At 43.4% G+C, this 71,643-nt stretch overlaps 2 protein-coding genes across 3 annotated transcripts in view; one reads left to right on the top strand and one right to left on the bottom strand.

Moving 5' to 3' along the window:
- Positions 1-19,141: 19,141 nt before the first annotated feature.
- LOC117020118 (two pore calcium channel protein 1) lies at positions 19,142-46,861 on the top strand. Its single transcript, XM_033102358.1, has 19 exons — positions 19,142-19,177; positions 19,259-19,350; positions 20,285-20,399; positions 22,730-22,858; positions 28,267-28,383; positions 28,478-28,596; positions 28,799-28,900; positions 30,155-30,281; positions 32,050-32,251; positions 35,311-35,455; positions 36,866-37,051; positions 38,098-38,162; positions 38,939-39,026; positions 39,963-40,032; positions 41,976-42,195; positions 42,350-42,440; positions 44,169-44,282; positions 44,510-44,634; positions 46,245-46,861. The coding sequence occupies exons 1-19, from the start codon at positions 19,142-19,144 to the stop codon at positions 46,388-46,390; spliced, it is 2,289 nt and encodes a 762-aa protein (XP_032958249.1). The 3' UTR covers positions 46,391-46,861.
- Positions 46,862-65,456: 18,595 nt separating this feature from the next.
- Positions 65,457-71,643, bottom strand: part of LOC117020128 (sulfotransferase 1C4-like) — a 14,024-nt gene continuing 7,837 nt past the window's right edge. The window contains exons 7-8 of one of the 2 annotated variants that reach the window (XM_033102370.1): positions 70,804-70,915; positions 65,457-66,085 (exon numbers count right to left, since the gene is read on the bottom strand). In XM_033102370.1, the coding sequence (XP_032958261.1) occupies position 66,085; positions 70,804-70,915 (113 nt within the window). In that variant the 3' untranslated portion in view covers positions 65,457-66,084. Of the gene's footprint in view, positions 66,086-70,473; positions 70,916-71,643 lie in introns of those variants that run through there. The other variant, XM_033102369.1, reaches the window with a different exon arrangement.

Genomic DNA, 71,643 nt, shown 5'->3' with positions numbered 1-71,643 from the left:
AAAATCATCAATTTTAGCATACAGAATATGTTTCAATCTACTGCCATCCTTCTTAGTGCTGAAGACATTCTGTCTTTGGCCAGTGGAAACTCATGAGGTTGGTTCTGAATCTTTTTGACATGCTTCTGACTGTCTCAGATTGCCTCTTTGATTTCTGGCATGACAAGATGTTCCAGGCTTATTATTTGTTTATTTCCTTCCCGTGGGCTGGAATCAGCCATTTCTTCAAGGACCTCTGATTCCTTACAGCAGAATAGGCTATTTAGAGACTACAATCTGAGTGTTGGGGGTGTTCCTATTCCCTTACTCCTTCAAAAATAACCTTTAAAAAATTTTTATTGGGGAATATTGGGGAACAGTGTGTTTCTCAAGGGCCCATCAGCTCCATGTCATTGTCCTTCAGTCTAGTTGTGGAGGGCGCAGCTCACTGGCCCACGTGGGAATCGAATCAACAACCCTGTTGTTCAGAGTTCGCACTCTAACCAACTGAGCCATCTGGCTGCCCCCAAAAGATAACCTTTTAAAAAAGATTTTAGTGTATCCTTCCTTTTTTTGATATGCGCAAATGTGTTTATATAATCATACTCCTTTCTTAGATACATGGCAGTGTGCCATACCCACATTCCTCCACCTTGCTTTTTTCGCTGAACACACCCTGGCCATCACATCACAGTATACAGAGATATCCCTTTTCATAGCTCAACGTCCCCTATTGTGTGAAGGTACTGCACTTTATTCCACCAGCACCCTCTTAATGGACATTTGCATCCTATTCTGTATAAATGAGAGCAGTGAATTTTCAACAAGAACAGAAAAGGAAGTACATGTGTGTAGTGAAGAACTGATCTTACCGAAGAGAGGTTTAATCTTTGCTCTCAGCCACTGGGAGGTGATTGCTAGTCCCCCAGAAGGTCTTGGTGATAAGAGTATCTTTGTTTGCCTGGGGACATTGGGTCACAAAGTGTTAGGCCTGACTTCTGGAGGAATTGGAGACCCAAGGTATTAGCCAGATCTCCAGGAGAGGCTGGAGAAAAAAGGCCAGCCATATAGGCCCTGTGTAATTGAGCCCCAATAAAAACTGTGGAAACCAAAGCCTCAGATAAGCTTTCTGGGTTGGCGGTCATCTGTGCTCATTGTCATACGTCATGGCCAGGAGGAGGTACCACTGTCCAGGACTTCACAGCCATTAGTCAGCTGGAATTTCTGCTCTTGGACCCTTCTTGGACAGGGTCCTGTGCATCTTTTCCCACGGCTGATTTTCATCTCTATGCTCACCTGTAGAAAAACACGAGCACAGCAGCTTTCAATGAGCTCTGTGAGTGCTCTGAGCAAGTTATCAACCTGAGGTGGCTTTGGTACCCTCCCACCCCCTCTCCCCAAAAAAGTTGTGATTGGTGTCAGAAGTGAAGGAAGTCTTATGGGGACTGTTCCCTCGGACTTTGTTATGACAATTTCGTTAACTTGTCATAACAAGAAACGAAAGTATTTTGAAAGAACTAGGTTGTTGTTGTTGTTGTTTTTTTTTTCTTATTGGGGAAGGGGAACAGGACTTTATTGAGGAACTGTGTGTACTTCCAGGATTTTTTTCCAAGTCAGGTTGTTGTCCTTTCAATCTTAGTTGTGGAGGGTGCCGTTCAGCTTCAAGTTGTTGTCCTTTCAGTCTTAGTTGTGGATGGCGCAGCTCAGCTCCAGGTCCAGTTGCCGATGCTAGTTTCAGGGGGTGCACCCCACCATCCTTTGCGGGACTCGAGGAATTGAACTGGCATCCTTGTGATTGAGAACCCACTGGCCCCCTGTGGGAATCGAACCGGCAGCCTTCGGAGTTAGGAGCACAGAGCGCCAACTGCCTGAGCCACCGGGCCGGCCCCAGAACTAGTTTTTTGAAAAGGAAGAAGTCACTCAAGTGAAGTAGGAGTATAAGCAGCTCTTTAAATGAAAAGATGTACAGTCATACCTTAGTTTACCTGTTGTTTTAGTACTGGGCCTCCATTTTCTTTTTAGAGTCTTCAACTTGTAACAGACCTACATTTTAGAGTTCAGATTTTATTTTTGGAATCCCACATGGCTTTAAAGGATACATAGCTACCTCAGATTGGATTTATGACAATAGCCCTTCTGCTTGGGGTAGAATAAACAAGTGAAAATCTCCCCACCGGGGCACAGGTAAGATGCACAGTGGGGATCTGGGCCTCCCGGGGGCAGAAGGGAGAGAAGTAGAGAGCCCTGAGAAAATTGTGTCCTCTGGGAACCTGAAGCACAAAACCGCCTCTCACATCCTCATTTCTGTGGTCAATTGCAAGGTATTGATGGAAACCATTACCCCCACTTCCAGAAATTCTCACTCAACAAGTACTTTATTGAGAATCTTCTATTTTCCTGACACTGTTTCATATGCTTGGGAAGTATTTGTGGACAAGATAAACAAAGATTTCTACGCTTGTGGAGACTACATGCTGTCAGGCATAGATAGACAATAAATAATAAGCATAAGAGATTAAAAATTATGTGGTATGGTAAAGGTGATAAGGACAAAGCAATACTTTAAGAGACCAGGGAAAAGGGGATGAGGAGGGCAGGAGTAAACTGAAGAATTAAGTAGGATGGTTTGGGTCCCTCTTCCTGAGAAGGTGGGATCGGAGAAGCACTTGAAGGGAATGAACCAGTCTGACGGAAAGGCTGGAGCAAAGGTCCTGTGGCATGTTTGAGAAACACGACGGGAGTCAGTAAGTCTGGAGTGCAGTGAGTGAGGGGAAGGAGAAAGAGATGGGTCCAAGCCTGAGCAGAGGTGTGGATGAGCGGCCTCGGGAATGAGTTTGGGAAGGTCTGCCCTCTACTGTCACCACAACTGTCATTTCTGCCCAGACATCCTGATTGCTGCATCACAGTCTCAAAAACTCTATTCCACAAAAAAAAATTCCTTGGGGGATTGTAGGAGGTGATTAGCAAATAGAATTAGGCAGAATTCTCTGGTTAAATGTGGACTTTATTCATTTTTCTCAATCGAAGTAACCCAATAACAACTTCTAAACAGAGCGGAGTGGAGTGGAAGTTCCTCGCCTCGGTGCCAGTAGGTCTGGATTTGTGATCCCAGTGCTATCACTCTCAAGCTGTGTGACCTGGGCAGGTTGGTTCTCCTCTCTGAGCCTCTGTTTCCTTAGCTCTAAAGTGGGGATGGTAATCAGTACCTGTTATAGGCCGAATTGTGTTCTCTCCAAACTTGTATATTAAAGTCCTTGCCCCAGTACTTCAGAACGTGACCCTATTTGGAGTTAGGGTCTTTATAAAGGTAATTAAGTTACAGTGAGGTTATTAGCATGGGCCCTAATCCAATGTGCCTGTTGTAATTTATGAGAAGTGGAAATTTGGACACAATCATGCACGGAAGGAAAACTATGTGAGCACACAGGGAGAAGACAGCCATCCACACGCCAAGGAGAGAGGCCTCGGAGAAACCAACACTGCTGACACCTTGATTTCAGACTTCCGGCCTGCAGCACTGTGAGGAAATGACTTTCGGTGTTGAAGCCCCGCAGTGTGTGGACTTTCGTGATGGCAGCCATTGCAGACTAATCCAGGACCCCAAAGGGTTGTTATAGGGTGTGCTTTTTGGTTACTGGCTCCCAGAGCAGATTTGTTCTCCCCTCAGAGGCGCGTGCTCCTCACTGGCAGAGATCCTGCCAGGAACAGGCACGCCCAGGCATAAATGCCAGTTTTTACTTTTTCCTTCATGGAAAATATTTTTTCATAAAATAGACAAGACTGCAATTTAAATTCCATTTGCACATCCCTTTTGATTTTAGTATATGCAAACACATAAAAGTAATATAGAAGTATAGTTAACAATGAAACTTCATAGAAAAGTATAAATTGGGGGCGAGGGGAAGTCCCTCTCTCCATGCTTCTGGCCTCTGCTGTGTGCTCAAAGGTAAGCACCGAATACAGGTTACTTATGGATCCTGCCAGGAAAATGTTTCATTCATTTATCAGAAAACACAGGTGTTTGAATCCTTTAAAATTTTACATAAAAGACATCAAACTCTGCGCGGAGTACCACCCCTCTCCCTTAATCTCTTGCAGATCTTTTCCTATCAGCCGTACAGATCTGCCTCAGTCTCCTGGGTTGTACAAGATAACTCACATCATTCAATGCAAAGGGCAGGTGCTTCCAGGGAGGGAGACAAAATGCAGGCTCTCCACAAGGTCCTCAGAAACCTGGCTGCCTGTACCCCTCTGCTCTGAAATCCCCAGAAGCATCTTCACCTGAGAGTGGCTGCAAGATGTCGCCAGTGGCTGTTAGGAGTGTGTGTGTGTGTGTGTGTGTGTGTGTGTGTGTGTGTGTGTGAATTTACAGTTATAGGAGAAGGGGAGAAAAGAGAGAGAAGTAGTCTTTCCCTCTGAGTGTGTAGCATCTTTGAAGTCAGGCCGAGCTAACTTAAGTCATGTACTCCCCTTAGACATGACTGCTGCCAAGGAAACGCCCTGTGCAGACTGGCCTAAAGGAGCCTCCGCTAGCGAGACATGGAGGGGAGGCCTGAGTGTGGGTTCCTGAGAAGAAGGGGTATGGAGAGTAGGTCGGGGCCAGCAGTGTCTGCAGGGTAGGATGTATCTTGTTTGCACAGAACTGCATATATGTGTGTTTAAGTGTGTACAGGTAGGAGCTGCGTGAAGCTCACTAACAGTGGTTATCTTTCGTTAGCCGTTTCACTCTTTACAATGAACACATTTACATTTTACAAAACAAAAATAATAATGTCCCACCATAAAGCAACCATTCCACAAATCACCACCTAGAACAGAAATAGGATAATTGTCTTTTCCCATGAGCATGCAGAGTTTTATGGTAATCTCTATGATAACATTATAAGAAGTAATTATTCCAGACACCTTTGAGACATGGGTCATTGACTGCAAGCTGGTATGAATTCTGCTTTGCCGTGTTATCTACCTGCCATATGCCTGCTCTGTGCTAGGAGCTGGGAGTTCAAAGATGAAAGTTTTCTACCTCTCCCCCAATGGTGCGTGGAGCCTATTGGGGTAGGACAACACATGCAAATAGAAGAACTGAGGCACCACGTGGCTATTTTCATGAAAAGTACAGGGCCACAGAGAGGAAGTGATCCATGGGTTGGGAGAAGCTGAGGAGAGGCTGCAGGGGGCGTGATGTCAGAATTGAGTGGGAATGATCATAGGAGGTGGGTGCCTGGCATACCCACCAAGGAACGGGGCCACCTGCAGGCCATTCTCACTGCAGGCCAGCGTCATGGCTAGTCTCTGAACTGGAGGGTAGGCCAATATCTTGTATTCGTTTTCTCTTGTGTGTGACAAATTGCCAAAACTTTGAGGGCTCAAAACGACATCCATTTATTATCTCACAGTCTGTAGTTCAGAAGTCCAGCAAGGCATGGCTAGTCTGATGCTCAGAGTCTCACGCTGTGAAATCAAGGTATCGGCAGGGCCATGTTTCTCTCAGGTTCAGGGGAAGAAGTTGTTTCCAGGCTCAGTCAGGTTGTTGGCAGAACTAAATTCCTTACAGCCCCTTCTATCTTGGAGGCGGTAATCCCGGCCAGGCCCTGAGGCCTTCCTGGGTTTCTGGTATCTCTTGCCTCCCCTTCTGCCTTCCTCTTCTTCTTCTTCCTTTTTTTTTTTAAGTTTATTGGGGTGACAGTTATGAGTAAAATTATATAGATTTCAGTTGTATAATTCTGTATCACATGATCTATAAATCACATTGTGTGTTCACCACCCAGAGTCAGTTCTCCTTCCATCACCAAATATTTGATCCCCCTTACCCTCTGGTAACCATTAAACTATTGTCTGTGTTTATGAGTTTTTGTTTCTTCATTTGTTTGTCTTGTTCTTTAGTTGTTTTCAGTTTTATATACCACATATCAGTGAAATCATATGGTTCTCTACTTGTGCTGTCTTACTTCACTCTGCCTTCCTCTTCTGCATTTAAGGACTCGTGTGATTCCACTGGGCCAACCTCCATAACCTAGGATAATCTCTGTTTTAAGGTCCACTGGTTAATCACCTGAAGTGCATCTGCAAAGTCTCTTTTGAGGAGTAAAGTAACAGATTTACAGTCCAGGGGATTAGGATCTGCGATGTTTGAGGGGAGTCATAATTTTGCCTGCCACAGCCCTGGACCTGAACCTTGGCAACCATCAATACCTAGCACAGAGTCCTGATGAACCACCCAGAGGGACACCAGGCCTCCTGCCAGGTGACCAGGGCCAGTCCCAGCCCCACCAGGCCTCTTCTTCCTCTGGGAGGTGTCAGTGAAGTTGGTTGGTACAGAAGCCCAGAACCACCTGCCCTGTGGCCAGTACCAATTTATGAAGTGGCCTGCAAGTATTTATTATTATTGTTATTATTTTAAATTTGTGGCCAACATTTTAAAAAATGAGGTCTCATGAAAATCGAGATTTGTGCTTTCTTTTCGAAATTCCGGAGCTCTATCAACCCTGAGTTCCTGGCTGGGCTGGAAGTGGGGGCACCCCAGGGGAAAAGAGAGTGTCCTCCTCCTTTCTGCTTCAAGAAGCCCCACTCTGATCCCACTCCCAGCTCTCCCTGGGCTCCACTAAGATGTGGAGGGAACCAGCATTTACTGGACACCCGCCAGTGGCAGGCACTTAATATTTATTAACTCATTTATTCCCCCAAACAACCCGGGGAGGCAGGACTTATCCCTGCTTTACTGATACAGAAAGTTCTGTATGGTCACCGTCCCAGAGCACAGGGCAGTGCCCTTTGCCAGGTGGCCTCTTCTCTGCCGCCAGCCTGATGTCCACCCTGCCTCAGACCCTCAGGCGCCCCCGCCCCTGGCTAGTGGGGAAGGGGCCAGAGCAGGGAGCCAGTCCGATGCCTGGGGCGGTCCGTGTAGTCACGTGAAAGACCCAGTGGAGCGCTAATCAGATAGAGTTTGCGGGCGCCAGGCCGCTCACATCCCTCCAGCGATGCCCGGGACCCGCCTTCATGGTCCTCGCCTGCAGCCCGGGCATGTGCCGCGGGCCCCGGAGGCAAGGAGGGCCGCGCACTGCGCTCGCAGGGTACGCGAAGGTTCCAGGTGACAGCGACCGCACAAAGCCAGAGCCAGCTGCCAGTGTGGGGGCGGACTGTGCGAAGGGAGCGCGCGGGCGCCTTCTCCGGGCTCCTCAGCCCTCTGGGTCGGGGCGCTCTGGGGGCCGCTGTCCCGCGAAGCGCACGGCCCACTGGGCACACGGCGAGTCGGGAGGGGCGCTGTCAAGCCCGCACCGGAGGCCCATCACAGCCGTTTCCACAGGCAGGGCCGAGGTGGAATCCAGCCCCGGTGCCCCACGCCTGAGGGGCTGTGCCAACCGCCCTGCGTGCTCTCGGTGAAGGCAGGAAAACGACCAAGGGTCCCTGTGCAGGGAAAAGCCCGCGTGGCAAGAAGGCTGCAGGATATGGGCTGGGAGCACCAGTGCAGCCCCTGCTGCTCTGATCCCCTCTGACCAAGGGCTCCGTTTTACCTCCAACAGCTTGAACTTAGTTGGAAGAGTTGGACCTTCAAAGCGGTCCTTCTTCGTTCTTCCTTTTGCTGGACAAGAACACACAGTGGAGAGGGAGGCTGGGTGCCAGTGGTGGGAGCCTCAGCTCTGATACAGGAAATCTTAGCTGGGATTTTACAAGATGCTGGGGCTGTCATCTCCTGGAGACTCTGGTTTCCCCTCTGAAAAGCAGGGGTGATAAATCGCACACAGCCCTGGAGGAGTTGGGAATACTGTGTAGGTCAGCCTGGGGTACAGTGCCTGGCACGTGTAATGACAGCCAGGCTCTAGGCCCAGACATGAATGGTCTGGGTCCATTCATGTGTCTCTCCCTTTGGTTGTTGTGCAAGTGTGAGGGGGCTGAGGGTGTTTTAGCCTGTCTTCCTCTTCTTAGCTGCACTCCCTCAGCTCCCCTCTGCTACATTGTGGTCCCTGCCTCTTCTCCGTGGGCTCCCGCAGCCTGCTCAAGATGGTCCACAGGGCAGCCTTGTGCATGGGGTTAAAAGCCCTGCTGGGAGCATTGGCCTCCCTCTCTGGCCTGCTGGTCTCCGAAAGGGCTAGGCTACGTCCAAAAGGTGGATTTCCTTAAGGGAACAGGCAGAGAAGAGCCGGCCAAAGAGAAAGGAGAAGGATTCTTGGTCCCTACCTCTTACCCAAGTCAGGTCTTGCTCCCCTCAATCTACAAAATGATGGGCCTCACTGAGATGGCTAGTGTTGTGTGCAAAGAAAAAAAATTTTTTAGCTTGAGAATGTCGATTTTTTTCCCTCTGTGGACTTAATGCTTCTTGGTCTAAATAAGAGAACAATGTAAAGAACTAATCGTTTGAGGCCTCAAGAAATGCAAGGAGGGCTGACAATGGCCCAGATTCCTGACTGGGGCCTGTGAGTCCTTTGGCTGAACGCTGCCTGCAGGAGTCAGATGTTGATGTCCCTGTATCCTTGGAAGAAACCCTCCCCCACCAATGGAGCAGACAGAAAAGGTGAGAGCTGAGTACCCAGGGGGAATCCTCATTAGAACCCCCTGTATTCTGAGCCTGCAGAGATGATTGAGTCATTCAGCCAGAGATGCTCTTAAATCTTCCTTCCCAGGCTGTGACCTCCCACTTGGTGGCTACCGTGACCTTGTTGACCTGTTGAAAAGTTAGATTAGGGTCACTTAACAAGAAACTGCCTTGTCACCTGAACTGCATTTCCACTCTCTTCCTTTCAGTAGTTTTCTAGAGCCCATTCCTGCCTGGAGTTTCCTTTGGCAGCACCATATGGCGCGCCCCTCCCTCTGGTATACTTACCAACACGTTCAGCTTTGAAGTAAAAATAACCAATGCTAGTGATTCCCAAACTTACTCCTGGTTAGAATTACCTGGGGAACTTTCAGAACTGAATCTGGGTTCAGACTTGACCCCGGGGATTCTGATTCAATCGCTCTGGGTGTGGTCTGGGCAAAAGTAACTAGAACTACCTGGTGAGTGGAAAATGCAGCCCTGCGGAGAACCCCTCTCTGTTGTTCCTTTGTGACTCTATGTGATCACCTCTTGATACTTTATGTGCTTCTTTTTGAATGTTCTTATCCTTAAACATGTTTGTCCGGGTCTTGGATTCCCCTGTCTTTGGGCTCTCGGTCCCCTGGTGTTCCCGTACAGCGATTTGCGGAGGAGTTCTTTATGGGAGGAAAATGGCAGTAACCGGGAGGCCTTGGGAGAGCGTTAACTTAATCAGTGGTCACAAGCTGATGTACCAACAGGGGTCAGGGGGCGACATCAAACCAGTGGCTTCGGTGGGGATTATGTAGCTGGGGAGAGGAGAGGAGCTTGTGGTGACCTCCTGGAGGGCATGTCACCTGCCCAAAGAGGACCATACCTACCCATCTCCAGCTGGTGTGACTGTGTGCCTGTCGTAAATAGCAAAAGTGTCCCCAAAGTTTTCCCAGCCCTGGATACATTCCCCCTTTGTAGTGTCCTCTGCAACACCTTATGTCAGGTAGTGACATTTCTGGAGCCCTGAGACCCTTGATCATGAGACTGGCTTTGGCCAAAAGCAGGTGTGACACAAGCAAAGGTATGAAAAATACTTGAGTGTTGGTGCTGTTCTCCTCATGCTCTTGGGAACCCTTTGATCACCAGCGTGGGAAAGAGCCACGCTAGCCTGAGGCACATGGCCAAGAACGTGCGTGTGGCTCTCTGAGACCGTCTAGCCTCAGATGACCAGAGAGATCACCTAACGTGGCCCAGAACAAGGACTGCCCGGCTGACCTACAAAATTTTGGAAAATAATAAGTATTTATTTAGGTGACTGAATATCATGATAGGCAACAATAACATATTGCCAAATGTTATGATCTTTTAAGGAGAAACCAGAAGCTCACATTTTTGTATAAGCTCCAGTTTTTTTTTTTGTTTTGTTTTGTTTTTTTTTAGGTTGAATTAGTAGTCTGCATCCATAAAGCCCTCTCTGGCCAAACAAAACACATGTTGAGGCTGCACTTGGCCTGTGGGTTTCCTGGTCTTTCTGCATAGTGGGACATGACGTGTTTATACCAACACAAAGTTGCCACCTGTTCTCCCATCCTTCTTGCCATGGCTACTGTGCCCCAGCTTACTCTTAGCAGCTGTTTCTTTGTGTGGAATGCCCGCAATACACGATAGTTGGACAATTAAGTTCACAAACTTTCCACCGTGCACTTACACGGTAGGAAGTTCATGAACTTAATTGTCCAAACTTTCGTATGTCACAACGCAAGCTTCTCTAGCAGTCTTTCCATGTGGAAATGGAAGTCAGTCATCATGGAGGAAGTGAAATTCGAAGATGGGCCCACAGTGAAGGAAAGTGGGAAGGATACTCCTGGTTTTAGGTGAGCAAGAGATACATACGGCATGGAAGTTGGGGCTAGTGGGGGCACCCACTATCTGGGGCTAGTGGAGTCCACCAGTTTGGGCCAGAGAAGCGGGTTCCTGAAGGGACAGTGAGGGAGACAGGGTTGGAGAGATAGAGGGGGGATTGTGGAGCCCCTAAATGCCAAGCCAGGGAATTTCACACTTGACTCTATGGGCATTCTGGGTAGAGAGAAATTACTCGAAACTTTTGATGGTTGTTGCATGGGAAAGCAGTGCTCTACCCCTGTTCTGGGCATCAGTGCACCCCTAACCTCTGGAAGGAAAGAAGGGAGTGGAGAGAAGAGAGAGACAGACATAAAGTACAGTGTTTGTACTGACAGAAGGAAAAACTGACCCTGAACAGAATTTAACTTAAGACTTATGGTAACTTCTTTTTACCTTAAGTTATGGTTAGTTATTGTCATTGTCTCAGATATCTAAAAAGGACATACTGGCTTTTTTCAGAGTACTTCTATCAACAACTTCGTGTTTTGTTAAGGTCCTTGTTGCCTGACGCAAAGGTTTACAATTGTTTGTTCCTGAGGACACAGGGGAATCACTGCCGTGCTCTGCCCTCCTCCTGCCCTTGCCTCTCTGTCTCCCTAGAGGAGTCCTCTCGCTCAGAATGAAGGCTCACAAAGTTAGAAGGGGGGTAGCAGAACACACACAAGTTTTAAGTACATCTTTTTTCTGTTTCAATAGTTATTTTTTCCAGTACTGAGAAATAATTTAAATAATTTATATAAAAAATGTGTACACATTTTAAGAAAGGGAAAAACTGTATTAAAATTGTAATACTCAATGTATACCAATAACAAAAGATGAATACAAGTCACGTTTGACATCTGCAGTTATAAGAGGTGCTCAAAGTGGTTACCATCAGCATAATTTTAATATAGTTTTTTCTTTTCTTAAAATGTGTATATGTTTTTTGACACCCTCTGCATATATATCGCTGTAAAGGTTTGCGCTGTACAACATGATGGTTTCATTTACATGCATCACAAAAGGATTACACAGTAGGTTCAGTTAACATCCATCTTCTCATATAGATACAATAGAAAGGAAAGAAAGAAAAAGAGTTCCATCTGATGAGAACTCTTAGGATTTACTCTCTTAGCAATTTTCCTGTGTAACATACAGCAGTGTTAGCTATAGTCACCATGTTGTACATTACATCCAAGATACTTTATTTTTAGATCTTTGTACCTTTCGACCACCTTTCTCCAATTCCCCTTTCCCACCTCCACCTCCGCCTTTGGTAACCACAAGTTTGATCCCTTTTTTTTGGTTGCTGTTTTTTTAGATTCCACATATAAGTGAGATCATAAGGTATTTGTCTTTCTCTGTCCGACTCATTTCATTTAGTATAATGCTTTCAATGTTCATCCACAATGTTCATCCACATTGTTGCAAATAGGATTTCCTCATTTTTTATAGGTGAATAATATTCTATTGTAGATATATATCACAACTTCTTTATCCATTCATTTAATGATGGTCACTTAGGGTGTTTCAGTGTCTTGACTATTGTAAATAATGCTGCAATGAACATGGAGATGCAGATATCTTTTTGAATTAGTGTTTTCATTTCCTTTGGATATATTCCCAGAAGTGGAATTGCTGGGTCATATGGCAGTTCTATTTTTTATTTTTTGAGGAACACCCATGCTGTTTTTCATGGTGGCTGCACCAATTTACAATTCCACCAACAGTGCACAAGATTCCCTTTCCTCCACATGTATGCCAGCATTTATCTCTCATGTTCTTGATGATGGCCCTCCTAACAAGTGTGAGGTGATATCTCATTATGTCTTTAATTTGCATTTCCTTAATGATTAGTGATGTTGAGAATCTTTTTTTAAAATAGTTTCAGGTGTACCAGAAAAAACATAGTGATTAGACATGTCTCACTTGGTGATCACCCCAATAAGTCTATTACCCATCTAACACTGTACATAGTTATTACAATATTATCGACTATATTCCCTATGCTGTACTTTATAGCTTCATGACTTTTTTTTAATTATAGTTGACGTTCAGTGTTATTTTATATTATTTTCAAGTGTACAGCGTAGTGGTTAGACATTTATATAATTTATGCAGTTATCCCCCTGATTAATCTGGTACCCATCTGACACTATATGTAGCTTTTACAATATTATTGACTATATTCCCTACACTGTACTTTTCACATACCTGTCAGCCTCTTGTGTGTATTCTTTGTAGAAATGTCTATTCAGATACTTTGCCCATTTTTCAAATTGAATTATTTGTCTTTTTGGTATTGAGTTCTATGAGTTCTTTATATATTTTGGATATTAATCCCTTATCAGATATATGGTTTGAAAATATTTTTTTCCATTCCATAGGTGGTCTGTTCACTTTGTTGTTGGTTTCTTTTGCTGTACAAAAGCTATTTAGTTGAATATAGTCCCATTTGTTTATGTTTGATCTTGTTGCTTGTGCTTTAGGTATCATATCCAAAACATTATTACCAAAATCCATGTCAAGGAGATTTATTTGTATGTTTCTTCTAGGAGTTTCATGGTCTCAGGTCTTACATTTAAGACCTGGTCCAATTTGGGCTAATTTTTGTGAGTGATGTAAGATATGGGTCCAGTTTCATTCTTTTACTTACGAATTTCCAGCACCATTTATTGAAGAGACTATCTTTTTCTCCATTGAGTATTCTTGGCTTCCTTGTTAAATATTAGTTGACTGTATATGCTTGTGTTTCTTTCTAGACTCTCAGTTCTGTAGCATTGATCTATTTGTCTGTTTTTATGCCAGTAACATACTGTTTCGATGACTGTATGCATATGTTTATAGTGTAGCTTGAAATCAGGAAGTATGATGCCTTTGCTTTGTTCTTTTTCCTCAGGATTTCTTTGGCTATTGGGGTCTTTTTTGGTTCCACATAAATTGTAGAAGTGTTTTTCTACTTCTGTAAAAAATGCCACTGGAATCTTGATAGGGATTGCCTTGAATGTATAGATGGCTTTTGGCAGTATTGACCTTTTAGCAATATTAATTCTTCCGATCCATGAACCTGGGTTCCCTTTCCATTTGTTTGTATCTTTGATTTCTTTCATCAGTGTTTTGTAGTTTTCAGCATAGAGAACTTTTACCTCTGTACTTAAATTTATCCCTAAGTATTTTGTTGTTTTTGATGCTCTTGTAAATGGGATATATTTCTTTTTCAGAGAATTTATTGTTAGTGTATGGAAATGCTACTGATATTTGTATATTGTTAATTCTGTAACTTGCAACGTGTTTTGAATTTATTGATTAGATCTAACAGGTTTTTTTAGTGTGGAGTCTTTAGGATTTTCAATATATAAAATCATATGTATTATACACACACACACACACACACACACACACACACACACACAAACATATACTGGGGGTGCCAAAAAATGTATACACATGACTTGTGTTCATCTTTTTTATCGGTATATATTGAGTATTCCAATTTCAATACAGTTTTCCTTAAAATATGTATACATTTTTTTGTCTCTCTCTCTCTCCCCCCAGATATATAATTTTGATAACTTCTATTTACTTTCCTTACCTGATTGTTCTAGCTAAGACTTCCACTACTATGTTGAATAAGACCAGTGAGAGTGAGCACCCTGTCTTGTTCCTGATCTTAGGTGAAAAGCTTTAAAGCTTTCACCATTGAATAGGATGTCAGCTGTGGGTTTGTCATATATGGCGTATTTATGTTGAGATAGGTTTCTTCTTTGCCTAATTTGTTAAGAGTTTTTATCATGAATAGATGTTGAATTTTGTCAAATGTTTTTCTGCATCTATTAGGATGATCATATGATTCTTTGCTTTCATTCTGCTACTGTGATGTATCACATCAAGTGATTTGCAGATATTGAAACGTCCTTATATCCCAGGTATAAATGCCACTAGATCATGATGAATGATTTTTTTTAATGTACTGTTGAATTCGGTTTGCTAATATTTTATTGAGAATTTTTGCATCTGTGTTCATCAGGGATATTGGCTTGTAGTTTCCTTTTTTGGTTTTTGTATCAGAATAATGCTGTCTTCATAACATGAGTTTGGGACTGTTCCCTTCTCTTTGATTGTTTGGAAGAGTTTGAGGAGAATTGGGTTAATTCTTCTTTAATTGTTTGGTAAAATTCACCAGTGAAGACATTTGGTCCCAGGCTTTTCTTCATTGGGATGTTTTTGATTACTGATTCAACCTCATTACAGCTAATTGGTCTTTTCAGATTTTCTACTTCTTCCTGATTCAGTCTTGGTAAATTGTATGTTTCTAAGAATTTTTCCATTTCTTCTAGTTTGTTGTTGTATGATAGCTTATAGTAACCTCTTACAATACTTTGAATCTCTGTGGAATCAGTTATAATGTCTCTTTTTCCATTTATAGTTTTGTTGATTTGGGTCCTTTCTTTTTTTCCACTGGTTAGTCTAGCTAAGACTTTGTCAATTTTGTTTATCTTTTCAAAGAACCAACTCTTAGTTTGGTTAAACTTTTCTATCATGCCTCTGTTCTCTATTTCATGTATTTATGCTCCAATCTTTATTATTTCCTTTCTTCTGCTAATTTGGAACTCAGTTTATTCTTTTTCTAGTTCCTTAAAGCATAGAATTAGGTTATTTATTTGGGATCTTTCTTACTTCTTAATGTAGGCATTCCTTGCTATGAACTTCCCTCTTAGAACTGCTTTTGCTGTGTCCCATATTTTCAAGTATGTTGTGTTTCTATTTTAATTTGTCTCAAGAAACTTTTATTTCCCCTTTAATTTCTTCTTTGATCCACTGGTTGTTCAGGAGAGTGTTAATTTCCATGTGTTTGTGAATTTTCTGGTTTTCCTCTTGTTGATTTCTAGTTTCATGCCATTATGATCAAAGAAGATACTTGATATGATTTCAATATTCCTAAATTTACTAAAACTTGTTTTGTGGCCTAACATATGGTCTATCCTAGAAAATGTTCCATGTGCATTAGCGAAAAATGTGTACTCTGCTGTTGTTGGATAGAATATTCTGTACATGTCTGTTAGTTTCATTTGATCTATTGTGTTTTTGAAATCCTTTGTTTCCTCATTAATTCTCTGTTTGGATAATCTAGCCATTGCTGAGAATGGGATATCGAAATGCTCAGCTATTATTGTATGACTGTTTATTTCTCCTTTTAGCTGTATTAGTTTTGCCTTATATATTTTGTTGTTTCAATGTTGGGTGCATAAATATTTACAGTTATTATATCTTCCTGGTGTATTGACCCTTTTATCAGTATATAATGACTTTCTTTGTCTCTTTTTACTATTTTTAGTTTGAAGTCTATTTTGCCTCATATAAGTATAGTTACACCTGCTTTTTTTTGGTTACCATTTGCTTAAAGTGGCTTTTTGAATCCCTCCCCTCTATCTATATGTGTTTTTGAGGCTAAAGTGAGTTTCTTATAGCCAGTATGTTTTTGGATTTTTTAAAAAAAATCAATTCAGCTATTCTGTCTTAATTGGAGATGTAATATGTTTATGTTTAAAGTAATGATAAGGACTTACTGTTGCCATTTTGTTCATTGTCTTCTGGTTGTTTTGAAGGTCCATTTTTCCTGCTGCTGTTGTTTATCCTGCTGCCTTTTGTGTGTTCTGATGTCTTTTGGCATATTTAGACCAGTGATTTTCAATATTGACTGTATGTTGGAATCACCTGGGAACTTTAAGAACTCAATCCTGGGTCCCACCTCCCAGAGATTCTGGTGCAGTTCATCTGGGAAATGGGCATCTTTAAAAGCCAAAGCTCTGAAGGTGATTTTAATGTGCTATGGGAGTTGAGAACTCCTGCCCTGGCAGTCACCAGTGCCTCCCGTACTCTGGGGCTGCTGTTTCAAGGTATGAAATCCCTTACAAGCTGCAACTCAGGAAACAACCGCAATTTGGTCTGTGCCATTTTCATGGTATACATAGGCAATGGTTCCCATGTAAACTTGAAAAATATGTGCAGCTTTGGAACAGCATGTCTAACATAAGTCATGTTCTTGAATTGGATTAAAACTATTTGCTTTATGAGAAGATACAAAAGGGAGTGCTTAATACAAATGAGAGTGCTCATTGCAGTAAGTCTGTTGAGAGTACTTCCCAGGCAGAAACAGGCTAGACTTGGATGTTGCACACAAATAGGATGGTGGGAAGACAACCAGCACCAGAAGATAGAGCAGATGAGATTGCAGAGGAGACAGGTGTTAGAAATGTAAATTAGTGGGTGTTCACTAGAAAAAAATTTCTTGTTGATGCTAGGCATTTTCTGCCTGAAATAGATTTATAAACAAATCACGGGGAACTCTGGTGTTCCTCAGTGTTCCAGATGATCAATGGAAAAAAAATTGGTATTAACAGATTTTCTTCTAAAATATTTTTGTATATGCAAAAGAAAAACGTGTGATAAATGTTTAACACATTCATATGGTGCTGTTTAGGTTTGAATAAGCTACCTTTAAGAATTGCCGTACCAATGCTGAGAATTCATATGAGTCTAAAGGTGATGGTTTCTTAAAGCAGTTAATTCATTTGTGAGAATATTGTTCCACATCAATTTTTAATCCAAACATTTATCATTTTTTGGGGCAATTTTTAACATCTTTATTGAGCTATAATTGATATACATTAAACTGTGCTTATTAAAAGTGGACAGATCAATAAGTCAAAGTATCTGAATACACTTATGATATTAACACCACATTTAAGGTAATGAGCGTATCCATCAGCCCCAGAAAGTTTCCTAGTGCCTGTTTGCAATCCTTCTTTCCTTTATCCCCTCTTCCCCCTATCCCTGGGCAACTGATCTGGTTTCTGTCACTATAGATTAGTTCGCATTTTCTAGAGTTTTGTATAGATAGAATCATAAATACATACTTTTTTTGGGGGGGAGAGGGCAAAAGTTGGCTTCTTTCACTCAGCACAATTAATTTTGTGACATTTATCGGTACTTCATTCCTTTATATTGCCAAGTAATATTTCATGGTGTAGTTATGTCACATCGTTTATCCATGCACCTGTTCGTGGACATTTTGGTCACTTCCAGTTTCGGGCTAGTAAGCTGCCATGAGTGTGTGCACCAGTGCAATTGTGGAATGGCATGTCTAGCATAAGCCACATTATTGGGCTGATGTCCAAGGTTTTGCGTGGACATGTGCTGTCTTTCTCTTCAGTATACACGTGGGAGTGGAATGGTCAAGAAACTACCACTCTGTTTTCCACAGTACATGTTCCACTCCCACTGCTACCAACACCGTGTGAAAGTTCTAGTCGTTCCGCATCCTTGTCAACACTTCGTATGGTCAGTCTTTCGTCTTAGCCATGGTAGTGGATGTGTAGTGGTATCTCATTATGGTTTAAATTTGCATTTCCCTAATAACTAATAATGTTAAGCATCTTATCATGTGCTTATTTACCATCCATACATATTCTTTGGTGCAATGATTATTAAAAGATTTGGTAACTAATATTTGTGTTTTTAATGCACTATAACTTCTTTTTTCTTAAGTGTTGCAATATGAAATAAATTTAGGAAACACAATTCTATGTCCATAAATATCTACTATGGATGTTGGAGATGAAAATTAAATATCATGTTTGGAATCTTTGGATATTTCTGAACACTTCATTAATTTTCAGAATTGACTTGCTTGGACATTAACAGATTTCCAGATGGGAAGGTGTGCTATGTTTTAAGGAGGTAACTCTGGCAATCAGTTGGCTAATCAGACTGTGTTTCCTTACAAAGTACAGAAGAAGGTCTAAATAGCGAGTCTCTTTGTATATTTCCTTTATCTCTTTTACACAGGATCAGAAGAGGGTCATTACAAATAGGGCTCAGCTGTTCTGGTCCTGACTAAAATCTCAAGATGTTCCTTTGGCTGACTGCATATCATCAACTATTTTAGATCATATTAATGCTGCTGAGAAGCAGAAAAACATATATATGCTCATGTAAGATTTTGAGGCATATAAAATGTCTAACATTGGAAGAGACCCTGGTAGTACCTACCAAAAGAGAAAATGCACGTACCTTTTATCTATAAGTTATACTCTATCCTACAAAAACACTCATATTGCATGAAGTTATATATATATATATATATTTAAAAATATTCAATATAATTGTGTTCAAAATAGAAAAAAAAAGGAAACTATCTAAAGGAAGAACCATTGGTTAAAAAGAATGGGATACACACACACACACACACACACATATATCCAGAGCATACTGAGTGAAAAAGTAAGCTTCATATCCTATGAAAACTATTTTATTATTTTGAAATTATATGTATAGACTGGGGTTCGTACCTTGGGAAGGAGTTTGGTTTAAAAATCATTGAGAAAGGCAATAATTTGCTTGTCAAAATAACCCTTGAAAAACCTTCTAACTACCCATCAAGTGGCCTAAATATAATTTTGTGTGTGTACATATATAGATATGTATGTATATGTATATAAACACATGCACACATATATAAATACATATTTTGTATATATATGTATATATACATATATATGTACATATATATGTGCATTTGTGTGCATAACCCGGTGTATGTATAAATACACTGTTTAAATACATGTATATATACCATTCAGTGCTTTCTTGTTTTTATTTCTTCGTCTGAGAGCCTATATTTGAATTCAAGGAAGTGAAGCAAGCCTGTGGCTCAGCGCTGCTGCGAAATTCTGAGTGCCCAGGAGACCATCTGGAGGTGCACATGCCGTCCGGTTAATGCCGGTCACCTCCGCCGGGGTGGGGCTGGGGGAGGTGACGGGGAGTTTCCGTTGATAGATACTCAATAGTGTCCTTTTCTGCTCCGACATGTGTTCTCCCCTGACTTTCCCCCAGGAGGAGCAGGACCTTCTCTTGGCAGCTGCCTACGTTTCTGATGCCCAGTACAACAGAAATGTTCCATTCAAAACATCCCCTCGGACTATCAGGTAATTCAAGTGTTAAACTGTCACGTGGAACCACCTGTCTTCAGCATTTAATATTCTTGAAGTCAAACCCAAATTGAACACATCGTTTCCACAAATATTTAAGGTATGACACATAGATTTGGATAAAATCCGATGCTTTTTTTTAAAGTACTAGAGCATGTGTAGGGAAACATTCAATAAATGTATTAAGGATGGAGAAATGAGGAAATGAATAACACCCAGGACAGGAGGCAGGGCTTCCAAGTTAACAACGTGTCATCCTTTTCCTCTTAGACGTCGGTGTCTTCTAAGAGCTGCCTGTGAAAAGACTTTGTTTTTTATGATGCCTTTTAATACAATTCATACATTTGTTCTTTTCATGAGAGTTCAGCTTTTTTTCTCCCTCAGCCACTAAGGCCAAGAATTTGGCTCAAAATAAGGAAAAAACATTTCTAATCATCAGGACTGAGCACCAGCGCCTTTAAAAGCAGCACATGCCTCACTCCTGGATAGCGTCCAGCAGGTTGGAGGGACTGTGCCCCCAGGAGGAAAAGACAACGTCACCGTGGGATTTCTCTGAGTCTCCCACGTCAAGACAGGCTATCATGCTCCACAATTATAGGTCACTGTGCCTGAGGGTTTGCTCACATCAGGCACTGATCAGAGTTTTCTAACAGCTCTCTCTTATTGTCACAGCCACCCCATGAGGAGGGGACCAATCCTAGCTTGACCCTGTTCAGGGAATGTTCTTTGAGTTATGATAATATTCCTGATTTTTTTCTTTAGCCTTTTGTAGTGTACGTTCGATTACATGCAGCCCCTTTCTCCCTGGAGTCAAGGGAAACGTGCCTAGAGCCATCGCTGAGTATTTCATTCACCGTTAGACTTGGGAAGCTGGAGTGCCATTTAACTCCCATTCCTCGTTCATAACCACCTCTATTCTTTTCCTCTACAGACTTTACTATTTTTACAACCACTGGACGATGCAAGGAGCCACGTACTTCTTCATTTGCGTGGACCTTTCTCTCGCCCTCTTTGAGGAACCCGCATTGTTCCCACTGCCTTTCCTGGTAAGTGTTAGAAACTGGGTGGTTAACCACACCTGTTCATACATCAGTTGGGCCTGTGTCTCTTCCTTCCCCCCCAAATTTCAGTAAATGTGAAATTGGTTTCATTTTTATTGCTGGGGGTTGGGAGAATTCTGCCTCTTCTCCGAGCTGATGCTTCAATCATGAGGGATGTAGAATCAGTGGAAGGTTTTTGTCTTCTGTGCGCACAGGGATGGATCAGATACACAACTGACATTTGAGAAGCATACTTATTTAATGGCGGGTAGACAGTGTGGTGACATAGTATGATATGTGACTTCCTGTTTTTGTCACATTTCCATCGTTTTTCATAGTCATAAATCAGAGTATTGGTGCGTGGTAGCTGATCACATGTGGTTTTAAGTAACACACCAAATTAACCAGCTATTCCAGACGGCTCTAAATAATAAATTGATGCTCTGTTCGTGTTAGTTCCCGACTCAATACTGCTTTCGCTTCTGAGAATAGTTGTGACAGAGACCGTGTAACTTACAAAGCCTAAAATACTTACTACAGGTCCTTTAACAGATTAATCCCTAGCTTTAAAGAACAGGTTTTATTATCTTCCATGATTCTGTGAGTAACAGTGCTCAAGTGGGCAGACTTTCTCCACCCGTGCCATTGGCTGGGCTGGTAGATATGGGGAAGCGCTGTATGTCTCTGGAGGTTGGTAGGTGCTGCTGGCTGTCAGCTAGGAGCTCCTGGCTGGAGCTGGGGAACAGCATGTCCTGCGCCCTTCTACACGGCCCCTCCACGTGGCTTAGGCTTCTCCCAGTGGGTGGGGGGCCCAAGAAGGAGCATTCCAGGTGCAAGCACCATCAGCCTCTGCTTACATCACACTTGCTGACGTCCCATTTGCCAGAGCCCATCAACTGCCCAAGCCCAAAGTCAACCTGGGGGGGGCACTGCCCTAGTGGGTAGGAACCGGAAATATGGTTCAGTGGGGGCCTCCAAAGTGGTGGTCTACCACACTTCCATGTGACCAGGAGTCCACAATTAATGAATTGTCTGTATAGAAAACTTTTAGCCCAGTGACTGTCAAAACAAACACAGAGTCTGAAGAAGAGCTGTGCATTCCCAGACCTGGGCAGGGTCAGTTCCTCCTCAGCACCAGCCCACCCAGGCCAAGGGCACAATGCCACAGGGTCGTCTCTTCAGTCCCTTTCTCTCTTCCTGAGTCCTCACCCCTCTGTTTGTTATTGGTCACGTACCGCTTTGGGCTGCCTGCCTCAGTTTTATAGTGCTCCTTTCGTCAGCATTTGCACTTGAAGTCTCTAAAATCAAATGAGGTATGGAGGTGGGGGTGCTTTGGCCCACATCCAAGTTTACCAAGCAAATCTTATTTTGAGCAGAGGTGTCCTGGAATTGCCCCAGGCCCTTTTGCAAGCCTGGCCTTGACAGTTACTCTCTGAGGTTAGAGGATGAACAGACTGAGAGCTGGAAGGCTGGCAAGGAGCTACAGCCCACATCGGTGCCCAGGACCCATGAGGGCTAGAGTAGGGGTAAGAGGACTGTGTCATCTGCTGCTGTCAGGGCCCAGGGCCAGCCACTTCTTCCCTGTCCATTCGGAGTGCATTGCCTCCAGCCCTCACCGCAGACCGTTCTTCCTAGCCTAAGCCAGGTTGCCCCTTTCCTCAACGCTTTCTACTTTCCCCCTCTTCTTTCCCCATTGATGGGGGAAAGCATTCTCATTCGGAGGAGTTACTGCCCCCTAACAATCACAGGTAAAACCTGGGCGGCAGTGTCGGTTTGGCAATCTGGCTGCCCGCAGGGAATCTGGAGTCCGTGACCCACAACCTTGGAGGAGGTGGTCAGGACGTTGCGCTGAGTCTCAGTGGCCTCCATTCTCACCTCCAACCAGCCAAATATGGCAGCAGGGCAGCAGTGGCACTGATGTCTAAGGAATGACCCACCATTTCAAAACACATCTTTGGGGAGTTATTCTAACATTGGAGAGACTGAGCTTCTAGGTGTCTGTTCTGAACGTGAACATGGGGTTGAGAGCACAGAAGACTCCGGCCTCTGCCATCCCTGTCCTCCCCTTCTCTGAGAAAATGCCTCTGCCTGCTGAAGCCGCTCCCAGGAAGACCTGGCGGTTGGGTCACAGAATTCGTGGCTCAAGGGCAGGTTTCCTTTTAACAGGAAGAAACCATTCCAACCAGCAAAGAATTTTGCTGCAACTTTCAGTAATATGAAGGGACATTGCTAATTCTCAGGGGTGGCATCCCCATGGCATGGGGAGCATGTGACAGAACTAAAGCTGAGCCTCCGGTGGCATGGCACTGTGTCCAGTCTCTGTTTTCTGCATGCAGGTGACCTCGATAGCAGAACTACTCTGTCTGACCGCATTCTTCGGGAGACTTGTACATTTTGCGAAAGTCACTCCTCAGATGGTTTTCTGGAAGGATACAAAGAACATCTGCATCATGGTAACCATCGTGGTGAGTGCTTAGCACGGTGCCTTTAAAAGTTTGTGGTCCAAGGCAGACAGTGGAAAGACTCGATGCATTTGACTTGAGTCAAGCATCAATAACAGATGCCAGTACAAACACCATCAGCACAACTGCAAGCAAACCACACCTGGAGAGCCAGCTAATAGGGCGGAATGTGACAGTGTGAACATTTGAACATACTAAGAGCACTTCCAAATGGAAAGGAAACAAGGCAGAAACTCCAATGGAAAAATGTGCTGAAAACAGGGGAAGGCAACTCATAAAACAAGGAATAAATACTGGTAGATATGAAAATAAATGATTAACTTCACTCATTAAGAAATGTATATTAATACAATAATAAAATACCATATGTTTGCCTGTAAAACAATGTTAGCAATGTCTAGAGAAAACAGAACCACTTCTACCCCACTGGAGGGAGGAATAGCTGTCGTTCTGGGAGGTGGGTTGGCAGTTCCTTTGAAAACCTTAAATGTGTGTACGCTTGCACCTGGCTTCCATTGGTGGGAACTGATCTTTAGGACAGAAGAATGTGCTCAAAGCTTTAGCCACAAAATTGGTCATGGCTGAGCTGTTCATAACGAAAAACTGGAAATAACACCACTTCTTGACGAAAGATGTGTGTTAGATAAAATGTGGCACATCCACACAGTCCTTTAAAGGGGTGTTAAAGCACATTTGTCTCTTATCAAGGAGAGATGCTTGTTAGCTATTATGTCAAAAGAGCAGGTTTCAATGCAATTGGATCACATCTTTGTTAAGAAAAAAGGGAAGACCGTTAATACACCCATAGAAGAATTTGGAAAGATATATACTAAACAGTTATGCCAAGTGAGGTGGGACAATGTATTCTGAGATACTGCCGCAATGAGCAGAAAGGCCACTTCGGTGATCTGCTAAGGGTACTTTATGTAACTGGCATGTCAGCACACAGCCAGCGTGCCGGAACCGTGGTTCGTCCTAACTCACCCAGGGCGCAGTCCCCTTACCTGTCCCCTTTTCACTTGACGCTCTTTCCCTGGGCGGCCATCCATTCTCCGAGCTTCCATGAACACGTAGTTGGTAGGGGTCCCCATGTTGTAGCTGATCCTCGCTTCCCCTCTGAGTTGCTCTCCTCTCAGTTGCCAACGGCTGACTGGTCGTTTCCACATCAGTGCTTCAACTCAAACCCACCCTCTTCCTGCCCACAGCTCCCCTGGCTGTTTCACTTTGTCCTCCACTACCCAGTGCCAAGTCCTCCTCCCCAAACTCCCCCCTCCTGTCTGTCCCCTCAGCCTCCCCACCCCTCTGGGTGACTCCAGCTTTCTCTGTAGCCCTCTGCTCCCTGTTCTCCCATTTGGCCCATGGCAGTAGACTCTGATATGGCCGTCATCTGCTCTCTGCTGCATGCCATTCTGCTCCCATGATGTGGTCCAGGCTCCTGCCACCCCTTTCTGGAACTGCTGTGGTCACTTCAACCTCAGATCCCTGATCCAGAGGCATTTTAGACACCGCTGCTGGATTAGTTCTCCAGAAGCACACCACAGATCCATTTCCTCCCTTGCTCAAAATGTCTGCAAGCCCCGCAGACTGTGAGCGCTCTGGCTCCCTGTCCTGCAGAGGCCGCCCAGGCTTGCCTCGCTCCAGCATCCAGCTGCCCACTGCCCACATGCACGGCTGGCTCGCCTCTACTTGCAGCATCTCTTTTGCCTATCCACTGTCTTTTCTTGCCCTTTCTCTAAATATTTGTTTTGATTTCCCTTCACACAGCTGCTGAACCCTCAGAATATTCAGACTCTCTCTCTGTACTTTTCTTATTTTTAGAAATGTCTTCATATTCATTATTTAAAAAGTGATACAAACACACTGGATCTGGGATGGTACCTGCGACTGCAGCTTGGGCTCAGTGCTGCCTGACAGGGGAAGGTGGGGGATGGCACAGGCAGGAAAATGGTAAAAAAGGGAAAGAAAAATAATAGGGAAATCCAAACAATACAGAGTATATAAAACAGAAATAGACACCTTACTGTCTTCCTCCCTGGAAAGAATATACTTGTTTCATGGCTGTTCCTGTTGCGTGGCCCTCACAAGGCCAGGCTCTGATGCCCATTTGTATCCCCTCAGACTTCCAGCACAGTGGGTAGAATAGGTCGGGCAAACGGCACTGTTAACATTTAAATTAGGTCATCGTGCCCCCCGCTTCAAATCATCCAACAGCTTTCCATCTCACCTGGGAGAAAAGCTAAGGTCATTGTCATGGCCAAGGTTCCGTTCCTCTCTTCTCCTGCTCTCTCTCTTTCTGAGGCGGGGGCCACTTCAGCCTTGCTCTGCAGAGCCCTCTCCTGGAGCATTACCTCCCCGCCCCCCCCTCCTGTTCTGCAAGGCCCCATCCCTTGCCCCCTCCTCAGAGGCTCCCCTCAGGCCCTCAGCTCTAGCCCAGAGCTGTGGGCTCCCTGCTGCACAGGGAGCACACTTACCCCCAGTTCTGCTCTCCTTCCTGCAGGAAAATGCACCTGCTGCAGGCTGGCCAGCCAGCACTTCCATCCAGCACCTTGCTCTCTCTCTCCAGAGCTGGAGCAACTCCCTCACTTAAGAGGCTCTCCGGGCCCAGTGTGTGGAGTGAATCTGCCTGCGTCCAAATCCGTCCTGCACCTCTTACTAGGGGGCATCTCCTTCCTGTGCCCCTATCGCCCTGATTTGCAAGCCTTTTTCCAGGCCCTGGGAAAACTTACCTTTTGAGCTTGGTCCCTAAGCCACCTGCCATAGGTCCTTGTCACTTCCTGCTCCCCTCTGCCCTCACCCTCAGGACCCTCTGCTTCCCAGACATGCAGAGACAGCTCCCCCTCGAATCCCTTTACTGTGTCTTCCTGCCTTGGCTCTTGACTTGTTTGAGCTTTTTCTTTGTAAAAGCTGTCTTTGCTTTAAGATTGTATCAGGAGCGCCTCCTCCATGAAGCCTTCTCCAACAACATCACACTTGGTGATCTGCCCATCCCTGCACCCCTGGGACAGTCACACAGTGCCCTCCAGTCAGTGCCAGGGCAGCAGCACTGCCAGCTCTTCCTGTGTCTGTGTCCCTTCTGTCCCTGCACTAGATCTCACTGCGTCCTCTGTATTTCACCACCAAAGGGACTGAGCTAACATGTTCCGTGATGGTAGATTATTCTTTTTTACTTATCTTTTTCTAACACACACTGGGTTCTTCTTTTGCCCTGTCCTCAGGTGATCACAAGCCTGACATTAATCAGGATCAAGGATTTTTTGTATTCTAGTGTCATGCAGGGACTCAGTTCCCGCTCCCCGCACAAGAACGCAGGATATGGTGAGGCTAAAAAGGAATGCCGATGGAACCATAGATAGGGGAGTCATACCACTATATTCTTGCTGGTAGCAGGGTTGGAGACACAGGAAGCAGGAACCACATGATCCGCAATCTGCCATCTGCTTTTCTGCCAACCGACTGACTCCACTCGATAGCTGCAATCCGCCGTGCTAACTGCAATCCGCGCTTGCAAGCTCAGCCACCATCTTCTTGCTAGCACCCATTTGCTGCTAGCATAGGACAACAGTTATATTAGTGGCCAATGGCTCACTGGTTACAGCTGATGGCCAATTAGCCACAGCCGATGGCCATCCAATCACAGTTGGCCAATTACTACCTGAGCCAGCACCTTTCCACGTGAGCCCGAGAGCCTGGAAACTGCTCTCTGGGGCTCTGTCCCCACACTCCACCCGTCCAGGGTCTCGCCTCACAGTCTACGCTACAAGCATCTCCCACGAGGGGTCCTGGGTCAGGAGCCCAGCTCTTGAGTAAACGTTTCAGTCCAGTTCAAGTAATGTCTCGGGGTGTCCCTCGATGTCCACCTACTTTCTGGGCACAGCCAGGGTTTCTCAGGGTATTGCATTGCCAGTCTCTCTGGGCACAGCCAGACTTCCTGGGCACAGCCAGGGTTCTCAGGGTTCCACCAGTATTTCTGGGCACAGTCAAACTTCCTGGGCACAGCCAGGGTTCTCAGACAGTCAAGCGGTCCATCAAATCAGGGATGGAAGGCAATTCCCCATAGTCCACAGTCATTCTCCAGGGCTGTGCGTTGGCCTCACAATGTGTGCCTTCTCTGCAGGGCGAGGGCTCCAAGTCCTCCCCAACGTGGGCGTGAGGGACCTTGACCTTACCCGCATCCTCCACTGAGGACTCAGCAAGCATTTCCTCCTGGGTCTACAAGTCCCGCATCTGGGCTGCCACAGCAAGCACTTCCCAGCCCACATGGCCGGAACGACCTTTGCTTTCTCTGGCCTATGCTGGTTGGAGAACCATCTATGTCCTCCTACCCCTCCACGGGGGTCTCCGGCAGCTGCCTCTTTCTATGCTGGTCAGAGAACTGTCCACGTCCTCTCCTGCTCCTGGCGCCACTCCTCCTGGTCCTTCTGAGACTGAGTGTTCATACATACAAACTGCTCCACTGCCCTTCGGAGAGCTTTGGCCGGCACCATACCCTGCTTGCTGCACCATGTGTCATGCAGGGTCTCTGGTCCCATTCCCTGCATAAGAACGCAGGATATGGTGAGGCCAAAAAGGAACGCCAATGGAGCCATAGATAGGGGAGTCCTACCACAGTATATTCTCGCTGGCAGTTGGGTTGGAGCTGGGTGATCCGCCATCTGCCGTCTGCTTCTCTGCCAATCAACCAACATCACTTGCTAGCTGCAATCCGCCATTCACTTCTCTGCCAACCAAGCAACCCCTTGCTAAATATAATCCGCGAATGCTAGCTCAGCCACGGCAGTTATATTAGTGGCTAATTGGCTAACTGGTTACAGCTGATGGCCAACTAGTCACAGCTGATGGCCATCTACTTCCTGAGCCAGCAACTTTCCATGTGAGGCCGAGAGCCTGGAAACTGCTCTCTGGGACTCTGTCCCCACATCTAGATGGTCTTACCTCTGTCCCTAAGCTAGACAGCCTCTGTCTTATGCGTGAAACTGAAGTAAAGTTAAAGTGAAGCAGGCAGCAGTGTGGGGATGCATTGCAGTGCCACCCACAGCAGGGCTCTGACGTCACACTGCCTGGGTTCCAGTCCCATCTGCCCTTTATTAGCTGTATGACCAGGGCCACGGTGCTCACCCTCTCTGGGCCTCAAGTGTCTCCCTCTAGGAATAATGCCCACGTGATGGGTGTGAAGAGGATAAAATGGAATCAACTGTGGAAGGTGCGTATTATGCTCCATGGCACACAGTAAAAATGCAAATGGAAGTGGCTACTAATGTTCCACTACAAAGCTGGAATCGTGTGTTTATGAAACTTGCTGTTTTCCGTGATGTCTGTGACTCTCCTTCTGGGTCAGTGAACAGGCATCCACAAGGTCACTCGCTCTGCCCTCCTGCAGTGCAGTGCTGACATCGCTTTCCTGTGTCACACAGCTCACCTTGATTGATCTGATTATTTACGGGTCCCTGAAAGCTGCGAACATCCACAGCGTGCGGTGGTCAAGGGCCTTAAGGCCAGTCTTCCTAATTAACTTCCCTGAAAGTCGTCAGGTAAGGATGTGATTACAACTCACAGGGGCTTGGATTTGCTTTTGCAGAAAGTTAGCTGGTTTCTTGTCAATGAAATGGAATTTTGTCTTCACAGATCCGAAGGACTTTCCGCAGCATCCGGAACACTCTGCCCGATATCCTCTACGTCTTCCTCCTGTTCATGTTCAGTGTGCTCATCTTCTCCCTTATGGGCTTGAAGCTCTTTGGGGACAGGTGAGCACACCGCTCTGGGAGCTTCTGCCTGTGAGTTCTCCGAGGTTGGGGTTCAGCCTGTTGGTAGCAGAATCTGTCACCCTTCGCTATCTTCCTCCTTCAGACACTCCTCGAGTGCTCTTGAAAGGGGAAAAGTGTATCAGAAACCACAACGTCATTTATGTGTGCAGTTTTTCACTTTGTGTTTTTGGTTCCCCGTTAGAGGACTTAAAACAGTGGAAGGATCACCCTACTTCACGAACATCCTGGAAATAATGTTCGAGCTCTACGTGCTGGTCACCACTGCAAACAGCCCCGATGTCATGTACGTGCCTCCCCAAGTCACATGCATGGACCTCTGTTACCAAAACAGAATTCACTTTGTTAAAAGCATGTGTCTCCTACAGCTGTTTATTCATATTCATTGTAAACATTTTTGAGGAATACAGCATTTTTTCACTAAGGATAGCATAGCTTCTCTATTTAAAACTAAATTTAGGTGAATTTTTTATTTTTTAAACTGAAAAGAACAGAACACATCACTTGGGATACAACTGTTAAATATTTGCGCTCACTCTCCCTTCTGCACTTTTCTTTGAGTCTTGAATGTGAACATCTGAGCCATCTTTTTAAAGGAATCATGGCTTGTTCTCCTGAGCAATGATGTAGTTTCTGGCTAAAAGAAACAGAAAAGAAATGAAGAGATGTGTAGGTGTCACCTTCTCACCGAAATGCCAGTTTTGTACACGTGTGGACATTCTAATGTCCTTCTTGTAGGTTTACCTTTTTCACGGTAGGATTATTAAATGGTGCCATGCTGCGTAGACATCTTTTCAGGTCTGGAGTGTGGACAGAGCTCTCCCTGCAAATGCAATCCCATCTCGTGCAGTCCTGCCCTCTGGGGGAGGATTAGCACTTCAACTTTTTCTTCCTTGTTGCTCACTTTTGGGCCGGGCTCTGGCCAACACGAGCAAGGTCAAGTCCTGGCCCTCCTTGAGTTCTCTTGGACCTGCTCAGACCTGGGCTGCCACCCCAATATCCCCTCCTGAAGGAAAGCCAGTCTCGGGCAAAGATGGACTGAGCACGTGTCCCAACTTATGACTCTTGTCCTGGCATGATTATCGGTCGCGTCCCTTTCATTCACATCGTCCCAATGTGGATAGAAAATTATTGGGCCCCCGAGCACGGCAGCCTGGTGTCCCTGCAGAGCCTTGAGTGTAACTCTGAGCCACCCGTCAGGTTCCCGCTGTAATTCTGGGCGAGTCACTCTCCTTCCTAGGCCTTGATTTTCTCATGGTGAAGGGAGGGAGTGGGATGGGGGATCGCCAAGGTCCTGCCTGCATTGAAAGTCAGCACCTCTATAAGACGCTAAGAATTGCAGAAGGCAGGACTGGAGCAAGCTGTTTACCTGAGGGGTGGTGATGGCTTTGGGACCCTATTGCATCATATGGGGGAGTGTTAGAGTGAGAGAAGGTTTTCCTGTGCCTCATTTATCCATGTGGGATGTCACCTCCGATCAGCCTTTTGTTCAGTGTGGACCTACGGTATGAAAAACCATGAAATAATTATTTCCTTCTAGGATGCCTGCCTATGAATTCAATTGGTGGTATTCTCTGTATTTTATAACCTACACCATCATCAACACCTACATCTTCATGTCCGTCTTTCTGGCCGTGGTCTACAACAATTACAGGAAGCACTTGAAGGTAACACGCATGTCAGATAGGGCAGGCACCTGGGCTGGGCACAGTGGCAGGTATGCTGGCCAGTGCATTTGCTAAATATTTGAAAGTTGTTTTTCTTTTCGCTTTAGTGAATCTGAAGACTTACTCAGTGTCTTGCTCTGTGCTGCTAGGCGGGCGGTTCTTTCCCGGTCTCTGTGATGGGCCGGACAGTGCCCAGGCGCTGTGCGCAATGGCAGGTCCTGGCTTTGCTCCTGTTCTTAACGTCTCACAGAGCTCATGGCTTGTGTTTTGTGTAGGATCGGGGATTGTGGGGATTCTCTAGGCTTCCAAGTCCTTTTCTCCTGCCAACAGAAGCAGAACTTTCTTACAGCCACCAGCTTCTGCCCTGGTACCTGCCTGTTTGATTATGTCTGGAAAATTCCTGGAGGTGTTGGGTGGGCAGATTCTCCTGAGTACTTGGGGTGAAGGGTATTTATTTGCAGCCTGGGATCCCCGGGGACACCTCAGCCATCTCACCTGCGCACATGCCCTCCACTTCCACCACAGGCGCATATCCCGGGCTGGGTGTTTTCTCATATTGTGAAACTAAGTGCACAGACAAGCCTTTCATTAAAGGATGATTTTCCTTAAGGAAAGAAATAGGCTTTGGGCTTTTGATCCTTTGGTTCTTTTCTGAAATTTTCATTGCTTAGGGATGTTCTCATCCAGGGCAAGTGGAAAGTTGAGCAGAACTTAATGTTGGCATTGAAGAAAAGCAGGTGGTAGGTCTGAGCCTGAGATTTGGTCAAACTCAGATTTTGGTCTGAGCTTATGAAGGGGTCTGGCCTGTCCAGGTCCCAAGAAGTCTATGCACTGTGGGCAACTCAGCTACCCTGGACCCCAAGGCCAGGCCTCGTGGAGACCCCGTTCTCTGACTTCCTCCCTCTGCACAGAAAGAGGCTGCCCCAGAGTCTGGTGTGCCTCTCCTCTCTCACCGATGGGCAGAATTGTTGCTGTGATCCCCCACCCCCGAGGAAGTGTTTCTTTTCATAATCTTCTGTAACATGGACCAGTCAGCTAATATATCTGAAACATGCCTTATGGCTCAGTATCCCACAGAGTTCTGAGGAGTTCAAGATGATTCCGACCCATCCCCTGCCCTTTAAGAATTGATAGTCTGGATATTTCATCAACCAAATGATGATATGATGATATTGGGTCACAGGGAGCAGGAGAGGTGGGCATCAGGTGGTCCCTGGTAACCTGAGGAGGGCTGTCCAGCCTGTCCTCTTCTGGAAGATTCCCTGTGGTCAGGCCACATGGCAGCTCCTAGCAGGTCCCAGCTGTCCTTCCTGCCTAGCACCTCTTCTTTCTGCACCACTTCTAGCGTGGTTCTACTTCCCCGACTTTTCTCTTCCTTCTCTCTTTCCTGATTTCTCAATGGTGGATCTGTCTCCTCGCTCTCCTGGTCTCCCGCTCTCTCAGCAGCAAAACTGATTGCCTGCCTTTCTGGAATCTCCCCTCCTCCTGGGCAAGGAGAGTTGAGACCTGTCTGTCTCTTGTGGCTTTGTATCTCACCACACAGATCATCCTTCACGGGCCACCTCATATAAGCGTGGTAAGATGAATCTGTTTATGCAGACAAGGCTAGCTGTGTAGACCTGGAACCAAGGGGGACTGTGTACCTTGCTTTTCAGCAGACCCATCACTGACTTCTCTTTGGCACGTCCGTTACCTTGAAATGTTTAGGGTAAAGAAAAGAGGCTTTCTGGAATCTTTCTCTTAAAAAACACAATTCTGTTTTTTAAAGAATGAGATTCGCAAACTGGCACACCTGAAACGTTACAAAATGATAGAGGCTTTCAACATCCTGAAAGTCAAGGTGGGCACAGAATTTGTGGTTAAGGAGGCCCAGTGGAAGCGGCTGGCCAAGGTCGTGGTGCCAGACATCAGCACATCCCACCTTGAGCTGCTTTTGAGAATCTCCGACGAGGGACAGAAGGGGCACGTGGGTAAGGAGGTGGGTCCTCTGATATTCCTCTTCCCTGTGCATTTATCTACGGGGGCTTCTAAAGTATTGTCTAGAACAGCAGTACTGTTTTTTAGTTTTCTTAAATTATCAACTAGAAATGTATACTGGTCTCCCTGCTGGCAACTGCACAGTGGAATTAGAGTCCTCACTGTGTTCTGACACAGTTAGGTGTATTTTTGTCATCCTCATTTGTCAGTATGGAAACAGGGAATCAAAGGGGGTAAGTAGTTTGCTTGAGTCCACTCAGCTGCAGAGTGGTACCACAGGCCATCTGACTCTAAGGTCTGTGGTTTTTTATCACGATACTAGACTGCCCCCAATTCTGATGGTCACTTAGTGGGGAGTTTTGGTGACTTTAACAATGACCATGAAGACCAGGGCAATGTGGAAAGATACGTGGTGAGTAAAATATGCCCCAAGCTGTAGAATACTCTCGCATCTCACCAGTTTCAAGAAACATCTAGATGGAAACACGCCAGAATGGAATGATAGCTTTGATCAGATGGTGAGATTATAAGTAATGGTAAGTTAAAATGAGACAAGACTCTCCACTAGCCCAGCAGAGCCACAGGTTTGATTTGGACTCCATGCATGTGTGGGAAGAAGAAGAAGAAGACAGTGATTCTCTGGAACATACATGAGAAGTCAATCCAGTGTCCAGAGAAACAAGAAACATGTACAGCAAGACCCTGTCAGATGGGTGGTGCCACCATCTCCCAGTGAGTTTTGGATCCAGGATGGAAGAAGCCTTTGTCCCCTGGAGTCAGCAGGATTGGACGGGTGCCTCTCAGGCAGTCCCAAGTGTGTCACCTTAGACACCAGCTCGATGTTGTGGTACCAAGTGTCTGGTCAGGAGGCCAGCCTTCTCACAACTGGACAGTTGACCTCTGTGCCCTTGTTAGGGGTGGGCGGTGATGTGCTGCACCATCCAGAATGTCAGGATTAGGGTTCTGCTGACGTGGGGAGGGTGGCGGTGCCTCACTGGGCAGCAGTGCTTCTCAAGCTCTGAGCAGGAGCTTTTTAATTTCCAGTCTGTCTCAGACCCATGCTTCGTAACATACAACACAAATGAATAATCAGAAAAATGAAGTGAAAAAGAGGTATAAAATACAAGACCCAATGCTTCATTATTAGGGTCAGCAGACATGAAGTGATCTGTCAATTGCTCTACAAGTTTCTAAATTTTCATCACTTACCTCGTAGAGGGTGTGTCCCCAAGGACAAGACCACCATTGGCTCAGGGACCAACCTTTATGGAGCACTGATCTGGCACTTACAGGAGAGGATCTGGATTTATGCCTCCTTGGATCTCCCACTTCAAAAACCAGGGTGGTGTGGCTGGCCATGTCAGTCCAGTCTCTAAACTTCGGCTGCTGTGTTTTCGAGAATTTTCTTTTAATGATTTACCTGCTCTGCTGCTTCTAGATGACTGGGAATCTGCAGGATTTTACAAACTTGCTTTGCAGTTCCTTCTGTAAAGTGAATTCCTGGATTACTAGTAAAACGTGAGATGTTCCAAACCCAGGGACAGAGGCTTTTAGGAGTCTTTGTCAGGCATGGTGAGGCCTGTACACATAGGTATCTCTTACTCACCTAGAGAAGTGACACCTGGTCACCAGGACATACTCACATGAACAGCATGTCTGTTTATAAGGTCAGTGTAACTATAGACAGGTATTTCCCAAGTTGGGAGGATGAACTGCTTTCCTTGTCTTGACAGCTTCTCTCACATTCTGGGCTTCACATGGGACTTTTACTATATGCTTTAGTGCATAGGATAAACATGGAGCGTAGCTGGCACCTCTCCTGGCACCCCTGTTTATTCAGGTGTACCATTCCATGAATTACGTGAGCAAGAAGAAGGGGAGTTCTTTGGTGCTACCACTCAACTGTCTGGTGAGTGCCAATGAGGATCTGGGTACAGAAGACAGCTGCCTGCCTGCTGGGGTTCTTCTCTGAGTGTGGGCTGTGCTCCTGGGCAGGGTCGCATCTCCAAGAGTTACCAGAGCAGGCTGGTCAGTGACAAAGGGGAGCAGCCTCAGAATGACGCCTGACCGAAGCTCTGGGCGTGCCATGAATCATTGTTACTCTGGTCAGGAAGAGCCACAGCAGGGATATATGTGGACCAAGTGACATTTGAACTCCTCCAGAAGTGAGACGCCTCAGATCTTCAGAGGGGTCTGTGGTCATCCCAGCATGAAAATCAGCGTAATCGTTGCAGACTTGAGAGAAATATGAGACTCTGCTTGCATCCAGCTCCCTGGGCAAACTGCAGAGATGGCAAAGACCAGCCTCTGTCCTTCACCTGGAGAACTGATGGGTCTGCTCTAGGTTTTTCTCTAGTAATGTTAATATACTTTGTCACAGACACACGCGTATAGTCATGCCAATTGGCTTAATGACAATATGATCTAAAGCTTGAAAACACCATTTTTTAACAAAATTCATTTTATAGCATAAGATAATTGTTATATGTTAATTGGGGTGTCATGAAGAACAAATGTATTTAGACATAGAGCCATAGCATTTTCATTTCTTTGGAAGTCTTTAGGTAAATGGAGATTATTGACAATTTATCTCGATATTCATTAGCCCAATGCCCTGAACTCAATTAGTAATTTTAGAAAATACATTTAAGAAACCACAGGTAGCTGATTCACTGTTGGCACTAGGATTTGTCATAGCAGAATACAAGTGAATGCTATTGACATCATTTAAGCGAGTAATTGTATAGGTTCTATAGGTCCATGTGATTTACGACATTGTGTGGGATTTATACAAGGCAGGAAATAAAGGTCTGAGTTTTTACATCACAACACAGTTTAAGTCAGGCCACATGGTTCTAGTCCAGGCTTAGGTGTCTGGATGCCTAAATGTCAGCTGAGATCATGTCACATGACCCATGAGATAAGGGTGAGGAATGTGAGAACTTCCAGCCATTTCAGACTCTTTGGGGGAGACCCAAGCTTCTGTGCTGACTTGGTTTTGCCCTTCGAAACTTAGAGTCACCATGTATCTTGGGGTCATCTTTCACTGCAGACAAAACAAACTTTCTACGCTTGGCTGACCTCCTCAACATCCAGGTGGTCACCATCAACATCAAGAGACACCCGCTGGAAGCCTGGATGCCTCGGGTATACCAGTCCTCCGCAAGTCTCTTGGTCCAGAAGATGGTTCGACACAGGTGAGTGAGACGGGGCCAGTTTTCTCTCAAGTTGCTTTAAAAATAGAGGAATCTGTTCATGCTACCTGGACTGAATGTGTTTCATCATTAAAGCTATAAATTATCTCCCATTCACTGTTTTTGGTATCTTAGGAAGGCATGAAAAGGGTTCTGGACATGGTATGTCTGATCTTAGCCAAAAGGACTGGCTTCTAGATTATGCTCCCTTCTGTGATGTTTCCTGAGCTGCTCAAGGATCACGGACTAGCCATGCTCCCTAAGCCGGGGAAGCTGACCTCTCCGAATTCAGGAGGTTCCAGCACCATCAGAATTACTAGGAAGCTAATGTTAAACATGGCACTTTCACTCTGTTAAAGTGGATGATAAGAACTCATGAGTTAGAGTTCCTGCAACGAGTGTTAAGAAGGCCAGTTAATTATTTTATTCTCAAGCAGATGGACTCCAGAAAGAGTCATTTCTCCTGGTGGGAGATAGTTTTCATATGTGTGGCCTGGAATACCCCTATCATTAGAGGCTCATCGTCTCATTTTCTTTGAATTTAATGTTTCATAGAAGTGAGTGGTTCAGAAGTCTTTGAAAATAGCTCAGCCTATGATGTAGGTAGATATCCCTTTTAGCTGCCCATATTTTATATTTAGCAAAGCCGTTTATATAGAGGCTTCTTTCTGATTGTCGTAACGTTGAACTACTGAAGTATTTCATATGGTGGATGTCTGCATGTCCACACATGACATACAGGACTGGGCCCTAAAATCTACAGCTTCCTGGAGAAGAATGGGGTCAGAGCCCCTGCTCTGTCTTCTCATCGCCATGCCCAGGTTGCCCCCAGGAGTCCCTGGAACACAGCGGACAGGCACCTGGGCAGGGTAGCCTGCACTGTAATTGAAAGTTGAATCAGAACCCAGCTATCACATTTTTCATCCCAAACTTGGTGAGGAAGCTGGACATGCCAGTCCCCTGGAAGGCTTGTGTGTGTCTGGGGTAAAGAGGTCTCCAGAAGCTTTCTTAGTTAGGATGGTAATTTTTCTAGGGAAGAGTAGTAGAGACGTAACAATTCCATGCTAAACCCTAAACCTTCTCCTTGCCCTGGATTCTGCCTAAGCTTTCCTCTGATTTAGGTACTGTGTCCCAAAGACAACGTGGGAAAACCATACCTCTCTTTTCCCTCTCATTTTCTGCTTTGCAGGAAAGGCTACACCAATGTCAGGGAGGCAGGTGGATTTCAGGTCCTGGCCATGCTGGACCCTTTCCTTGCCGGGGTGTATGTGTGTGTGATGCTGGCATGGGGTGCAGGGTTATCTCATACTCCTCATGTTCCTGGGACATGAAGTAACCCTGGGAGGGCTCGGATGTGCTCCTTTCTCAGAAACGCGTGATGACAGCATCTCGTCTTTTCTTCCCTCCTGCCAGGATTTTTGTGTGGGTTTATGATGTCATCATTCTAATAAATGCCATATTCATTGCTCTGGATGAGAAAATCCACTTCATTTCTGATGCAGAATGGCTTTTCCTTTCTCTCTACATCATTGAGATTCTCCTGAAACTGTACACGTATGAGCCCAGAGCCTATTTTGGAAGGAAACAGTTCTGGAACTGGTAAGCGTGTGTGTTCTGGGTGAAGGGAAGGGGCCTCCTGTCACCGTCTGTGGAATACGGTGGTGGTTTTCCAACTCCCATCGGCCTGGTTTTGAAGCATAGTGAAATCCTGGGGGCAGAGGAGCATCTGGTTCAGTGAAAGCTGTAATTCTTGATGTCACTGGGAACTGAGTGTTGCTAAAATTAAAACCACAGACCATGACAGGTTGGATTTGGACAGGATCTTAGAACATCACACCCAGTGAGGCAATTCCTTCCGTAGTCCCCCGAGCTATCCCCCAGTCTTGTTATCAGAAAACTTAGCCTGCCTGGCAGGACCACAAGCACTGTTAGCAAGCTCTTTCCTGGACTGGATGTGTCTCCCTCTGGCCTTCTCATCTCCTGTTTTTGCACTGACCCCACTCCAGCCCACCCCGTCTCCAACCATCGCCCACATGCTACAAACCAGCCCACCCATCGTGAGCGCCGTGGTGGGTGTCAGACATTGCGCACAAAAGACACAAGGCGCAGGCCTGACTTAAGTAGTGCCCGGCTTGGCAGGGTTGGATGTCATCACTGCTCTCAGTGCCAGGAAACTTGCTGGGAGGAGCGTGTGGCCGAAGGGAAACTGAACAGTATTGTTCAATGTTTTGTTGTCCTTTTACACTGTTGTCAGAAAAACAGAGATGAATTTTCTCTTTAATTAAAACATTACAATGCATTTAGTAAGGTTAATACCAAGAAAGATTATACTATGTATTCTGAAAGTGCGTCAAAGTGTTCTTACGAGTACATGGTTACTTTGGGAGACCGAATGATATGATCTGGCGGTTCCTGCAAATTCCCTTGGCTGGTTCATTGGAGCAGCCAGTGAGTGAGGACTGGATTGCTCAGACGTGGTGTTTCTTGCTTTATTTTATATCCACCATGCTAACAATTATAGAAGTCCGTTTTTTTGGCTGGATCGTTGCTTTGTGTGATAACTGGATCTGAAGTTTCTTTGGGAGCCGGTATCCTGGGCTTGGCAGGCCCTCCCCCTGACTCAGCCTTTGCGTCTGCTCTGTTAGGTTTGACATGCTGATCATCGTCGCAGTCCTTCTGGCCACTGTGGCCAACACCACCATGCAGTCAGGTCAGTGTCACTGGCTCTCAACTTCACCTCCTCCAGGGATTCGGCCTTTAACTCACCTGCACCACTAAGGTGTTTGGGCTGAGGCAGTGGGGACACAGGAAAATTAGTAAAAATGTTCTCTGCTCTGCAGGGGCATGGTGGCTTTGTCTGTGTTGAGCTCGATGTCAGAGATTTCATTTGTAGGCGTCCATCGCACCACGTGCTCACCTGGTCATCCCTCTCCCCACTGCCCTTGGTCTCAGGGCTAACCTCCACATCTTTGACCCCGTGTTGGCCCCCATGCAGGACCCAGCCATAGCAAGAATTCTGCATGTCCCAGGCGTATCACCCTCTGCCGCCACCTGCATGTCCCCCCACGGCCCACACACTCCTCCTGTAGACGGCAGAGGGGGCTATTACAGAGAATGCCACTTCGGAACATAGCTACGAAATGAATGCTGGGAAGGAAGGGTGTACGGAAATGTATTCTTCTGTAGAACTGGATCCACAGTTCCTTCCTGATGACAGTCTGAAGCCCACACCAGCACTCAGAATTCCTTAGCTCGGGACCAGAGGGAACACTTGGGTTGTACACTTGCCTGCTCATCTTTGATTTGCTGGAGGACTTAGTGATTCAGGGCAGCACTGGCTTCCTCTTGCTCAGAGCCATTGTCCTGTTCTCGAGTGCTGCCCCACCTTTCCCCAGTACCCACAGGGTCTCACACATCATCAATTAAAAGGGAGGATCCAGGGGTGCTCAGAAAATGGAATGTTCAATGATTGTGTTCTTTTTCCAGCAAGAAAATACAACAGTCAGCAGATCCTGGATATTGTCTTGATATTGAGAATACTCCGGCTTTTAAGGGTCATTGTCAGCATTCAGAGGTAAATATGGAGTGACATGAAACATTGCACCTCAGTGGCTCTCTGTGTTGGGAACCGGTGGAAACACTCCTGCCTCGGAACTATAAAACATGCCCCACTGAACTCAGAATGTAACTTGTATAGAGGATGGGGTTCTCCAGATAGGCGGGGAGCGGGGGGAAGCACGTGAGGATGGTGAAGAGTGCTCGCATGGCAGCTGCCTGAGGGCAGGGCTTCTGCAGGTCACTTTTGTCCCTGTGGGTGGGCTCCTCAGCTGTGCCCGCTGCACTTACTGAATAACAGTTGTCATGATGGCAGCCCATGCTAACCCAGTGGTGTGCTCACCGTTGTCCTGTTACATCCCTCCAACAACCCTTCATACTGGGGCTTTTGTTATCCCTAGTTTACAGGTGATGACAATGAAACTCAGAGAGGTTAAGTAACTGCCTCAGTGGTGCATGGCCAGGAAGAGGCAGAACGAGGAAGCTAAGCCAGGAGTCTAACTCCAAAGTTCAGATAGCCCCACTCTGTCTTTGATAGGCCAGGTTCTTCAAGGAGTGTGGGAGTTGCCTTTGTCTGAAGACGGGCCTGCTTCCCAGAAAGGGTTCTGGTGTCAGCATAAGACCCCAGGTCAGTCTCAAAACAGGCTGGATTTCGATGGAGAAAAGCTGGGAGAGAGGAGAAGCGGGGTTCACTAGCTTTTCAGCCTGGATGCCCATCTGTCGTACCAGGAAAGGTTGCTGTCACCAGCTTTCTTATGATTTTTCAAACCGGCCTTGCTCTGCTTCAGGGGAAACAGTTGACTCCCCCTTCATCATGGTAGATGGACTGATGTAAAGGCCAGTTCCTGAGAGCACTGGAGTGCAGGTCCAGGGCTGGGGGAAGGGTACTGAACCAGATGTGCCAGCACGCTGTCAGCGTTTCTTTGCCTGCGTTGGAAATTTTGCTTTATCCTAGATTCCGGGTGATCGTGACCACTTTGATTAACATTGGCCCCACAATGCTCACATTTGGCGGACTTGTCTTCGTAAGTGGTGTTCCTGTTGCTATTCTACGGGAGACGAGTGGTAAGATGTCCATTCATAGCAAGTCTCCGTGAGCCTTGTTTTAAGTGAGGAAAAGAAAGGGAGATGAAGTAAATGAAATTCACTGGTTACTTGTAGCAATTTTTAGAAGTGTCAAGTGTCCACAAACACTGGGCAGGTGTAAGTTAAGAGACCCTGGCTGCTGTAATGAACACCAGAACTTTAGTGGGCTCATCCCATTGCAGTTTCTTTCTCACCCGTGGTCCAGGTGGCTTTTCCTAGGTAGCAGATGGTTCTCGGGGATGCAGGCTCCTCCCAGCTCGTGACGCTGCCCCCCAGGCCTCAGATACGGAAAGCCTACCTGCTCCTCCAGACCCCAGTGGTGAGAACACAGCCACACAGACGGCAAGGGGGCTGTGGCCTCCACTCAGAGTGATTCCACAGTACAGATGAGAGAGCTCGGATAGTGGTGGATCCACTGCTACAGCGTCCTGTTTTCTTTTCTGTTGTAAGGGTAAACACTTCAGTAAGTCCAGAAGAATGAAGGACACGGCAAGTCACCCATTCCCAACCCCCCACACCTTTCTTTCCCACCGGCTATCACTATTAATGGTTTCTTGTTACTCTTCCTAAATATTTCTATGCATACAGCAAAAATATCGTACACATTCATGTATATATCCAGTTTATTGTTGTGTCAAATGGGGTAATCGGTACAAAATGTTTCACAACTTTTTTCTACCTAATATGTTTGTCATATTTCCTGGAGGTCACATGAATCCATGTAAGTAAGCTCTGCTGTGACTAAAAGTGTCTCCATGAGGGAGACTCCAGAACATGTCTGCCCAGTCCCTCTGCTGACAGATCACTGGGCGGTTTCGCCTTTTTGCCATCACAGATAATGTGGTGGAGACCATCCTCGTGCATGCACCTTCCTGTGCTGCTGTAAGTCTATTGGGTACATTCCTGGAATGGAACTGCTACAAGCGACACGTGTTCAAATTTGGATTGATGGTGGCAAATTGTCTTCCCAAATATGTGCTCCCCATATATTCCAAATGACAGTGTGACAGCTTCTGTTTCTCACAAGTGGGGTTGAAAAAAGCATTTTCAATATGTTCCAATCTGATGGGTGAGAAAATGGTACTGTGTTGTTAGGACATGCATTTCTTTGGTGCTTCTTGATGTTGAGTGTTTTACCCATGTGTTTTGGCCACTTATGCTTATTTTTTTGATAAACAGCCTATTCATATCCTTGGTCCATGCTTTGATTAGTTTTATTTTTCATATGATTTGTCTGAGTGTTTTGTGCATTAAGGAAATAGGTCTGTCACTTGTGTTTCTTTTTTTTTTCTTTTTATATAAAGGGTGTTTTTTTTTTGGCTGAATACATGTTTAAATTAATTATATAGTCACACTTGTCAATCTTTTATAGTTTGTAGGTTCTGTGTCATGCATAGTAAGGCCTTTTTCAACTCGATTTTTTTTTTCTATTTCCTTCATGGTTTGTTTGTAATATCTGACCTTTCTGTACCTTTGGAATTTATTTTGCTATTAAAAAAAAGTTAGAGATCCAACTTTATTAATTTTTCCCCTAGTGGATTAGATGTTATTTATTGAGTATTTAACCCACCAACTTGCTAGCAGCTTTGTTTTTGACTTTGTCAATGGAGCCCACGGGACAGGTCAGGGTGTGGTCCACCTGGCTTCTGTCCCTGCGTGGATAGCATGTGCTTGCCCAGCAGACAGCCGCGGCCCCCACATTCTTCCCTGTGCTGCAGGAGCTCTTGGTTGGGGAGGAGCCGTCCCCGGGAATGAGAGCCACAGCCCTTCCTGTTGGGCCCTGGGCTGGGCCCATCGGTGTCCCAGTGCTCCTGGTGCTCCTGCACTCTCAGCCCGTGGTCCTGCAGCGCATGTGCCCACTGCTGACCGTGTACCCCTCTAGGTGGTCTACTACGTGTTTGCCATCATTGGGATGGAAGCGTTCCATGGCAAAGTCCGGTTCTTTGACCTGAATTTCACCGCTCCTGATGCCCTGCTGTGTGGGAACCCGGCCCTCAAAGACTCGGCGTTTGCCCGGGACAGGTACTGCAGAAACAACTTCAATGACCTCGCCTCCTCATTCGTCGTGCTCATGGAGCTCACGGTGGTCAACCAGTGGCACAATATCCTTCCGGAGGAGGCGGTCAGACAGACAGAGGGACTGCTGCAGGGAGCGCTGCCAGTCATTCCATGGGTGGGGGAGAGGAGGGTCTGCCTTGGTGTCCCTGAGCTCGGGACCAGCGAGTTTCTGGAAGGTTTGGTTCCTTAGCTTCCTACTCCTGGCCGGTGGCTTCTCCCTCGTGACTCACCAGGCGGCAAAGCTGTACTTCATCGGCTTCCACATCGTGGTCGTCATCCTCGTGGTGAAGTGAGTTCACTCCTGCCATGCTGGCAAGTCTATGCCTTCCCCTGGAATGTGTACTACTCATATCTCCCTCGCCCTGGCTCCACTCCAGGGCCATCCCCCTGCTGGACGCTAGGTGCTGGAAGGGGGGCTCTTACTTTTGTTCTCATTCGTGTTCGTCACAGTGTCCCCAGTGCCGTGTGCATCAGGGGGTAGCACACATCTCACAGCCTCACAGTTGTTGTCAGAAGGACTCTGGGTCCTGGCCCCACCTTCCCCACCTGGATTGAATCTCCTTTAGAACAGCCCTGTGAACTGTGTCCACTCTCTGCTTAACCCCACCCACCTGCTGGGACGTGTTAGAACCTAAGAAAATCCTTCCCTATCTTGCCTGGGTATAAGGGAAATGTGCCCCGTGGAGACTCCTTCACTGGGTCCAGTTCCATCCTGACCCTCTGCCAGGGGATAGCTCAGTCACTGTTTGAAAGCAACTGTGACACGTCCCCACTCCAAAGGGCTTTCCTTCCTGCTTAAGAACATCTGGTTCCAGCTCCCTGGTTCCTCAGGGACCTGCGTCTGAGTCCCTGATCACTGGGATTCTCTCTGTAAGGTGTGTTCTGGTTGTCACACCCCTCTCAGAGCCCGGAGCCTGCAGTTCTTGGGGTGACAGCTCAGCATCAGTGCCTTCCTTGTCTCATCGGAGCTGCTTTGGCCACCCACCACCCTGCTGACTTTCCCTTGACAATGTCCTAGCCAAGGGATGGGAGGAAAACCCTGTGTGGCTGTCATCAGGCTACTTGTCCTATGCAGCCTGAATGGAAGATGCAGTGGGAAGAAGACAGAAATGTCCTCTGAATGGCACACAGAGGCTGGGACAGGCCAAGGCAAGAACATGAAAAGGCTGTAGGGGTTTTTCTGCTTTTCTCCTCTCAAAAGCATGGGGAGCTCTGGGCTCCTTCATCATCATTGTTAAGTCAGGAATGAGGAGAGTCTCCCCTCCTGGCAAGCTAACAGGATAGTCTGCATGTATATGCCACAGACACGCACTGACAGAAGCATGACATCTTGGGTCAGAGACAAAGGTGGTTATTACTCATAGCACAAGCTGCAGCGGAGCAAGTTTTGTGTTCTTTCCCTGAACTCTAACCCCCACCGAGGGGCTGGAATGGCTGCAAGCCCGGAAGGGAACTCCCATCTTCTGTAGGGCTGCTGGAACCTGCCCACCTTCCCCTCCAGAGAGAGAGGGAGTGAGAGACTTGATTTTTTTCTCTGGAATATGAGCACATCTCCAGGAAGGGAAAAGGGAGGGCTTTGTCTTTGCTGCCCTGAGATTCCTGGGGAGGGAGGCATCACTGTGCTTTATTGTCCTGGATGTCTCCCGAGACAGACATTCCGAAGATGGCTCACAGGGCTTTTGCTCAGAGGACCCAGACTGTGCAGAAACCTGAGACATTCCTGGAGAATCATCTCTCAGCAATGGTTTGGCCCAAGCTTCCCCTTAGAATAAACTGCATTTCTTCCTAGTATTCATTAATTAAATAGGATGTATGGGAAGGTGGTTTTGCACATGAACAAAAGTCTGTCCAATCCTTGAGAGGGGTTATATGTATTTGTCACCCTCCCCTTTCCATGTGGATATTACAACGGAGGCTGCTTTTTCATTGGGGTTCAGATGCTCTTGGAGCCAGCATTCCCCGTCACCTGGACCACTGCTGATACCACCTCACACCCTGTATTCTTACTTTTTCTCAGTATCTTCATAGCATTCATCTTGGAGGCATTTTTTGTGGCATATTCATTAGAAAAAAGTGAAGTAGAAACTGCTATTGAGAAGAAGATTCAAGAGCTCGGCGTAGGAGTCCAAGAGTGAGTAGCGTGTGTCCCTTGATATCGCTCACAGACATTTAGAAGTGGAACATGCAGGAAATGCCTTGAGCATGTTTAATCCCCGTGTGTCCCATGGCACCAGCTGGTCCTGTGTGCCAGCTCTCAGGGGTCCTGGCTGGCTGGATGTGTCTGGACAGTGACCTGGGGCCATGGCCAGGAGGGCACCTGAGGGGCTTGGCTGTCACGTTGTGTCTTTTTTCTCGAAGGGAAGATGTGCAGGACGGAAAGCTCCCTGATAACGTGGATGCTCAGGACAGCGCCTTTCGTGGGGATGATGAAGACAACAAAAGGAAGGCCTTGAAAGGATTACACTTCAGAATTGCATCCAGAAGTAAGTTTTAATCCAACGCAAAACTGTCTCCAATCCATCCTCCTCCCAGAAGCCAATGGGATGTGTGGAGAATGCAAATCTGACCTTCAGTGGCTTCCCATTTCTCAGGGATAAAGACAAGGCCCCGTGCCGTGGTCTCCAAGTGCATGCCTGTTTCCTCTCAGATCTCAGCCTCTTCCCTCTCCTGTGACCCACCACGCCCGTCAACCTTCCGTGTCTTGGCTCTACTCTCTGGTCCTGCCCAGGGCCTTGCAGATGCTGCTTCTCCCACCCAGTTCACGCTCACACCTTGCCTGCTCTCAGTGCACAGCAGGAGCACAGTCATCGCGGACTCACTCTTTGGTTGCCATTTGACTTTCTTGCAGACTCAAGTCTCCACGTGTGCGAGGCCATGTCTTTCTTCTTCTCCGTTGTATGTCCAGGTCCAACAATGTGCTTGGGATCTGGGGGTCTTCACAACTATTTGTGTAATTTCTTTATTAATTCTTACTGAATTAACGATTGGCTGAGTCAACCCAAACCAAGCTGGGTGTTAGTTTGGGTGTTGGCTGCAGTTCCTATAATAATCTTAGACTGAAGAGTGCAGCAGAGATTGCAGGCGGAGTGGCATGAGCATGCAGCCCCTGTGAGGTGGCTTCCTCCTCCATCCTCCAGGGAAGGCCTTCTCCTTGGTCTCCAGAGCCTGCAATAGCTGGAGAGCTCAGTGGAGTCAGCACCAGGAGACATGAATGATTCTTCCCGACTCTGGATCCTTCCTTTCACAGTGTTCGGCTGGCATGCCCAGAGCATTGTATTCCATTCAGAGGCTATCCTTCAGGGGAGCCCAGCTCCACCCAGGCTGGATGCTCCCCTTGGACCCCAACACATGCAGGTTCCACATGCCTCTGTCTCTGTCGCATCCAGCGCAACACAGGTAGTGAGTGAACGAGAAGGGGTGGCGAAGGGTTAAGAAAGAAACAGAAATCAAGAAAGTTTTGAAACAGGGGCCCAGGGTGTCCCAGCCTCAGAGGACTGGATCGGGCCACCTGGTGGCTTTTATTGATGAACACACAAGGAAGCAGCATTGTTTCCTCCACGGTCTGTGAGTCTCATACATCATATCAGAAAACGGATTCAAACCAATCACCCTTGCCTGCAAACAGCCAAAATCGAAAGTCCCATGATGTCTTAACAATTATGATATGTGCCTCCCCAGGGACAAACCTTCATGCTGAAACTTATTGATAAGAATGGAGGGAGAACTGATGTTATCACGTCATTGACTCACTTCCCAAGCAAGTTGTGGGAAGGAATATAGCCACATAGGCAGAAGCTCTCCTTAGCTGGGGGAAGGTATGGCGCTGTGACCACCTCTATTGACCCCGTGAATTCTTCTGTTGGTCCCCATGTGGCTGCTCCTGGCTTGGGTTGTTCCTTCCATGAGGAATCTTACCCGTCATTGACTGACCAGCCATCTTTTGGGGGCCAAACAGAGAGACGTGAAGTGTAAGCACAAAGGTGAAGCAAAGTCCCTGAAAAGAACAGTCTCACAGACTCTTCTTTCTTTAGGGATAGGCACGAGGGGACAGACAGTTAGGCTGCTGCGTGACAACATTTCTCCTTCCTCCTAGAGTACAGAACCGTGGACACCTTGCTGCAGCAGATGTTTGAGTCCGAAATTGCTCCAGAGGATGAAGGCCCCTCCCTGGATGAGATTCTGAGTTTCTCCTCCAGTGACATGTATCCCAAGAATCCCAATTTTGAGAACAGTGCATGACATTGTGCTTGTAAGGGTCCACAATTGGAAACCAAAATAAGCTAAGCTGTCATCCCTTTTGCATATGCTATCGAGAGATGATTTTTCCTGCCCAGGTTTTTTCTGTGTTCTGATCAGCCAGTGAATGGGCCTCACCTGTCCTGACTCACCTGTCCTGACCCGGCTGGAGTCATTCTCAGGTCTCATCATGGAAGTGGGGAGAGAAATTCATGAAGAGATTGTGAGCAGCACGCATTGTACACATACATGTACATGTGTAAAGTCTTTTCAGTGGGTATATGAAAACTTTTCATTTGCTCTTATATGGTATTTTGCTATTCTGAAAACAAATACTATGCTACAGTGTTAGGTGCAACAATTTTGAATATTTAAATACGGTAATGGAATACGTTCTAGTACAGTAACTTTCAGATGCAGGGTTTATTCAAAATGAAGAAAATGTGATTGTGAAAATAAAATTCTGTCTGTTACTTCTTTTGGGGGAGGAGGCTCATAAAGCTTCTTTAAATAAATTACTTATGTAGCCATATTTTGAATAACTCATTCTCTGAAGTCACTTTCCCCAGCTAGAAATCTCCCAGTGCAGCGATATACCCCTTCTGGGAAATTAAAAGGGATATATTTTATTTTACTTTATTTTATTTATTTAAAACGTCTAATTGTAATAAAAGACACATATCGTAAAATTTACCATCTTACCATTTCTAAGTGTGCTGTTCAATAGTGTTAATTATATTCACATTGTTTTGCAACAGACCTTCAGAACTTTTTATCATCCCAAATGGACCAATAACTCCCCATTCCCTCCTCGCCAGTCACTGGAAGCCACCATTCTACTTTCGGTCTCTATGAATTTGACTTCTAGATCACAACTGCATGTTTTTATTGAGGTATAATTGACATTTGACATTACATTAGTTTCAGGTAAACAACATGATTTGACAGTTGTATACACTGTGAAATGATCACCACAGTAAATCTAGATGTCACCCATCATCATACGAAGTTACAAAATATTGTTTTCTTATGATGAGAACTTACAGGATTTACTCTCTTGGCAACTTTCAGATATGCAGTACAGTATTCAGTAGTCACCGTGCTGTACATGACATCTCTAGCACTAACTTTATAATTGGAAATCTGTACCTCTTTACCCTGTTCACCCATTTCGCCCACCTCCATACCTCCTAACCTAGCAACCACAGTTCTGTTTTCAGTGTCTATGAGTTTTCTTTTGTTTGTTTTGTTTTTTAGATGACATGTATAAGTAAAATCATACAGAATATGTCTTCTTCTGTCTGACTTTTTACTTAGCATAATTCCCTCAAGGGCCATCCATGCTGTCACAAATGGCAAGATTTCCTTCTTTTTTTAATGGCTGAATAGTATTACATTGTGTGTGTGTGTGTGTGTGTGTGTGTGTGTGTGTATCTCACTTATTCTTCTTTATCTATTCATCCATAGATGGACACTTAGGTTCTTTCCATATCTGAGCTATTGTGAATAATACTGCAGTGAACATAGGGGTGCAAATATCTTGTCGAATTAGTGTTTTTGTTTTCTTCAGATAAATACCCAGAAGTGGAATTGCTGGGTCATAAGGTAGTTATATTTTGAATTTTTAAATGTATTTTTTAAGATTTTTGTTAAAATACAGATAGCATACAATATTATATTAGTTTCAGGTGTACACCATACTTATTCAGCATTTATATACCTAAAGAAGAGATCGGGGTGGCCGAATGGCTCAGTTAGTTAGAGCGCGAGCTCTTGACAAGGTCACCAGTTCGATTCCCCCATGGGCCAGTGAACTGCGCCCTCCACAATTAGATTGAAAACAATTACTTGAGCTTGGAGCTGACCTGCGGCCCACAACTAGATTAAAACAACAACGACTTGACATCCTGGAAAAACACACTGTTCCCCAATATCCTCCCCCCCAAAAAAAAGATGTGATCAACAACCATCTGATACTGTACCATTCTATCACAATGTTATTGACTTTATTTCCTATGCTGTACATTACATCCCCATGACTTATTTGCTTTATACCTGGAATTTGCACCTCTTATTCCCCTTCAGCATTTTCCCCACCCTTTTTAATTTTTCAATTACAGTTGATATTCAATATTATTTTATATTAATTTCACGTATACAGCATAAAAAGTGATACCCCTGGCTAGTCTAATACCCACCTAGCACTATAGATAGTTATTACCATATCATTGACTGTATTCCCTATGCTTTACTTTACATCATCATGGATACTTTGTAGCTATCAATTTGTACTTCTTAATCTCTTCACCTTTTCCACCCTTGCATCTATCACCCCAAACCCCTCCCATTTGGCAACCATCAAAATATTCCCTGTTTCTATGAGTTTGTTTCTGTTTTTTTTGTGTGTGTGTGTGCATGTGTGTTCATTTTGTTCTTTAGCTTCCACATATAAGTGAGGTCATATGGTATTTGTCTTTCTCTGTCTAACATATCCACTCAGGACAATCTCCTTCAGGTCCATCCATTTCACCACAGATGGCAAGAACCCATTCCCTTCCATGGCCGAGTAATGTTCCATTATATATATGTACCATTCTTCCATCAATGGGCACCCAGGCTGCCTCCACATTTTGGCCATTGTAAACAATGCTACAATGAACATATGGATCCACATATCCCCTCGAAATAGCATTTGGGTTTATTTAGATAAATATCCAGAAGTGGGATTATTGGATCCTTCTTTGTCTCTTGTTATAGCCCCTGTTTTAAAGTCTATTTTGTCTGGCATAAGTATTGCTATCCCAGCTTTTTTTTTTCTTCCATTTTAATGAAATAGCATTTCCTATCTCTTTATTTTCTGTCAGTGTATGTCTTTCAATCTGAAGTGTACCTCTTGTAGGCAGCATATGTAAGGGTTTTGTTCTTTTATTCATTCAGCCCTCCCATATGTTTTGATTGGAGCATTTAATCCATTTACATTGAAAGTAATTCTTGATAGATATGTAGCTATTGCCATCTTATGATTCATAAGTGCTCCAGGAGTTTTTCTTGTTAGGATTGTGTATGCCCTCTTGTTATAGTTGAGCTTTGATTGCTATTGACACATCAGTAGGTGATACTGGCCCTCAGGCTGATTGGCTGTGGGGTTTGGCCACATGCATAGTTTATGGGCTGCCATGCGGGGGGCTTACCCCACTGAGTAGGACTCACCCCAGTGGCCTCTGGTGCCTGTTGAAACCACCCTTTGGGTGTGCTGCGTGGGACTAATTGGGCAGTGCTCTGCTGTGGTCTATAGCCAACTTCCAAGTACATTGGTTCTGGAGCCTCTTGGTAGAGGCTCCAGTGCAGGCTCAGGTCACCCACTGACTGTGGCTGGCTGGGGATATCTGGTAGGAGCTACAAAGTAATCTGTGGTTGTTCACTGCTTGTGCTAAAATTGGAGGCACGTGGGACAGGCCATGCTGCAAACTGAGGATGTCTACCACTAGTACTAGGCCTGGGGCAGCTTTGTAAAAAGCCAGGACACACCGAGGCCTGTTGTCACCTGCCAGCTCCCTTAAGGTTCAGCCATTGATAAAGCCTCATGTGGTATGCAAGTTAGGTGAGGTAGGGTCTCAGAAAGTCACAAGAGTGGGAAGAGTTGTGGTCACCAGGTTAATGTACCTTCTGGTTTGGTGCCAATGCTGAGCCTGGAGTTACTCAACAAAAGTCTCAGACCACACCAAGGCCAGTCAATGCCCACCGGGGGCCTGCTGGATTCTGATAGTTTTCCAAGAAAGAGTGCAACATAGGCAGGGCTGGCTGCTCTCAAGGAAGTACCTTCTGCATTTGGGGAGTTGGGTGGGGTGGGGGGTCCCAGCGGAGCTTACCAGGCCAATCACATTTGATTCACTGTGTCGGGGCAGGCTCAACACAGGAAAGATGGTGCCTGCCTGCTGGCTGTACAGAAGGAATACTACACACAGGGAACATGGCTACTGTCCTCCAGCCCGTGCCCTCCGTCTGTCCCCCTATATGCCACTGATGTCTCCCGAGTCACTGTGCCTCTGCTGGAGGGGAGGGTGAGTGCTTGCAAGTAAGAGAGTCTGTGCATGGGCCCTTTAAGAGGACACCTATGTTTTCCCCAGCCTTCCGTCCCACCCAGATGGCTGGAGACCTTACTGTTTTTCACAGCCAGATGTTGTGGGGGCTCATCTTCCCAGCACCAGTACTCTGGTCTCGGAAGCTCGGTGAGGGGCTGGGGTCTCCTGCTCCTCTGGTGGGGAAACTCTGTGACTGAGATACCCCTCCTGATTCTCAACTGCCACAAGGAGGTTTGGGGCCAGCCCGTTTCGTGTCTCTGCCCCTCCTATCAGTCTTGACGTGGCTTCCTCTTTATATCCTTAGTTATAAAACTTCTGTTCAGCCAGACTTCAGATGGTTCTCCAGGTTGATTGTTCGATAATTTAGTTTGAAACTTAATGTGTTCATGGAAGGAAGCACGCACAGTGTTTAGCTACTCTGCCATCTTGTGTCTTATATTTTAATTTTTTGGAGGAATTTTTTACATTTTTAAATTTTCCTTAGTGGCTGCCTCAGTTTATATTACTGCGAACAGTACACCAGGGTCCCATTTTCTCCACATCCTCACCAACAATTGTTTTTTTTTTTTTCTTTTTGATAGCCATTCTAACAGATGTGAGGTTATGTCGTATTGTGGTTTTGATTTGTATTTCCCTAATAACTAGTGATGTTGAGCATCTGTCACGTGACTGTTGGCCATTTTATTTTATTTTTTAAAATGTCCATTCATTATCTGCCCATTTGTTGATGAATTGTTTGTTTTTCTTTTGAGTTATATGAATTCTTTATATATTTTGGATATTAACCCATTATCAGATATATGATTTGCAAATATGTTCTTCCATTTGGTAGGTTGCCTCTTCATTTTCTTGATCAGTTTTCTTTGCTATGCAAAAGTTTTTTAGTTTAATGTAGTCCCATTTGTTTATTTTTGTTTTTGTTGCCTTTGCTTTTGGAGTCAGATATAAAAAATCGTCTCCAAGACTAATATCAAGGAGCTTATTGCCTCTCTTTTCTTCAGGAGTTTTATGGTTTCAGGTCTTACATTCAAGTGTTTAATCCATTTTGAGTTCATTTTTGTGTATGGTATAAGACAGTGGTCCAGTTTTATTCTTTTGCATGTGGTTGTCCAGTTTTCCCAACACCATTTATTGAATAAACTCACCTTTCACCATTGTAGATTCTTGGCTCCTTTGCCATAAATTAATTGACCCTAGATGTATGGGTTTATTTCTAGGCTCTCTGTTCTGTTTTGTTGATCTATGTGTATGTTTTTTATGCCAATACCATACTGTTTTGATTCCTATAGCTTTGTAATATAGTTTGAAATCTAATATACATATATAGGTATATATTATAATATGTAGTATGTATATTTTATATAAGAATGTTATTCAGTTATAAAAAAGTAAATTCTGCCATTTACAAAATGAATGGACTTCGAGGGCATTATGTTAAGTGAATAAGTCAGATAGAGAAAGTAAAATACTGTGTGATCTCACTCTTATGTGGAATCTAAAAACATTTAACTCATAGAAGCAAGGAATATAATGGTGGTTGCCAGGGGCTTAGGGGTGAGGGAAATGGCAGTGCAGGTCCAAGGCTACAGACTTTGAGTTGTAAGATAAATACGTTCTGGGGATATAATGTCCCGCATGATGACTGCAGTTATCAATATGCATTTAATGCTCGAAAGTAGTGATGATTTGTTGGTCTTAGTCTAATGATAGTGATGTGACACTATCAGCTAAGAATGCCTGAGGGTTTACTCTAGGCCCATACTTCTTGTGGTGAGCCCTCACAGACATTTCCCTGACCAGAGCCAATGTTGTGGCTGGACCAACCATTGTGGTTCCTAGTGTGATGGCAAGATGCACCTACCCAAAAACGATCAGTGAAGTTGAAAGAAAAGATTTATTCCTCACAGGTCATGGTGGGCACACAGCATGCCCAAAACCACAATCAGGTTGCAGAAAGAGAGTGAGGAAGGGTGCATGGCCCTGGAGCTCTGCCTTTATTGGGCTCCAGGGATGGGCTGTCTAGTCTATTGCAGCTTCACCATTTATTGGCAAATTTAAAATGCAACTGTGGGAATTAGGGCATGGGAAAGGAACAGCAGGGTCAGTTCTCTAGGTTAGCCAGTGCTTTCTCATAAGGGAACTCAAGGGATGGCCTGGTTTCTTACATAGTTGTTTTACTAGCAGGTGTGTCACACAGCTGGCAATATGTTTATTTGTTATGGATGTCTTTGAAATGCATGTCTCAGGGAGCAGAAGCTTAATATCAGGCACTTACACCACAGTATGACAGTAGATCTTTAATGTTCCCAGCATATGAACAACAAAATAAGGTAAAGAATGTGTTAACTAATTTTATCGTGGTAAACATTTTGAAACATATGAGGTCTGACAATTAAATTCGCAAACTTGTTGTAACGATGTTGCTAACTTTTTTTGATATCAAAGGGATTAGTCATTATGAATTTGTACCAACTGGACAGTTAACCAAGTTTACTATTTGAAAGTGCTGAAAAGGCTGCGTGAAACAGACGACCTGAACTTTTCACCAATTCTTGGCTCTTGAATCACGACAATGCACCAGCTCACACGACACTGTCTGTAAGGGAGTTTTTAGCCAGTTAACAAATAACTGTATTGGAACACCGTCCCTACTCACCTGATCTGACCCGCAATGACTTCTTTCTTTACCTGAAGATAAAGGAAATATTGAAAGGAAGACATTTTGATGATATTCAGGACATCAAGGGTAATACGATGACAGCTCTGATGGCCATTGCAGAAAAAGAGTTCCAGAATTGTTTTGAAGGGTGGACTAGGTGCTGGCATCGCTGCATAGCTTCCCAAGGGAAGGACTTCGAAGGTGATCATAGTGATATTCAGCAATGAGGTATGTAGCACTGTTTCTAGGATGAGTTCACGAATGCAATTGTCCGACCTCATATATGTATATGAAATCATCATATTGTACACCTTAAACTTACACATGGCATATGTCAATTATATCTCAATAAAGCTGTAAAAAATAAAATAAATTACACCACTCACTTTTCTGGGTCTCCAACTTCAGACTGTGGGACTTCTCAGCCTCCATTACCATGTGGTCTATTACCTGTTACAAACATATATGTGTAACAGATAATAGACCACATGGTAATGGAGACCATATGTCTCCTATTGGTTCTATTTCTCTGGAGAACCCCAACTAATACACGCGGAGACCAGATAACTCATGTTGTTCAGCGTCACAGCTTTGTACTGCTTACCTTGGTATTTATCCAGCAGGGCCCAGTTTTCCTGAATGAAATCCACATTCACGTTTCCAAAGAGCATTGTTTCCTAAAAAATTAGTGACATTTTTTTATAGCCAGAGCTGTCCCTAACGACACCCAGAGGATTATGGTCAAGTATGACGGCACTGGGTAAAGATGTGTGTATAGAACTGCTATACACACGGCTGTGTATATAGAACACAGAACTGCTGTGTGTATAGAAAGCTCAAACTGTATCCAGGTTTTCGGTCAGATTATCTCAGTGCTGATTTGACATCTATTCAATGACTGGGCTGATGAGTAAATGGGTGGAATTGTTGTGGAGGCCTTTCTAGCTCTGGAAGCCAGGAGACAGCAGGGTGTCCCAGACCTGGGTGTCATAAAGTCTTTCTGAGTGGAGTATCAAGATTGATCTCTTCATTTCAAGGCTGTTGTGCCTGGAAACATTCTCTTTCTGAGTATTTGAAAATGCATGCAGAAGCAGAATACTCATACCACATCTGGCTGTCACTGAAATTGTGTTATTGATGGCCATGTTCAGCATCCCAAACACAAAGAATTCATCCTTTCCCCCCATTTATTCTTCCTTACCTGGAGAGATCTCATTAAATGTTAAGAAGTACTGAACCTTGTGTCTAGTAGGTATTTAACATAAATGTTTTGAATGAATGTCTGAAAGAGAGGTGGACCAGACAAAGGTGATACCTTCCGAAGACAGAAGATCAGGAAGACCATGGGATGTGCCCACAAATCAAAGTTGAAGTTGTAATCACTGGCAGAGCACCTATCGAGACTGGGAAAACATTCAGCCAGTAGATCTATCTCACTTGTCTCTCAGAGGCATCATTTCCATCCTCTGTGCCACTGTAGTTCTAGACTGTGTCCTGAGGCCTAAGGAGACCTATCTCACCAGAGGCTCAGCTCACCATGTTTGGTGTAGAGAAACTTATAAAGATATTTCTCAGGCAAACTGACTATAGACCGAAAATGCACATTTTATTTTGGTATTAGAACCATCAATTGTAGAAATTTCACTCTGATGAGATCATACAGAACCAGAGTCTGCTGGCATTCTCATGTATACTTAATATTACTTAATATGAATCCTGACTAAGGTAAATCAACTGAAGTATCAAATACTTTAGTATACGCTGGATTCTAAGACCACTCAGCCATAGTTGAGCCAGGGTTTCTCGTCTCTCTAGTCTCATGCCGGGTGGATTTTCTCTGCAACACGGTCGTCTGAATCATATACCAAATTTTAACACTGTGCAGAGGAAGAGAACTGGTTTCCATCCCGAATCATCACCTCTGTCATTCACCAACAGGATAGAGGAAATCAAATTGACTCAACAGTTCAAAAGAGAAGCAAGGGCAAAATGGGCTTCAGAAATATCCATTCTGTCACTAGATGGAGCGATAAAGGCCTCCTGGCACTGAGGCCTTGCTGGATGAAATACCCACAAAGGGACCGAGCAAGAGATGTGGTCTTTTATGTCCTGACACCAAGGACAATTACCTAGGGCTATATTGTCCAACACAAGTAATGCCAGCATTTTGTTTTTTTAGTATCAACTAAATAGAGGTGGATAAAGAGTGAACACTCACCACCTGGAAGTACATATCCATTCAGAGTTATTGATTGTTAGCTCTGTTGTTCATATGATTCACATATTGTTCTATTCATTTTCATGCACTTACAACATACACAAATATAGAGTTAGAAAGCAAATTTTATTATATCCAGTGATACTTTTTTTAGTTCACTGTAATTAAGTGAACTAAATTACTTAAGTGTAATTTAAGTTCACTTAATTAGTAATTAAGTATAAGCCTGTCCCATTTAACTGTAATTGTCACATAATCTTCGATGTAATGAATGGCTGATATTTTTGAAGCGTCCCCAGTTGATGGGCACAAACAATGTTTCCTCTACTGTTGGTAATACAAACTGTGTCATGTTGAATAGTCTTTACAAACTTCCTGTGGGTGTATACTTATTTTTGCTATTAAAGTTCCCTAAATATATAATAAAATTCTTGGTGCTAACGGCAACGTCATTTTCAAATTCGATGTAAGCTAATGGCCAAGCAATTTTTATATTAGATGTGTACAGTCTTATTTCCCTACAAAAGTCTTTTAAAGTTTGCTTTTCAATCCACATGGTCCAAAAGTGCCTGGGAGCCTGTCCTCTTGCCAATGCCACTCGTCTTCTGTGTCCACCCAAGAGACATTGTGGGGTTGAGGAGAGAAATCACAATATTGAGGGGATGTTAGACCCTTCTCTCTGTTCATTGAATATTTTCTAGCTTCTAATTCGTTCTCTTACTCTGATGACAACTTTGACCTTAGGCACAAACAATCCAGATACACTTCCATGTAGTTTAATACCATGTTTAATGTTTAAATGTTTAAAAATCTTGGTATCTTTCTACTATGGAATACTACTAAACAACACAAAGGAATTATTGATACATGCGGCAACATGAATGAATCTTAGGAGAGTTATGCTGAGTGAAAAAATTCAAACCTAAATGTTACATACATTATGATTCCACTTAAATGCCACTTTTGAAATGGCGGATTTATAGAAATTAAGCACAGATAACAGATTAATGGTTGCCAAATTTTAAGGTGGGGTGGAATCTGAAGGGAATTGATTGTGAATATAAAGACAACTGGAAGGATACTTGTGGTGGAAATGTGTATCTTGAACTGTATCAAAATCAATATTCTGGTCTGAATCAAACTCTGTTTTATATTGGGGGAACCTATGTAAAAGGTACACGAGATCACATATTATTTCTTACAGCAGCATGTAAATCTAAAATAATTTTGAAATAAAGTTAATTAAATATATGTATATAGCATATACGAGTATATAGTATACACTATCTATTAAAAGATAAAATATCAATATCAAGTAGCAATCATTCCAGAAATTGAAGGTGGATTCAATATTTTAAGTTAATGTAATTCACTATATTAACAGATTTAAGAAAAACAATATGACTGTCTCAAAAGATGTGGGAAAAGAATAGGACACAATTCAACATCCAGTCATTGTAGGTACTCTCATTACAGCAAGAACAGAAGGTACTCTCATTACAGCAAGAACAGAAATTCCATTATCCGATCAAGTGAATTTCAATAAAGCTTACAGCTAACAGCACACTTTATGGTAAAAGACAGCTTTCCCCTGAGATCTGGCACTTGACAAGGATGCTCTTTCACCACACCCAAGCTGGGGATGCTTCGGTTGCGGCCCAGGAGAGTGAGGGGAAAAGGGGACTTCTAAGAGATCTCTTGGAGTGACCGTGAGCTGGGGAATAGCCAAGAAGGCCACCATTCAGAGGAAATGCAGGCATCCATCCCAGTGATGACGCAATGTACATGCATGACGTCCTAGAAGAGGTGGCCAATCAGAATCCTCCCTGGCACGGGGGAGGTCACGTGGGCGGTGCCTGACGGAGGAGTGAGGGCACAGGCTGCAGGCAGCAGGTTCAGAGGAGCCCTGTTCTCCTGGAACTTGGACCCTCCCCTCAGCAGAGGGCGTTCTTACCTCCCCAGTGGTCCTGCCTCCTGGAATCCTACCCTCCTGAATCCCTGCAGGGATCCTCTCACCTGGAACTTGCAATTACCTGCTTCAGGTGAGTTAATGTTTCACAGTTATTTCTTGACCTCTGCATCTTTATTTCTCCTCACATTCTCTGCTCATTTTTTCTTGGGTCATAGGCACTTTTGTTATAATGACTTGAAGTTTTATTTTTTTAATTCCATAAATTAATCCTTTAGTGGCCCTTTCTCTTGTCGATACATGTTTCTTAGTCCAGTCTTACTCGTTTAACTTTATTTTCTATTTTTGCTGGTTCATAGTAACCATTTGATTTTATGTATGGAAATTCATTTACTAATTGTAATCATTTTGGATTATGGTGGATTGTCTATGTATATGGAAGTGTCATACATATATAATAATGATACTATTGTTTACAAGTTTATCATTATGACTTTTATGTCTTTCTTCTTGCTTTACTCCCCTTTAGTATAGTACTAAAGAGAAGTAATAAAAGCCAGCAACCTTGCACATTTCAGCTTCCAGGGAAACAGCTTTCAAGAATTGTGATTAATTGTGATGTTTGCTTAACGTTCCTTTCGGATAAGCGATCACATACGGAAATTGTTTTCGTTTATGATTTTGCTTAGAGTTGTTTTCATGCCTGGGTGTTGCACTTTATAAATGTGTTTTTACATTTATTAAAACTGATCATATGATTTTTTTCTCCTTGTATTTTTCTGAGAAGGGATGTTTTACATGATTTATTGTTGAATTTTAACCACTCTTGCATGTTCTAGTATATTCCACTTAGTATTGATCTATTCTGTTTTCCTATATAACTTAATTCATATAATAATATTTTGCTTAGAATATCTCTGTTTCTATTTATGAAGGCCATGCCCTTTACTTTCTTGTTTTTTAGAGTCCTTGTGGGATTATGCTATCAATGTAATGGTGTCGTCTCTAAAGAAATTGAAAGATATACCCTGTTTTTCTTTACATTGGGCAAACCTGGGAAATGTAGGTGTTTTATTTTTAATTGTTTGGAATATTTTACAATTCCATCTTAGAGTTTTACCTGTGAGAAGTTTCTTGTTTTTGTTGGTTACTTGGTTTGACATTTTAACAATTTATTTAGTAGATATATGAGTTTTCCAATTTATGTTATTTTTGTGTGTGTCAGTTTGATGCGTTGATTTTTATAACATGGTAAATTTTCATATCTATGGTCTAATAATTAGTACTAATCTTTTACAAAATCCTCTGAGTATCTTGTTCAGGTCTAAGGGCTGTGTAAAGAAAACTTACGTGACTTCCAATACTGGTTATTTGTTTTTCTTCTCTTGTTCTTTTCCTTCATCAGTGTTGCTAGTAGTTTATTAACTTTATTAATGTTATTTTTTTAAAAAACGTTTAGCCTGATTTATTTCTGTTGTATATTTTCCTCTTTCATTGATTTGTATCTTTATTATTGCTTTCATTCTGTGTTTTTCAGTTGATTACGTTTTTAAACTTCTAATATCAAAAGTGATGATTGATGATCTTCCATTCTAATATGTTCATTTAAGAATATATATAATTTCCTTCTAAGCACAAATTTATCTGTTATCTCTTGTCTTCTCTAGTGTATTTCCAAACCCTGTAGCTGCATGCCATGTCTTCCTCACAGTGTCTCCAGCCCATGTGCCAGTCTTCATGTCTCTAAGCTCATATCTTCTGTGTAGTAGTACCATCCCTTCTGTTCCATTCAGGCCTCAAATGTTTCCATTTTTTGTTCTTGCATCCAGGGCCAACCCATATGAGTCTCCTTCTCCTGTTCCTAAAACCCATGTCAGGCAACTAGTGTCACTGTCCCCTGCGCCTGCTGCACATTTCTTTCCTCGAGTTTCTCTCTCTCCCGTGCCCGCATCTGAGTCCAGACCTCACCTGTCTCACTCCGTGTGTCTGCATCCCATTCCATCTTGAGTGTTTTGTCTTCAGTGTTTCAGCCTGTATCAGCTCATGCTTGTCTACATTCTCTTTGCTCCAATCCATCTAGACAACCAGCGTTTCCCTTCCCTGTTCCTCTAGACCTGTCTGAACTCTGTGTTTCCTTCCCCTGTGCCTGCCGCCCTTGTGTACCTCAGATGTCCCCACCCACTGTACCACGCCTGGTTGTCGTTCACCTTTTAAAAGTCATCTTGGGTCCTTACAGGTTTTGGCTTTGTGAATAAAACTGCTTTATATATTTTCTTACGGTTTTTATATATTTCTTATATATATATATATTTCTTACATATTTTCTTATGGTTTTTTGTATAGTATGTCATCTGCAACTAATGACAGTTTTACTTCTTTCTTTCCAATTCAGATGCCTTTTATTTCTTTTTCTAGTCCAATTGCTGTAGACTAGTACTTTCAATACTCTGTTGAATAAAAATGATGAAAGTGGACATCCTTGTCTTGTTCCTACGGAAAACAATTTTAGCTTTTCCCCACTAAGTATGATGTGAGCTATGGGTTTGTCATATATGGGTTTTATTATGTTGAGATATATTGCCTCCATTTCAACTTTGCTGAGAGTTTTTATCATAATTGGATGCTGGATTTTGTCAAAACTTTTCTGCATCTATTGATATAAGCACATGATATTTATCGTTCCTTTTTCTTTTTTTATGCGGTGTATCACGTTAATTAATTTGTGGATATTGATCCAACCTTGTCTCTGAGGAACAAATCTCACTTGATCATGATATATGATCTTTTTAATGTATTGCTGAATTTCATTTGCTTATGTTTTGTTTAGCATTTTTGCATCTGTGCTTATCAGGGATATTGGCTTATAATTTTCTTTCTTTTTGTATTCTCTTTGTCTGGTTTTGGACAGGGTAATGCTGGCTTCATAAAGTGAGCTTGAGAGACTTTTGTCCTTTTGAATATTTTGGAGTAGTTTGAGAAGGATAGATGTTAATTCCTCTCTGAATGTTTGGTCAGAGTCATCCATGAAGACATCTGGTCTTGGACTTTTGGTTTTTGGTGAGCTTTTTGAATACTGATTTGATTTTGTTAATAGTTATCAGTCTGTTCAGGGTTTCGATTTCTTTTTGATTTAGTCTTGGAAGACTTTATATTTGTAGGAATTTGTCCATTTCTTTGACCTTGTTCAATTTGTCAGCACGTAAGTTTTTGTAGTATTTTCTTATAACCCTTTGTATTTCTGTGGCTTTGGTTGTCACTTCTCCTCTTTCATTTCTGATTTTATTTATTTGCGTCCTCTGTTTTTCTTGATAAGTATGGTTAAAGGTTTATCAATTTTGTTTATGTATTCCAAGAATTGGATCTTGGATTGATTGATTTTTTAAATATATATATTTTAGATTCTATTTCATTTATTGCTGTTCTGATATTTATTATTCCCTTCCTTTCACTTACATTGGGCTTTGTTGTTCTTTTTTTAGTTCCTTTAGGTGTAAGTTTAGATTATTTACTTGAAATATTTTTTCTTTCTTGAAGTAGGCCTGTATTACTATGAATTTCCCTCTTAAGACTGTTTTTTCCGTGTCTCATAGATTTGGGGTCATTGTGTTTTCATTGTCATTTGTTTCAAAGTATGTTTTGATTTCTTCCTTTATCTCATTGTTAATCCATTCATTGTTTAGTAGCATGTTAGTTAGCCTCCATGTATTTGTGTGTTTTCAGCTTTCTTCCTGTAAGTGATTTCTAGTTTCCTGCCATTGTACTCAGAGAAGATGTATGATGTGATTTCTGTCTTCTTATATTTAATGAGACTTTTTTTTTTATAGCCTATTGTGTTCTATCCTGGAACATATTCCATGTGCACTTGTAAAGAATGTATACTCTTCTGCTTTGGCGTGAAATGCTCTAAAAATACCAATTAAATCCGTCTGGTGTAGTATTTCATTTAAGGGTGCTGTTTCCTTGTTGATTTTATCTGGAAGATCTATCCATTGGTGTCAATAGGGTGTTAAAATCCCCTATTATGACTGTATTACTTTTGGTCTCTCCCTTTATGTCTGTCAATGTTTGTTTTACATATTTAGGTGCTCTTATGTTGGGTACATAAATGTTACAACGGTCATATCCTCTTGTTGGACTGATCCCTTTATCATTATGAAATGTCCTTTTTGTCTCTTGTTATAGACTTTGTTTTAAAGTTTATTTTGTCTGATATAAATATTGCTACCCCAGGTTGCTTTTTGTTTGTTTTCATTTTCATGAAATATCTTTTTCCATCCCTTTTAGTCTGTGTGTGTCTTTCAATTTGAAGTGCGTCTCTTGTAGGCAGCACATGTAAGGGTCTTGTTTTCTTATCCATTCAGTCTCCCTATTTTTTGATGAGCATTTAATCAATTTAAATTTAAAGTAATTATTGGTAGATATGTAGATATTGCCATTTTATTATTCATATTTTCTATCTTTTTCTTTTCCTTAAAGACGTCCCTTTAACATCTCTTGTAATACTGGTTTGGTGCTTATGAACTTCAGCTTTTTCTTCGCTGGGAAGCTTTTTATCTCTCCTTCAATTTTAAATGATAGCTTTGTTGGGTAGAGTAGTCCTAGGTTGTTGTTCCTCACTTTACATTACTTTGAATATTTTGTGCCAATCCCTCTGGCTTGCAAAATTTCTGTTGAGAAATCAGCTGATAGTCTCATGGGAGCTCTCTTGTAGGTAACTGCTTTACTCTTGCTGCTTCTAAGATTCTTTCTTTGTCTTTAACCTTGGCATTTTAATAAAACCAGGACCAGCTGTCACCAGTACTGGCCTAAGGTGCTTAACAAAAGGCCAAGGACACTCTGAGGCCTGATGCTACCTGCAAGCTGTCTGTAAGGCTCAGCCGCTGAAAGAGCTTTGGAAAGTACGTGATTTGTGTGAGGTGGAGTCTCAGGGAGTCACCAGGATGGGGTGAGTGGTGTTTACTAAGTTAATGCAGATTCAGGTTTGGCAACAGTGTTGAACCTGGGATCACTCAGCAAAAGGCTCAGAGCACATTGAGGCCAACTGTTGCCCACCTGGGGCCTATGAACCCCAAAGAGTTGTCCATGAAAGATTGCAGCACAGTCTATCCACTGTTGAAAGAGCCTCTGATGATGTGTGACTTGGGTGGTATGGAGTCCCAGAAACTTACAAGGGTGGAGCAAGTGGATTTCAGCAGGCCAATGGAAATTCAGACTTGGTGATATTGGGGGAGGGCTCGACACTGGAAAGATGGTGCCTGCGTACAGGCTTCAGGGAAGGAGAGCTCAAAACAAGAACAATGACGGCTGTCCCTCCAGCCCTTGTCCTGAAACCACATAAATCAGTCTTTCCCTGTATGTCTTTGGCACCTCTTGGTCCACTGTCTCTGCACTGGAGCCCAGAGTGAGTGTCTAGGAATGAAAGCTTCTGTGCACTGGCCTCTTTAGAGGATGTCTGGGTTTCCACAGCCTTCCATCTCACCCAGACAGATGGAATCCCCACTGATTTTCACAGCCAAATGTGGTGAATCCTCTTCCCAGCAATGGTGCTCTGGACTGGGGAGCTCAGTGTATGGCTGGGACCCCAGGCTCCTCAAGAGGGACTTCTGTAGCCAAGATATCTCTTCCAACCTGGGTGTGGCGACAGCCTGTTTCACATCTCTGCCCCTCCTACTAGTCTCAATGTGGCTTCTTCTTTATATCCTTAGTTATAGGACTTCTGTTCCACTAGTCTTCAGATGTTTTTCCAGATTGATTGTTGTATAATTTAGTTGTAGTTTTAATGCAGTGATGCGAGGAGTCAAGCACAGCGTTTACCTGCTCTGCCATCTTGACTGAACCCCCATAGGAGTTATCTTTAACACTCTAAAGTTATAACAATCTCATTTGAATTATGCCACCTTAACATCAATAACATACAAACTCTGCTCCTTTCACAGTTTCATCCCAACCCCTATTAATGGTTGTCATAAACATACATCTTTATACATCGTTTGCCCCAAAACATAGACAACTAATTCTTTTAAATACATTACTCTCTCAAATTATGTAGAAAAAATGAAATTACAAACCACCGTTACTATAATACTAGCTCTTTGTTTAATAATTTTTTTAATGTATTAGTTTCTTAAATCGTGTAAGAAACAAAAAGTGGAGTTACAAACTGTTGTTACAGTAATATTGCCCATGTATTTACATTCATTGAGTAATTCTTTATTCCTTCATATGTCTTTGAGTTACTGTTTGGCATCCTTTCATTTCACCCTGCAGAACTCCATTGAACATTTCTTGCAGGGCAGATCTAATGGCAACAAAATCCCTCACCTTTTGTTTATTTGGGAATGTCTTAATTTCTCTTTCATTTTTGAAGGACAATTTTGCCAGCTATAGGATTTCTGTTGACAGTTTTTTCTTTTAGCACTTTGAATATATCAGCCCACTGCCTTTTGGCCATTGAAGTTTCTGATGACAAATCTACTATTATGAAAGATCCCTTACATATTAAGAGTCTCTTCTCTTTTGTTTCTTCAAGGTTCTGTCTGTCTTTTTCTTTTGAAAGTTTGATTGTAAAGTGTCTTGGCATGGTTCTCTTCAAGTTAAGCTTGCTTGGAATTTTTGAGTTTTGGGGATATTCTTATTCGTGTATTTCATCAAATTTGGGACATTTTTGGCTATTATTTCTTCAAGTATTCTCTCTGACCATTTATTTCTCTGTCTCTTCTCCTTTTGGGACTCCCACAATATGTATGTTGGTTCTCTTCATGGTTTCCCATAGGTATCTTAGGCTCTGTTCACTTTCTTCGTTCTTTGTCTTTCTATTCCTCAGATTAAGTAATTTCCATCATGCTGTCTGAAAATTTGCTGATTCTTTTTTTTTCCTTCTGAAATTTGTCTTTGATTACTTCTAGTGAGTTGTTCATATCAGTTATTGTACTTTTCAGGTCTAGAATTTCTGTTTTTGTTTTTGTTTTTTCCTTTCTTTTTAGGTTTTCTATCTATTGATATTTCATTTTGTTCAGAACTCACATTCTTGACTTTATCCACATCTTTTTAATTATTTGAGAATCTTTAAGATACTCATTTTATCATTTTTGTCTACTAGAGCTGCTATCAGGTATTTTTCAGGAATTGTTTCTGTTGATTTATTTTTTTCTTTTGGAGAGGCCATACTTTGTGGGTTTTTTTTATTTGTTTGTTTGTTTGTTTTTTTGTCTAGACATTTGAATTTAATAATATGATAACTTGCATATCAGATTCTCCTCTTCCTTAGGGTATTCTGTGTTTTTTTAAAAATTATTACTGTCTTTTAATTGTATTAAGCTGTCTTTGTCAAGGACCTTCCTGAGGTGTAGACTTAGTTTTATCAAGTCTTTTCTGAGCCTTCACCTTTCCCTGGGCATATACAACCACTTTCTAATTTTCCCAGTAGTTGTAGTAGCTTTTGAATGTTCTAGTCTTTAATGTCTGAGTCCCAAAGGAGGAAAAATAAAAATGAAGGGGAAAAAGGGCAATGGCCCTTTAAAACCCCTGGAAATCACTTTATCCAGACAGGGAAAGGCTAACAACAATGGGGGAGGTATAAGAACAATGGCTGCCTACCTCTTTGCACCTATTTGATCATTAGCAGCAATCAGTGACCAGAGCACAGACACCTGATATTTGGAGGAGAGGGTCATTTTTGCCCACTCTGGCTACCCCCACAAACTGTGTGCATGTTGCTTTAGGAATGTATGTATAGTTGCCTGCCATGGTGCTGGGGAGGTTATGGGAACTACTACTGTACTAACTGAAATTGACAAAAATTAATCACAATTCAGCTTCCAAGCTTTTAGTGGACTCCAGAGTTCCAAAACAGTTAATTCAGACAGATTCTGTCAGTGCAGTTGTTCTTTAGGTGGGAAGACAAATTCCCAGTGCTTCCTACTCTGTCGTCTTCCCAGAGTCCTTCTTTCCTTCATTTTTTTTTTTTTGTTGTTGTTGTTGCAGATATAGAATTCTTGGTTGGCAGGGTTTTTTTGTTGTTTTTTTTTCCTTTAAGCACTTTGAATATATCATCTGTCTTCTGGCCTGCAAGGTTTCTGCCTAGAAATATGCTGACAATCTTATAGTGGCTCCTTTGTATGTGACGGGTTGTTGTCTGCTGTCATAATTCCCTCTTTGTGACTTTCCCCTCCCCTTCTTTTGCCCACCCCCCCACACACCACTCCGGTTCAAGCTGTAGTTTCTCAGTCTAGTTGTGTAGGACACAGCTCCTTGGCCCATGCTAGTATTATGAGCCTTGCACTCCTCCCTGCTGTCATATTCGGTCATCGGTTGTCAGTCGGATGCTCACAGCAGCTCACGGCAGCTCTCGCTGGCTGCCGGCCATTCGCGATGGCCTCCGGCCAATCGTATCAGCCATGGCAGCCCACGGCAGCCCATGGAAGCTCCGCGGCAGCCCATGCCGACCTCCAGCTGCTCACGGCTGCCCAGCTCCAGGGAGAGCAATTGTTCACAATCTTAGCTGTAAAGGGCGCAGCTCATTGGCCCATGTGGGAATTGAACCGGCGACCTCGGTGTTAGGAGCACGGTGCTTTAACGACCTGAGCCACCACGCCTGCCCTTTGTGACTTTTGACAGCTTATCATAATGTATCTCAGTGTAGATTTATTTCAGTTTATTTTAGTGGAGTTCATTGAGATTCTTGAAGTTGTCCTTCTACTTCTTTCCTCATATTTGGGGAGTTTTCAGCTATTCTCTTGTAATAAACTTTCTTGCTCTCTGGGCCTCTCACAATGGGTCCAGTAGACCCCCTCATCCACGGTGGATATGTTTCAAGACCCCCAGTGGATGCCTGAAACAACAGAGAGTACTGAACTTTACACATACTATATTTTTTGTATGCATACATACCTATTATAAAGTTTAATTTATAAACTAGGCATGGTAAGAGATTAACAACAATCATAAAATAGTACCTTATAACGATATACTGTAATAAAAGTTATGTGAATGTGGTTTCTCTCTCTTTCTCAAAATATTTGATTGTACAGTACTTACCCTTCCGCTAGTGATGATGTGAAATAATACAATGCCTATGTGATAAGATGAAGTGAGGTGAATGACATAGGTATTGTGATGTGGTGTTAGGCTGCTACTGACTGATAATATGTCAGAAGGAGGATCATCAAGCCATGATGTCATGTCTTCTACCTACAAATTTTAAAGCTTTTTCTATTTTAATTATGTATTTATGTACTTAGGTACTGTGGCTGTAGTACATACTGTGGCTGTAGCTTTTGTAGTATGCAGTGTGACAGCAAAACTATCACAAATTTCTTTTTTCTTCACTATTGCATAGATAGATTTGTTCTTACTATAGATCTCAGTAACCTCAGCATACGATTTTTTGTTTTTCTTGTTAAGTTGAGAACTTCCACCTTTTCATTTAAAGGAAGCACCTTGTAGCTTGTCTTTGGCATATCTGAATTACTAACATCATTACGCTTGTGCCTTGGAGCCATTATTAAGTAAAATAAGGGTTACCTGGACACAAGCACTGCAGTACCACAACAGTCAGTCTGATAACTGAGTTGGCAACTAAATGACTAATGGGTGGATAGTGTATACAGTGTGGATATGCTGGACAATGGGACGATTCACATCCCAGGCAGGATGGAACGGGACAGTGTGAGATTTCGTCACACTACTCAGAACAGTGTCCAATTTAAAACTTATGAATGGTTTATTGGTGGAATTTTCCATTTAATATTTTCAAACTGCAGTTGACCATGGTTAGCTGAAACCATAGAAAACAAAACTGGTTGGATAAGGGGAGATTACTGTATGTCATTTTGCTTGACGGTGTCTCATAAGTACTTTAGGGTCTCTTCACTTTTCTTCATGCTTTTTTCTTTTTGCTCTTCTGACTCAATAATTTTAAATGATTTTTCTTCAAGTTCTCTGATTGTTTCTTCTGTTTGATTAAGTCTGATGTTGAACCCTTCTAGTGAATTTTCAATCTATTGCATTCTTCAGCTCTAGGATTTCTGTTTAGTTCTTTTTTTTTTTTTTATAGTTTCTGTCTTTTCATTGATATTCTTATTTTATTCATGCATTTTGTGATTTCATTAAGTTGTCTTTCTGTGTTCTCTTTTAGCTCATTAAAAATCTTCAAGATGATTACTTGAATTCTTTGTCAGGTAATTCATAGATATTTGTTTCTTAGGGTTAATTTCTGGAGATTTACTTTGTTCCTTTAATGGGCCATGTTTCTCTGTATCTTTGTATATATTGGGATCTTATGTTGAGATTTGGGCATGTGAACAAAACTGCCACTTCTCCCAGTCTTTATAGATTTGCTTTGAAGAGAAAAACCTTCACCAATTAGTCTAGCTATAAATTCAGGGGACCTCTCAAATCTTTTCTGGGGGAAACGACCTCTGTGGTCTTTTTATCATGCACTTTCCCAGTTAAAGAGGGTTGTCTCTGTTTTTTCCTCAGGAACTTATAATGTCTTGCTCACTTTGGTGTCTGTCTACCAGACAACAATCTCTCTGGTACTGTAGGAAGCAGTGGTACTTACCTTGTTATGAACATCTCCCAATGTGGTATTCAAAGTATACTGCATTTTTTGTTAGTACTCTGAGTCTAGTGAGACAGAAATGCTTTACTTTCAAATTTCTTATTTCATTGTGGTATTTCTAATCCACGGATGAGTTTTTATTGGTGTGGATTTAAGTTTGAATTGGTGTGATATGTATTTATTTTTAAAATTATGTTTTTACTAGTCCTTCACAAATGGACAGGAGCCAGGTGGCCTCTTGAGGCTGTCAGTTATACCAAATCTCTTAACATTGCTGATAAATTTGAAGGTTTTAAAAATTTTTTACATAGAATCACAATACTGACTTTTTGTACTAGTTTACTTTTCGCATATCTGTACATGTTGTTTGTTTTAAAAAATATTTTCTTGATTCTCACCCAGACTTCCTCCACAGGAATCAAAGGTTATTGCTCAGGTGTGATAAAACAGAATATGCACCATGTTTTCATAGAGTTGATGAATCAGAAAGGTTATAAAGCCCAAATACATTATTGTAATTCTCTGCTCAAATGGAAATTATCTTGAATAGGTCAATAATATGATATGCTAATCATTGTTCCAAAAGACTTGAGGGGAAGGTCAAGTTAAGGCCAGTTTGAGTTGATCTGTTTGGGGCTAGGGTTACATAACCAAAAGGTGTTGCTTGGTTTTGCTTGGTTTTGCTTGCCAAGACTGTGTAGGTGGCTTGGAGGAAAGTAAGAGGTAGCCACTTGAATGCAAGGTCAAAAGTCCAAGAGCCATGGGCTGAGCTCAGGCCCACTCCCCCGGAGTTGTTTCTCCAAAGCAGCAGGGTAGAACATAGACTTTGGTGTCCTGGGGAGTGGTAGTACAGCCACAGAAGGCACCACATACAGATCAGGGCCTGCAGATCCTTGCTGTACCCAATTTCAAGGGGGTGAGCTTAGAGATATAAGTTACAAAGGACAGGTTTTAGACTGGACACATGCAATGGGAGCCAAGTGGGAGGCTGTAGTCAGCTTAGGGCTCTGTCTACTTCAGAACATACTAACCATAGGAATGGGGTGGCCATTATGTAGACTATTGTTAAACGTCACTTGATCATTGGTGGAGAATGACCAACATCTTGTCAGTCTGGGCTGGTTTCGGGTCAGGGACAGGGTCGTGAAGCCTTTAGTTAGCATTATTATGATGGACACCTGTGTTGAGACTGTAGCAGGAACAGGAAGGGAGAGGCTCTATTTTGAGCAGTTAAAAGCCCAGGATTTGGAGCCACTGGAGTTGTGTTTGAAACTACACGTTAGTATTTCCCATCTGAATAACTTACCTAATACCTTTTAAATTTAGTTTTGGTTTTCTCATTGGTTTAATAATGCCACACTCAAAGGATTTTTGTAAAAAGAAAAGGTCTTATCTGATAGATCTTTCTTTGATGATATATAAAAATGTTTTATATTATGCACTGTCCAAATGATAGCACCTAGTCACATATAGCAACTGAACACTTAAAATTTGGCTGCTGCAAATGAAGAACTGAAATTTAATTTTGTTTAATTCTAATTAATTTAAATAGCCACATGTGTCTAGTACCTACTGTATTTGACAGCACAGCAATAGATGACAGCTGTTATATGGACTACTTAGAATATAAAAAGTAAGCTTTTTAGAATTTTCTTGAGTGGTAATATTCCTTCAGTTACTTATTTTTGAGCCTGTATATGCTATTTGGCGTGCAATGAAGTATATAGCAATGTCCCTATCTTGGAGAAAAATAAACAAAACAAAATTTATTAAGCACAAGAAAGACTATAATATACTTTAGTCTTAATTAAAAAAAAGAATTATACCTCGTGTAGTGGATTCAGAAGAGCAAAAGATTTCTTCAGGAATAGGAGGGCTGGGAGGGGTGGGAGGGCACGTGCTGGTTAGTAAAGCCTGTTATATGTTTTGGATAGGTAGAAAGAAAGGAAAGAAAATTTCAGGTGGAAGCACAATGAAAATGAAACTAGTAGGGTAGGAACCTGCAGGATGTGATCAGGGCTCAGTGAATAACAGGTTAATTTGCTGAAGTGTGGAGGTGATTTAGAAGATGAAATCAAGCTGGAAAGTTGGTTTGGAGGATGCGATCAACTAGCATATGGTTATAGCTGTCTTGGAATTCATGGCTAAAAAGCTTGAGATTTATCTTTCAGGTAGTAAAATTCAGAATAGTTGAAGAACTTAGAGCTAAAGAAAAATATAAGCAGCGTTTTGTTGTAGGAAAATAACTTTGGCAGATGTGAGATGAACAAACGAGTTGGGAAGCTTATACTAGTCTAGACAAGAGGTAATATGTTTTTGAACCAGAAGCGTGGCTATAGAAATGAGATTCACAGAGGTAAAACTGACAGATATTGCTAATATATTAGAATATGATCATGGAAGCACTGATGGGAGGTGAGTCAAGATGTGACTCCAGGACTGAATTGTAGCACTGGTTGAGGGTGGGAAACAGAGTCCAGTTAAGTACATAGGTTGTGGTGAGAGATGGGAATAAATATAGTAACAACCTTGAAGTGAGGATTTCATGGGGAAAAGGAGTCACTTGATGGTTACTTGGCTACCAAGAAATTGCTGGATGAAATAGTCACTATTTACACATGTCAGTGCTGCATTTAAAAGTTATCTTGAACCAACACTTAATCCGAAAATTTTAGTGTATTCTTCTGTGAGAATTGAAGCATTTTTAATATGTTAACAAGCACATGATCTGTAGAAAACTTAAGTATAATGATAATTAGCAATGATGCTATGTCTGTAACTAATAATTTGTTGAACCTTCTTCCCTCCACATCACCATCCTACACCACCCCCAAACTCTGCTAGCTCTATCGCTTTTTTTTAGAGTGAACAAAAGCAAATACAGTAAACAACTAGTTTGGATCCAACATCATGTAGTCTGAGTAATAAAACTTTTGTTGATTGTTATCCAGAAATAATAAACTAAAAAACTTTGTTTTCTTCCTTACTAGAATTGGAAGCGGAAAGTTAGACTGGTATTAGCCATTTTCTTCTTGTAGTCTTCATCAAATCTCTCATTCTGAGCCACAGTAAAGTGATGTTTCCAGTCTCCAACTTCCCCTGAAACAGACATGTGGGAGAGTCAGTAGCTGTTGGAGGAATTTGTATTTCTCTATTCTTCTGTTTTTGTGTGATGATTTCTACTCCACTGTCTAGAAGGGACCATATTGGACACATCATTTTTCTTGCTAGCCTATCACTTTCTTATCCTGAGGGGAAGAGGAATTCTTGTCTGATCTGTGAGACAGGGAGAGCCTATGAAGGGCTTGCTGGTCTTTTTCTCCTGTCCTCTTGCATATCACAGCGTGGTATGTGCGTATACCAATGCTGTTCGTGGACCAAGAGAGGCTTGTTTCTGGGAGAACTCAAGGTACAGTTTTGAGGAAGAAAGCAAAGAAGATCCCCTCAGTTGTTCAATTTCAATCCCTGTGTACCTTTCTCAGGTTGCTTTTTCTCCATAGCACTTACCATTAACTATTACTCTGTGTATTCTTTATTTTGTTTATGGCTAGAACATAATTTCCATGATGGAAGGGATTTTTGTGTGTTTTCTTCACTGCTCTGAACATTACCTAGAACAGTACCTGGCACATTATGGCCCCTCAGTAAGTATTTTTGAATGAATGAATCTAAATGATAGCATAGAACCATCTATAAAATGGATTCTTTGGTCCATCTGAATTAATTCTGTGTATTTTCACCTTATCAGCCAGAATCTGGAGGAAATGAGGATAAAGGGTTGGATTTAGACACCAAGCCTCACTCTCCAATTGTGGCTAAAACATTGT

This window comes from Rhinolophus ferrumequinum, unplaced genomic scaffold, assembly GCF_004115265.2.
Source record: "Rhinolophus ferrumequinum isolate MPI-CBG mRhiFer1 unplaced genomic scaffold, mRhiFer1_v1.p scaffold_87_arrow_ctg1_1, whole genome shotgun sequence".
In the NCBI taxonomy this organism is placed as follows: domain Eukaryota; kingdom Metazoa; phylum Chordata; class Mammalia; order Chiroptera; family Rhinolophidae; genus Rhinolophus; species Rhinolophus ferrumequinum.
Note: the sequence above shows the minus strand (reverse complement) of the source record. Positions and strands in the feature narration are given on the sequence as shown.

Excerpts from the sequence above, each read along its gene's own strand:
- LOC117020118 (XM_033102358.1), top strand. The coding sequence starts at position 19,142 with ATGCCGGTCACCTCCGCCGGGGTGGGGCTGGGGGAG. Across the intron at positions 20,400-22,729 it reads TGTTCCCACTGCCTTTCCTG|GTGACCTCGATAGCAGAACT; the intron begins GTAAGTGTTAGA and ends TTCTGCATGCAG. Across the intron at positions 42,441-44,168 it reads GTCGTCATCCTCGTGGTGAA|TATCTTCATAGCATTCATCT; the intron begins GTGAGTTCACTC and ends ACTTTTTCTCAG.